Here is a 72,089-nt window from a genome sequence, read left to right as displayed (position 1 = left end):
CTGAGCACTGTCCCTGGCTTCTTTTTGCTCAAGGCTAGCACTCTGCCACTTGAGCCACAGTGCCACTTCTGGCCATTTTCTACATATGTGGTGCTGGGGAATCGAACCCAGGGCTTCATGTATATGAGGCAAGCACTCTGCCCCAGAATTGATTTTCATAATGTTCACTGGTAAACAAAATAAAAATACATAATATCAGAAGATTTTTTTATCCAAGATCACACAACTGGGAAGTAGTGGACATTAAACTAAGTCTAGCTTTCCTCCTGTGACACTGTGTGTTCTCAGGGAAAAGAAACCACAGATTATCATTGCAATTCTCAAGACCAATCAAAGTTCTCACTTTCCTTGGATCTGACAGGCAAAGAAATCTGGAACATTATCTTCATCTTGATCTTTCATGTAAAATTAATAGGCCTTCATATTTCTTTAAATTTCATGATTTCTCAAATTTAAAAAAAAGCAAGCAACAGTTAGCACCAGGAACAGGATGAATCAGCATTTTAGAGGCATAAATGAGGCAATCATCAATATCCTACCAATTCCTACTCTGCAAGAAAGGACGGTCCCACCTAAGGTAACATGCTATCTCTGTGGGCTACTTTATAAACATACATATAAAATACTTACAACTTTTTAAATTTTTATCATATTTATTCCCAAAGGTATAAAACTCTAGTTCTATTTAGTTCAATCCTTCCCATTTTTGTATATTTTCAAAATTATACCGTTACACATTTTATGCCAGTAAGCTTATATTTAAAGCTAATATATATACATATAGGTTGTATATATTTATGTACATAAATATATATTTACATTTTATATTACCCTAACATTATCTATATTACATGACATATTATATATTGGAATATATTATATTTATTTAAATATATTTATATAAGTATGTATTTATATTTTATATATTTTGTCTTATTTACATATATATTTGTATATATCATATGTAATTTTGTATATATTAAATATATTTTTATATATTATATCTATATATATTCTCATATTATATCTATGTCATATATCAAATGTTTATTATGTATTGTATATTATAGACTATATATTTTACATTATATATTTTGTATATTTATGTCACATAATCCATTATATATAAATGCAAAACAGTTTTACATGTTATATGCTATATAGTATGCTTATGTAATATATTTTGGCCAGCCATGGGACTTGAACCCAGGGCCTGGGAACTATCCCTGAGCATTTTTGGTCAAGGCTAGTGTTCTACCACTTTGAGCCATATCATCACTTCTAGTTGCGGGGGGGGCGGGGCGGGTGATTGTTCTTTCTTTCTTTCGTTTTTTTTTTATTGAAAAGGTGATGAGCAAGGACATTACAGTTACATAAGTAAGGTAATCAGGATATTTGTTTTTAATTTTTTTATCCCATCCCTCATTTTCTCCTGCTTATCTCTCTCTTTTATTCTCCCCCCTCCCCAAGCTGTAAGGTTCATTTCCAACATAGTATCAAGTTTGTATCCATGTTGCATTGGTTCATCCTTTAAAAAAAAATGTTTTTATTGTCAAGGTGAGGTTCAGAGGGGTTACAGTTACATACATAAGATAGTGAGTACATTTTTTTTTTGTCAAACCTGTTACCTCTTCCTTAATTTTTCACCTTCCCTCCTCCTGCAGCCTGGGGAAGAAAGACAAAAAAAGAAAATGGCATAATTTCACATGGTATATAAAAATGATAACCACAATGATAAACCACTTGTTTCCACAACTTGAGAGTTCATTTTGTTTAGCATAATTTTATGTGTTCATATGTACATAGGTGTTGAGCTATTGTGATGTTCGGCTAGGACTGTCCTAGACATGTACTAATTGTTAGTAGTGAGGGAAACCATAGAGTCTATGTTTCTTTGGATCAGGCTCACTTCACTTAGCATGATCTTTTTCAAGTCTTTCCATTTACTTACAAATGGGGCAATGTCATTATTTAAGATGGAAGTATAGAACTCTATTGTGTATATATAACACAATTTCTTGATCCATTCATCTGCTGAAGGGCATTTGGGTTGGTTCTATATTTTAGCTATGGTAAATACTGCTGCAATGAACATGGTTGTGCTTTAGCTTTAGTATATTGTTTGTGTTCCTTTGAGTAAATGTCCAAAAGTGGGGTTGTTGGATCATAGGGGAACTCTATGTTTTGCTTCTTGAGTAACTTCCATACTGCTTTCCAAAGTAATTGAAAAAGGCTACACTACTGCCAACAGTGGAGTAGGGTTCCCTTTGGCCACATCTCCACCAGCATTTGTTATTCGTTTTCTTGATAATGGCCATTCTTACTAGGGTGAGGTGGAACCTCAATTTGTCTTGATTTACATTTCTTTTATGGCCAATTTGTTAAGCACTTCTTCATGTGTCTCTTGGCCATTCTGAGTTCCTTTTCAGAGAAGTCTCTCCTTGTCTTTACCCCATTTGTTGATGGAGTTGTTTCTTTGAGGATTTGTTTTGAGAGAACTTAATTTTTTGAGTTCTAAGTATATGAGGCCCTTGTGTGTTATATGGATAGTGAAGAACTTCTCCCAGTCTGTAGGCTTTCTGTATACCTTGCTAGGTATGCTCTTTGCCATGCAGATTCTACAGATTCATGCAATCCCATTTATCCAAACTCTTTGATTTGTTGTGTGTCTGGCTCTTTATTAAGAAAGTTCTGACCTGTGCCAAGCACCCCTAGTGTTTCTCCTATTCCTTCCTGCAGTGTTTTCAGGGTATCTGTTTTACATTATCTTTGATCCATTTGGAACTGATTCTGGTGCAGAGTGATATATAAAGACCTAACTCATTTTTTTTTACAGGTGTTTAACCAATTTTGCCAGCACCATTTGTTGAGAAGGCTGTCATTTTTCCATTCTATTATTTTGGCTCCCTTGTCAAAGATTTGGTGACCATAGGTCTTAGGGTTCATTTCTGAGCCTTCAATTCTGTTCCATTGGCTCACAGGCCTGTTCTGGTGCCAGTACCAACTCATTTTTCTTAGTATGGCTTTGTAATAAAGTTTGAAGATTGGTATTGATATTCCTCCAGTACTGTTCATCCTGCAACACATTGTTTTTGATATTTGGGGTCTTTTATGGTTCCATGTGAATTTTTGCATGGCTGCTTTTATTTCATTGAAGAAAGAAGTTGGGATATTGGTGGGTATTGCATTGATTTGAAGATAGTCTTGGGCCTATTGCCATTTTCAAGAGATTAATCCTCCGAATACTGGAGCATGGAAGGTTTTTCCACTTCCTTAGATCTACTTTCATTTCCTTTTTTATATTTTTTTTCTTTATTTTAATTTATTTTTTATTAATTGAACATAAATTTTTTTACAAGGTGTTGTGCAAAGAGGGTGCAGTTACATAGTAGGGCAGTGTGTACATTTCTTGTGATATCTTACAACCTGTTTTTCCATCCCTTGTCTAGGTCAGGTAGACATATATGCAATATACAATGTATCAAGCACATATACAGTGTTCACAACTTGGTCTCTACTGTCTCTCCATCTCCCTTTGTTAACAGTCATATATCAGGGAAATCATGCCCCTTTGTTTTCTGTGTTCTAGGCTTGTCTCACTCAACATTATTTGTTCGAGTTCTGACCATTTCCCTGCGAATAACAATATTTCACCATTCCTAATCGCTATGTAGTATTCCATTGTGTATAAGTACCATATTTTTTGGATCCATTCGTCTGTGGAGGGGCATCTGGGTTGTTTCCATATTTTGGCTGTTGTGAATTGTGCCGCGATAAACATGGAAGTACAAATGTCTTTTTGATATCTTGAGTTTTGCTGTTTAGGATAGATGCCTAGGTGTGGTATGGCTGGGTCATAGGGTAGGTCTATATTGAGCTTTTTGAGAAACCTCCATACTGTTCTCCAAAGTGGTTGTACTAATTTGCACTCCCACCAACAATGGAGAAGGGTTCCTCTTTCCCCACAGCCCCTCCAGCATTTGTTGTTTCCTGAGTTCAGAGTATAGGCCATTCTAACTGGGGTGAGGTGGTATCTCAGGGTTGTTTTTATTTGCATTTCCTTTACTAGCAGGGATGTTGAGCATTTCCTCATGTGTTTTGTTGCCATTTTTATATCTTCTCTTGTGAAGTCTCTCTTTAGCTCTTTTGCCCATTTCCTAATAGGTTTATTGGGCTTGGAGGGGCTTAGTTTTTTGAGTTCTCTGTAGATGACCGATATCAGGCCTTTGTCTGTTGCTGTGCTGATAAATATCCTTTCCCATATCGTTGGCTGTCTTTCTATTTTGGTGGCTATGACCTTAGCTGTGCAGAAACTTTTTAATTTGTAGTAGTCCCATTTGTTGAGTCTTTCCCCTATTTGTTGTGCCCCTGGGACTCTATTCAGGAAATTCCTTCCTGTGCCTATAAGTTCTAGTGTCTTTCCTACTCTGTCCTTCAGTAGTATCAAGGATTCAGGTTTGATGTTGAGGTCCTTGATCCATTTTGAGTTGATCTTGGTGCATGGTGATAGGCTTGGGTCTACTTTGAGTTTTCTGCATATGGCTGCCCAGTTCTCCCAGCACCAGTAGTTGAAGAGGCTATGTTTATTCCATTGTATGTCTTTAGCTCCTTTGTCGAATATCAGTTGGCTGTAAGAGTGCGGTTTTATTTCTGGGTCTTCAAATCTAATCCACTGGTCTTCCGATCTGTTTTTATACCAATACCATGCTGTTTTTGTTATGATAGCCTTGTAGTAGAGCTTGAAATCTGGTATTGTGATATCTCCTGCACGATTTTTTTTTTGCCTAGAATTGCTTTGGCTATTCTAGGTTTTTTGCTGTTCCATATGAATTTATGGATTGGTTTCTCTATTTCAGTGAAGAATGTGGCTGGGATTTTGATAGGGATTGCATTGAATTTGTATAACAATTTGGGCAATATGGCCATTTTCACTATATTGATTCTGCCTACCCATGAGCATGGGAGGTCTTTCCATCTCCTTGTGTCTTCTTTGATTTCCCTTATTAGATTCTTGTAGTTTTCATTGAATAGGCCCGTCACGTCCTTGGTTAAGTTGATCCCTAGGTGCTTTATTCTTTTTTTGGCTACTGTAAATGGAATTGTTTCCATAATTTCCTTTTCTGTTTGTCTATTGCTGGTGTACAGAAAAGCTGCTGACTTTTGTGGATTGATTTTGTATCCTGCTACTTTGCCAAATTGGTTTATTAGGTGTAGGAGTTTGGGTACTGAGTTTTTTGGGTCCTTCAGATATAAGATCATGTCGTCTGAGAATAGGGATACTTGATTTCTTCCTTGCCGATGTGGATCCCTTTGATGTCCTCCTCTTGCCTTATTGCTATTTTCTGGTTGTTGTCAGCTGCTTCATCGTCCAGGCGAGAGATTCTGGATTCTATATGGTCCACTCTTTGTGTTATGGTTTCAATTGCGGAGTTTATGGATGTCAGAGAGCTATTTATGGTTGTCATATCAGCTCTGATCATGGAAATTTCTTCCTTTAAAGAGTTGTATTTTAAATCTATTTTTTCATGCATTTCAATTCTCAGGATGTGGAGATTTTCTTTAAAGGCGGCTTGCATTGTATCCATTTTTGCTTTCATTTCTTTAAACCAGGCTTGCATTGTATCCAGTTTTTCTTCCATTTCTTTCTTGGCTTCCTGGGTGTCCTTCCAGATTTCCGCTCTAAACTCCTGGAATTGTTTTCTGATTTCATTTCTGACGCTTTCGATCATTCCTGTTAACATGGCCTCATTTGCTTTTTTAGTCTCCATCTCCTCTTCAGTCGTGCTGATTTTTGGAGCTGGCGAGTTGGCTTGTCCTTTGATGATCTGAGTTATGTTTCTTTGTGATTTGCGCATCTGGAGATCTGTGGATAGCTTCTCAGGTTTGGTTTGTAGCTCTTTCCTCCCTCCTGTGTAGGTGTATCTACAGCAGCAGGTGCTGCTGCTGTGGCCCCGCCCACCAGTGCAGGGTACGCCTACCAGAGCGCGCACTGTCGCCGGGGGGCCCGCCCTTCTGTGCGCTGTTGTCCACTACAACATGCACTTTAGCGGGATATGCCTCCCAGAGTGAGTCCTGCGTTGTTGGGTTGTGCTTGCGCCTTCCTGCGAGTCCATTGGGGGAGGTGGTATGTGTGGGGCCCAGTGGGATCGACTGACCAGGTGTGGCTTGGCACCCTCAGACCTCACCTCCGCTGTGAGGAGGGGGACGTGATCAGGCTCAGGTGGCCCTGCTGGGCTGGTATTGCCCACCAGCGCCTGTGGTTTTAGTTGTAAGAGTCTTTGAGGTCCAGGCGCCTCGGGTGGGGCTTGCACTGCCAGCCGTCCCCCGGCCCCTGTTGGGAAGGGGGCGGGGCCGGTTCTGCCACTTCAGGAACCTGTGGGGGCTTGGGGCTGTTCCGCCCTTCCCCTGCTAAACTGGCTTCCCAGCGCCTGATGGGAGCTTCCCGCCTGATTTGGGGATTCTTTGTTCCCTCGGGGGTGGGGAGGGGGAGGGAGGGAGATCTAACTTCTTTGTCGGGCTTGGGTCTCTGATAGCTGGTCTCCCGTTGGGGGAAGGGATAATGGGGCACTCACTTTTGCTGCTTTGTGTGTGTGTCCCGCGCAGCTGTTGGCCCTTCAGGGGTTGGCGAAGTGTCATGGTGGCTTCCCCCGTTCCCTCTTTCTGCCGCGCTGGGTTCCCTTGTCCGAACCCGGTGTGGACCCGAACTTCTCGTCGCTGCCGGTGTGTGTCTTGGTCCGCACCCTGCCTTGTGACCGTGGGGTCTCCCGCTATCTGAGTTCTGCGCTCCTGGCAGCCTGTCTGCCGATCACCGGGTTCCCCTTTCCCAGCCTGGCCCTGTTTGGGCCAGGGTCGGCTGGTGGGGGGAGGGTGCCCCGGTGAATCTCCGGCTCCATGTAGGTTTTCGGTTCTTCTTTTTTGCTCCTTTTTGTTTTCCTGCGTTTCTCCACTGCTTCTGGCTGCTGGTTTTGCTGGGTTCTTGATGGGGTGTTGGGTGTTGGAGTTCCCAGCTCGCTATTCAGTTGGTGCGTGTCGGGGTGCCTCCCTATTCTTTCGGCGCCATCTTTCTCCCTCCATTTTATATTTTTGAAGTTTTCATTATACAGGTCCTTCACTTCTTTGGTTAAGTTGATTCCTATGTATTTAATTTTTTGAGGCTATTGCAAACAGAGTTGCTTTTATACTTTTAGCCTCTCCCTTCTCATTGTTGGCATAGTTACTGATTCTTGTGGATTAATTTTATACCCTGTTAATTTGCCAAAGATTCAGATCAGCTCAAGTAAGTTGGGAGTAGATTCTATGTTCTATGAGATTTTCTAAATACAGTATAATGTCATCTGCAAGAGGGAGAATTTTCTTTTTCTTTCCCTATTTGGATCTCCTTTATTGTTGCCCTTTCCTTAGGAGGAATTCTAATACTATAGTGAAGAGGTCCACTTCCAGTTTTTGAGTGGTTAATTGGAGATAAGAGTCTCACAATGGCTGTTCTACTGGAGTAGCCTTGAACTGTGATCCTCAGATCTCAGCCTCCTGAGTAGCTAGGATTACAGGTGTGAGCCAACAGCATCCAGCTAAAAACGTTCATGTTTTGCACTTGTCTTTCCAGAATATTTGTAAGTGAAATGCCCATAATCCAGAAATACTACGTTTCAGAATTTCTTAAGTATGTACCTTTACACATGCTTTTGTTTCTTCAAATGGCTTTAGCTTTGATAAAATGCTTATATTTTCCATTACTACTTAATGGACTCAAATTACAGTTCCAGCTGATGGACTCACATTAATGTTTCCTGGTGGGTAGGTCAATTAATAACATAGTCCCTTAGTGATTGATTATTCATGAAGCTCTTAAATTCTCTTTTCTTTATGAAAGATTGCCTTTCCAGATATTATTGATGATGTTTCATTGCTGTAAATATTATTCCACTACCTTCAAGCCTGCATGGTTTCTGTTAGCTGAGAAATTGGCTCTCATTGAGATTTCTCTGCACAAGTCATGTCTCTCTGGCCTCTTCCACAATCATCTCATAATACTTATCTTTTGAAAGTATGATCAAAATGTATGTCAGGTGGCTCTTGATGTATACAAAGTGTCCTGCCGATCTTTCCTATAACTTTTCTGCCTTAGGGGATCTCTGAGAAGAATTATACTTCTTGATCTCTGGGCCTATAACGGGAAAGGTGACCACAAAGATTTCTGAGATGTCTTCCACGCAAACTTTCTAATGCCCTGATGCAACCTCAACTTCTTTTACTACCATAGTAATCCCTCTACCACTATACTTTCCTGTCACAATCTCCACCCATCTCTTCCCTAGCTAGGCAGTGGATTTTCCAAATATTTCTCCTTTGCTTTCTTTTGATCCCAAATATCACTGTAAAGGTGACTAAAAGCTGGTAATCATATCCATGAGAGGAGCTTGAAAGTCGTTTTTGTTATGTAATGTCCAGTGGATAAACAATGGCCATTAGTTTTTTAAGTTTAGCCTTCTACACATCCTCAGGGTACAGGCATGATGCAGACAGGTTCTTTGTCATGGTATAACAATGGTGACTTTGTGTAGAATTTACACTAGAATTTCCACTTCCACTTTAGGTTCATTCATTAGCTTCCTTGATTATAAGTCTTTCCAAAAATTGACAGGGGTTTTCCACCTACAGCTTTCTTTAGCTTGCTCCTTAAACTCAATTTATGCTTACAAATTAACCCTGTAGTTTCTGCATATCTTTAAGTAGATTTTCAGTTATAACCCCACTACTCAATATCATTTTTCTATATTTTTGCTTTCTGCTTTACATTGCCCTGATACAATGCTTCAGCTACATTCATAAAGAAAAGAGGTTTGTTTAGTTCACAGTATTTTGTAGGTAAAAGTCTAAACTATATATCATAGGCACTGTGAATGAAGAAAATGGGAAGCTTGCAAGATTAAGCAATCTCTTCCCCATCCAAGAGAATAGGAAGGGTCAAGCTTGATCTTTTCATAACAAGTTCAAAAGAACTAATCGGGATCCCCTCAGACAATATTTTAATCTGTTTTGAGGGTATACTTCTAAAAATATAAGAATATCCTGCTACACAACACCATTTAAAGATCCCAAACCACTTCTTAATATCACCACCCTCATATCAAACTTTCAATCACAGAGACCCATAGAGAGACCCAAACATACTCAAAATGCTACAAGAGCCCCTGGAAAGGTCTGGCTCTGGACCTGAATGATCACCCACAGTAAGGGAAAATCACTGTGTGTGTGTGTGTGTGTGTGTGTGTGTGTGAGTGTGTATGTGTGTGTGTGTGTGAATTTATTTGTCCTAAAATAGGGAAAGAAAAATTCTGCACCTGTCTTTATTGTTCCCATAAAAATGGTTTTTTATGGAAAATATGAGCCAAAGCCAGAAAATATAAACATGTTGGATTAGCTGTGGGGCTCACTTGTAAGAAGTGGGAGGGGACTGGGAATGTGGCCTAGTGGCAAGAGTGCTTGCCATATATATATATATATATGAAACCCTGGGTTTTATTCCTCAGTACCACATATATAGAAAAAGGCCAGAAGTCGTGCTGTGGCTCAAGCAACAGAGTGCTAGCCTTCAGAAAAAAAAAAAAATTCCAGGGACAGTGCTCAGGCCCTGAGTTCAAGCAGGAGGAGGAGGGGGGAGGGGGGAGGGGAGGAGGAGAGGAGGGGAAGAGGGGGAGGAGGGGGAGGGGGAGGAGGGGAGAGGGAGGGAGAGGAAGAGAGAAAGAGAAAGAAAGAAAGAAAGAAAGAAAGAAAGAAAGAAAGAAAGAAAGAAAGAAAGAAAGAAAGAAAGAAAGAAAGAAAGAAAGGAAGGAAGGAAGGAAGGAAGGAAGGAAGGAAGAAAGAAAGAAAGAAAGAAAGAAAGAAAGAAAGAAAGAAAGAAAGAAAGAAAGACAAAGTGGTGGGAGATAATTTTTTTCTTCTAATCCAAAGGGTTGAGGATGGCCCATGTTCTTTCATGGCAGTTTAAATAACAGATTCCAATTCCTAGGGCCTCACTGCAAATACTAATCTTTCATGTTTATTCCTCGGTCTTAAGAGACTTAAGACACTGTGACAGCTTCTTATCTGACTATTACTGGATTAGTATGTGGATTCCAAACAAGAGCACTTGAAGCACACATGTTTTTGTTTGTTTTGTGTGCATATTTGATTTTGTTTATGTTTTTTCAAAGTTACACAGAGATGGGGTGGGGGGGGGAATTTAAGGAAAGGGAAGGAAGGGGTAAAATTTTCCAAAAAGAATTGTACTCATTACCGACTTATAAAATGGATAATAACAATAAAATTATATATATATTATATATATATATAATATGTAGTCCAATTAAAAACATTCACTTCACAACTAGATTGTAGATTTGATGAGATTGACTGGATTATTTTTTCAGTGGTGAGCTTAAACCCTGATCCCATCTAAAGGCAAATGTTAAAAGAACATTGATGTTGATGGCAATGCGGTCCTCCATTGTACTTGGGCTTTTTGTATTGCACTCTTGATATTAAAGTAAATGTGCTTTCAAAGTAAAAACAAGTAAATAAATAATATTATATTTTTAAAAGCCACATACCACTGCCTGAAATACCATAGGAGAATACAAATAGGAGCCAAAAAGAAAGAGCTTAGAGCTCTACCTAGTATAAGGATAGATAACAAATTTGCATAAGATTATACATGTATGTGTTTATCCATATGTGTATATGTATATATTCAGATATGTATGTAAACACATATATATCTATAGAGGTGTGTATATATGATCTATGCATGTTTGTTATTCTTATATACAGATATACAGAAATGTGTATATACATACGTATATGTGTGTGTGTGTACATATATAATCTTTAAATAATTGTAAAAAGGAATTGCCATTCAACAAAGCAGTTTGTGAATGCAATGCACCCCTTTGTGATCAATGTCACCTCTTTCAATATTCCTTGTGGTCGAGTGGTTGCTGTTTTTGACACTTTGATACTGACCATTTTTCCCCCTTGACCCTAAAGGAATTTGTTCTATGAAGCCACTTCTGATTAACTATTCACTATGTAGTTCTCTTGAGGGAAGAATTGGGGAGGGGTTATATATTTTTCCTTATGATTTATGGATTATGTTTACAACCTACCATAAATATGTCTTACCATCTCTCAGGGATGGTAACTATCCTCTTAGGAAGTATATAGTCACCAGAACTGACTTCAGAAAAACCTTTTTTTTTTTTTTTTTTTTTACCAGTCCTGGTGCTTGGACTCAGGGCCTGAGCACTGTCCCTGGCTTCTTTTTGCTGAAGGCTAGCACTCTACCACTTGAGCCACAGCGCCACTCTGCCCTTTTCTATATATGTGGTGCTGAGGAATCGAACCTAGGGCTTCATGTATACGAGGCAAGCACTCTTGACACTAGGCCATATTCCCCATATTCCCAGCCCCCAGAAAAACTTTTGTGACTGGATGAATTATGCACCTTTTGTCAGGAACTGTCACAGGAAGCTCACAGCTGTAATCCTCAGGACTCAGGAGGCTGTGATCCGAGGATCATGGTTTGAAAACATCCCTGGCAGGAAAGTCCTGGAGACTCTTATCTCCAATTAACAGCCAGAAAACAGGAGTGGCACTATAGCTCAAGAGGTAGAGTGCTAGCCGTAAACAAAAGAAACTCAGAAACAGCCCCCAGGCCCATCGCTAAAATATGGAACCAACCCACATGCCCCCCCCAGTAGATGAATGGATCAAGAAAATATGGTACATATACACAATGGAATCCTATGCATCTATTAGAAGGAATGACTTAGCCCCATTCCTGAGGAAATGTAAAGACTTTGAAAATTTGTACTAAGTGAACTAAGCCAGACCCAAAGAAACATAAACTTTATGTTTTCACTCATTGGAAACAATTGGTACTTGTTTAGGATAGTCCTAGCAAAGGAGCACAAAAGCTCGGTAGCAACGTACATATGATCAAATAAGATGATCCTAAGTGAAATGAACTACATGACTTGGAAATAAGTGGTTTATCTTTGATATTGTTAGCTCCAATGTACCATACGAAATTATGCCTTTTTCTTTTGTTTTTCTTCACCATGGTTTTAACCCTGATGTCACTGTAACTGACTTTGTTACACTGGGTATTGCATGTATGTTTACTGGAAGTAGGGGAGGGGAACACCAAAATGGAGAGACAAAGGGTAAAACGCAAACCAAAGCAAAAGCAATACTTACAAGACAATATATTATAAACCAGCTGTACAAGTCATAGGAGAGGGTGATGGAACCTGGGAAGGGAGAAAGGGGGAAAAAAACGAAGGAGGAGCTAAAAAGTTTCATAAGAAATATACTCACTGCCTATGTAACTGTAACCCCCTCTGTACATTACTTTGTCAATGATAAGAAAAGTGTGACCCTTGGGCTACATTTGGCTGGCATCTACTGTTAAAATAGAAACTAGCGGGCTGTGGATATAGCCTAGTGGCAAGAGTGCCTGCCTCAGATACACGAGGCCCTAGGTTCGATTCCCCAGCACCACATATACAGAAAACGGGCAGAAGCGGCGCTGTGGCTCAATTGGCAGAGTGCTAGCCTTGAGCGGGAAGAAGCCAGGGACAGTGCTCAGGCCCTGAGTCCAAGGCCCAGGACTGGCCAAAAAAAAAAAAAAGAAAAGAAAAAAAATAGAAACTAGCATACTAGAACCGAAGTTGTAGTCATGCCGACTTTTTACAGGCCACAGTTACAAAGTTATGAATGCTTTAGTTGTAAAACAAACAGTTCTGTCCGAAGATTACATAAATCATTAAGAATAAAGCATGCATTCTACATTTATCAAATTGCAAAAACAAGTACAAAAGTATGTCAGTGATGCCAGGGACCAGTGGTTCAGTATGAGTCTAATAATCTTAGCTACTCTGGAGGCTGAGATTTGAAGATGGTGGTTTGAACCCAGCTTGAGCAGGAAAAATCCATGAGGCTCTAATCCCCAATGAGTCACTAAAAAGCTACAAGTAGAGGTGCAGATCAAGTGGTAGAGTGACATTGTTGGGCAAAAGAAGAAAGGGACAGCACCCAGACCCTGAGTTCAAGTACCAGGGAACAGAAGAAAGTATGTTGAGGAAATCATTCATAAAGTCCCAGATTAATTCTTATAATTTAATTTTTCTGAGATTTTCATCAGGTAGAATATAAAGATAGCATTTTAATAATTCAAATGAAACTGTTTTATTTATATTTATACATACTTATAATTGTAAAAACTGAATACACACTAGAAGAAATATTTATTTCCCAATTAAAAACATGCATATTAATACTATCACATCTTAAATTACCACACTTATTCACATATCCATCAATAGTGATTAAGATTATTTTTTCTATTTGGCTTCACCATAATTGTTTTGTTTTCAAAGTGGTAGTTATTCTGAAAAAGGTTAAATCGAATCTCACTGTAGATTATTTTTCTAAAAGTTTGTCTGTATATGTTCCAGTCCTGGGGCTTGAACTCAGGGCCTGGGTACCATCCTTAACCTTTTTTCCACAAGGCTAGTGCCTTACCACTTGATCCACAGTTCACTGTCAGCTTTTTTGGAGCTTCACAGACATTCCTGCCCAAGATGGCTTTGAACTGTAATCCTCAGATCTCAATCTGCTGATTAGCTAGGATTACAGGCAGGAGCCACCAGCTCCCAGCCCAGCCAGATATATCCTTCTTAATATGTCATCCCACACAGAAAACAAAAGGGCAAATGTGCTATGGTCCACTGGAATAGTCTCTGTTGTAGTTTTTTCCTGATAATGAACCAAATTCATGAGCCAGAAAGACTCATTATTCAAATTTAAAGCTGAGATATTTTCTTTTTCTTTGTGTCTACTTCTATAGAGGTAGGTTTCAAATGCAATATTCTACAATGGCCCAGACAGTACTGTGGGGCTTAATCTCCATGTCTCCCCTGGGGAGACAACAAGCCTCCAATTGTGAGGGACAGTCGGCTCTGCTTCTCCTGCCAGCTGGAGGGGCAGAGTGTGTCCCTGTCGGGCTAAGCTAAGCTGAGGAAAGGCTGCCAAAACCCCCGGTCCCAATCCCTCTTACATTTAAGAGCAGACGCCAGACACGAAGATCTCGGAGAGCTGGTCCGATGGACTACCAACCTCAAAGGATTTTATTCAAGGGAGGGGTTTATATAACAGTAATGCAAGCAGGAAGAGGAGGGACTAACTGGGTATTAACGATTGGCTAGTGAACTGTCCATCACGGTGATGTCACGGAACTTCCTCTATGTCCGGAGACCACAGCCCCCCAAGGACCGGGTCTCTGGGGTCTCCGGCTGCCATGGTGGCACACGTGGCCTAGATGGAAATTGGGGCTGGTTTGCTTCTCTTCCCGTTGAAGCCAGAAAGGAGGCGGGACTGGCTAACTGGGCCATCCCCTCTTAAAGGCATAGCCATTCCCCACACAGTACTCTTCTGCTCTCCTTCTGCTTTTCTTTAAGATGATGTTCCCATTATTTAGAAATTGGCCCTGAGTTTAGTGATAGAATTTTCGGTAGCACAAAAAGATAGAAGACAGTTGAATTCACTTTTTATAATGGAATTAATTCCATCTATTCAGTAAAGGACTGATCAGGGAGCAAGATAGGGCTACTGAGAAGAATTTAAGGAAAAACAAAACTAACAAAATCTATGAGTTTTACTTATAAATGATAAAATATTGAGGAATGGTAGTGCAATCACCAAACTGGGTGTTGTGTTACAAGGTAAACAACTCAAGTTATAGATATAAAACTTACTAACCCACATCCTGATATAGCAAAGAAACGAATATTCCTGGACAAATTGCCCCAGTTAAAAATAACATAACGTGAGAAAGCCACACTGCCTACATTGCTGATATTAGTTTGTATCATTTTTATATGATACAAGAACACACACTGGATAGACATCTGCCTTTCCTTGACCTTGCCAGCTCTCAGCACAGCCATTACACGACATTGCCATCCCCATGGTGTAATCATCTCCCCCAAGGTCCTACCTCTTAATATCTTTAAGTGACAATGATCTCAACACGAATGCTGGAAGGTACAAATATTCAAACCAGATCAAATAAACCATAACAGAGACGAAGATTACAGTGTCTATACAATGAAGAAATGTTAAGCCATAATTTAAGAATCAACTGAGTAAGAACTTAGAGGTCAAGATGAAAAATATGGTGTACTAAATACATATTGAGGGAAAGATGATTAAATGTACTACCCATTTGATAAGTACAGTAGTGTCACTGAATGGAGCAGGAATTTTAAAACAAAGATAAACTGGATAATATGAGACATTGAAATGTGTGAAATCTCATCTCTTCTTCCACGCAGGTATATGCCCTGAAGACAACCAAAAGAGAGGTGGTAGTGAAGAAATACCAATATCTTCATCAGGTATTCTGTCTTTATGGTCTAGAAAATGAAGTGGGAGACACATAGGGAGAAGGAAAACACCAAGATTTAATGGAAAACAAAGATAAGCAGAGCTCTTGCTAAACAGGAGCAGTTTCAAGGGTGGATCCAGCCCGGAGTGAGTTATGTGAGAATAAGTTATCTGGAGGAAAGAGCTAGCTACCTGACTCTCAGGATCTTGCACAGCTTCTGAGACATATTAGTTCCTACACAGAGGCAGAGTGCACAGGCTCTCCCTATATCCAGAATGCTTATTTTGATAGAAACCTCTAGGGTCTAATAAGCCCACAGTCCATGTGCAACTCTTCCAGAACAATGGGCTTCTTGAAGAGTAACAAGTGCCAAGCCTAAGCCTGGGCAGAGGTGTGTTTAAAATGATAGATGGACAGAAACACAGAAAATTAGTAAATGACTTAAGATAAAGAACAAAGATGTGAATGAGAAAACAGAAAGCTAAGTTTAAATACATGAAGCCCTGGGTCTGGTTCATCAGTAACACGTAAACAGAAAAGGCCAAAAGTGGCCCGGTGGCTAAATGGTAGAGTGCTTGCCTTAAGCAAACAAAGATCATGGGAAGTGGACAAAATGGACAATAATAATTCAAGAGCAGAATATTTTTGTCCATTGTAATAATTCAAATGAAACTGTTTTATTTATATTTATACATACTTATAATTGTAAAAACTGAATACACACTAGAAGAAATATTTATTTCCCAATTAAAAACATGCATATTAATACTATCACATCTTAAATTACCACACTTACTCACATATCCATCAATAGTGATTAAGATTATTTTTTCTATTAGGCTTCACCATAATTGTTTTGTTTTCAAGGTGGTAGTTATCTGAAAAAGATTAAATCGAATCTCACTGTAGATTATTTTTCTAAAGGTTTGTCTGTATATGTTCCAGTCCTGGGGCTTGAACTCAGGCCCTGGACAAAATGGACAAAAAATAAAAACAGAGAAAGAAAGAGAGAAAGAAATGTAAGCTTAATATTAGCTAACTAAGGAAAGACAGTGAAACAACTTGCTTTTGAAATTACACAGAAAGTTGTAAAACTTGCATATTTTAAAATTATCCTTAAGCTTAGTGTTTATCATGTACTCCAATATGCAACTGTGGGAACCATAAAACGAATTACAAGTGCCAAACTCGAGATATTATGTTGCAACTGACAATATCTACTTTAGAAAATCAGTATGTTCAGCAAGTAGAAGATGGTGTCTGATCTACATGGAAGAGTTTTGAACAACACCCAAAAAAGTACATTGGAAAAATTAATGGAGATAATAGGTCACAAACAGTAGTATAAATGGTAACTTCATATATTTGACTATGTTGAGACACTATCGAGGTCAGCACACAATCAGAATAACTGAATGTGTCTGTTTTTCACACAGCTATGGCCACAAAAGACCCCAAAGCAGATGACTCTCTGCTCAAAGAAAAAAGGGGTCCAGACCTCCAAGAGATGCTGACAGAAGTAGGACTGTCTGTTGAATACTGGTTGCCGAAGCTCCAGGAACACCTCGGTGTGACCCATGCCCAGGCCTTACAACACATAGACAGAAAGGAACTCCAGAAGCTGAAATTGCAGGTGCACCATTCATGGGAGAAAAGGGCCCTGGAGAAGCTGATTGACTTGGCACAATCAAACAGTACATCCGTCTTGGAAAATTCACCAGTGCAGATGATAAAGAAAAGGCAAATGCAGGCAAAACAGGGGCTGCAGGAGCTGAAGGATTCACAGCAAGCACATAAACAAAGACAAGAAGAGTCCATGAGGAGTAAAGAAACAGAACTCAGGAAAGAAATGGAGATCCCTAAAGAGTACTGGCCACCGACTGAACAGCCACTAAGCCAGGTTATGGAAAGCATACAAAAACAACTCAATCTCACCACGCAGACACTGTCCCACAGGCAAAACCTCCCAGACAGAGATCTGGTAAGAAGGGCATCTGGAGGGCTGGCCCTGCAGGGAATATACAAAACCAGTCACCAGACAGACCTAATGCAGAAGAGAGAAGAACTACTCAGTGTCCCTGAGGAATTCATTCTTTATGGCCCAGAACAAGGCACACGGATGGAATCTAGAGAATTTACATCTTCTCAAACAGAATCCATGTTCACCAAGATTGTAGAGACCTTGGGTTTCAGTGTAGCTGCCTCAGGCATAGGTGAAGGTTGGGGATTTCGTTTAGAAGCTGGTGTGAATCAAAGCACACATTCAGAATCCAAGGACACTCAACAGTCATGGTCTAAGAGAACTTATTTCTGCTCAGTGAAGTTAAGCTACATCCCCTTGGCTTCCTGCCACTTTCCAATGGATCAACTCCAGCTCTCCAAAGCTGCTTTCCAAGAACTGAAAACCATTGAAAAACTCCTGAATGAGACTTCAGATTCAGACAGACTGCCATTACTGAGGCAGAAAACTGAAAACTTCTTCCTCAGATTTGGTTCCCATGCTAACCAAGGCCCCCTGCACCTGGGAGGAATCTACTGGTGGAAGGCCACTGCAGAGGGTTTCCAGAGTCACCAGCTGGATGAGGTGAAGATGCAGGCAGCAGAGGCTCTGGATGCTTACATAAGGGGCAGCTATAATGGCTTTGGAGTGAACATTGCTGGAGAAATAGAGGCATCACAATCACAGTCAAAAGCTAAGATTCAGATGGAAACTCTGCAAAACCTCCAAACCACAGTCCAGTTATCAGTGTCCCAGAGTGGGGGCCCAGCAGAAGCAGATGGACTTCAGCAGTGGAAAGCTGGCCTTGTTGCCAGCAACCAGACCTGGCATGTCATTGACCGAGGGCTTCAGTTGGTGCCCATTTGGGACATCATCCTCTCCAACCACACAAGTGATTTTAAGGATCCCCTTCAATTGGCTTCCTGCTTGAAAGACAATTACATAGCTCTATTTGTCCTCACTGCCCAAATCCAGGGTGGAGAGGAAATACTGAGTGCTGAGAAGGAAATTAGGGAATTCCTAGAGAAGGTGAAATCCTGGGAAGTATCTGATCCTGAGAAACAGCTTAAACAACTGATGGATTTCATGCTAATGTTGAGTCATAAAATGAAAGGATATGATACTTGGATTAAGTTATGCCTCACTGACCCAGATTTGCAGAATTTTCTGGTAAATACATTCGACTTTTGCAAAAAGTCACCCACATATAATACTAAATTTATTAAATCTCAGTTCCAGAGTCTTCTGGATCCTCATATCTACAAAATAAACTTTCCTCACACTCATTCCATCATGCAGTGGATCTACCAGACAGAGGCAGAACCAGAGCTTAGGAACATCTCACCATACTCTCAAAGCATGAAAACCAGAAATGTACGTATACAAAGGCTCCTGGACGTGGGTGTCAACTATGACTCCATGGAAATAGTGGACAGAGCTCAAAGAAGGGTCATGTATGAGAGGTCAGAGGCTTGTGATATAGAATCCATTCATGCGACTTCTAATATTTTTGCAATATTTCTGGGTACCGTTAAGGTTGAGAGGCTAATGCGTGATGGCAATTACATCCAAAGAATTCTGAGACTAACAAAAGATATGTTGAAAGCATATGCAATTACAAACGAGGATATCATTTTCTTTTCTTTGTATTTATTCCATAGAGCAGCAGAGATTTTTAAGGAAAGGCACAGGGCAATCAAGGCAGCAAATATTCTTATGAAGTACCTGGTAAGCAAGAAAGATGTGTACTTCCTGAGTTTTGACATCTCCTGCCAAGAAGCCACCTCCATCACAACATTTGTTGATTTTCTGTGGCAGAAGCTCACTCCTACTATATGCAACACCATATGGGAGGAAATGCCCCGCAAAATAGCTGAGTACCTGCGATCTACCTGCCCTGCATTCAGTGGAAACAGGGCAAACCTGGAGAAGCACATTCTTGTCTCTCTGGCAGAAGAAGAAAACTTTGATAAGTATTGGCAATATATTCATGATCCAAAATCGTTTTTTAGCACCTATATTGGAAATCATGTAAAACAATACTGTTTAAATGAAGGAGTTGCAAAAATAAAAACATATTTTCAATTAAGTTTAGGTAACATGAAGGTTTCCATCCTCTCTGCCATTCTTGAGTCCACAGCAGTAGCTAAAGATAAAGGCAGCACTGCATCTGAGTGGTTGGATTTGTTCTGTGATCACTTGGGGAGCAATTTGATCTTTCCACGAAGAGATTTGGTAAATATTGAACACCAGGAGATAAAAGATATTGAGTTTCTTAAAGAAGCCATGAGTGTACATTTGGATTCCACAATGAAGGAAGAAGAAAAGAAATTTTCCAGTCTCCCCATAGATGAGATGGTTCCTGAAATTGAGAAAATCCTCTCTATACATCTCTGTGGCTGCTGGAAACAATGTCCCAGATGTAAAGCAATTTGTACAAACACAATTCCTAATCATGACGGTGACCACAGTACTCCCTTCCACCGTCCTCAGGCTGTCAGTGGACTCAAATGGCATAAAACAGACCACTTTATTATAGATTCCTGTTCTACTTTAGTAGCCAGTAATCATAATCTAATTTGGGGTGATGGCCAGAAATTCCCGTATAAGAACGATCAACAGGCAGGAGGAAATTTTGCCACCTGGAACATCACCCCAGATTCATCCATACAACCATATTGGAAATGGTTTGTATCACACTTTAGATCAAAGCTGGAAGAAAAGTACAAGAATAAATTTCAAGGCAAAAGTGAAATCCCGAATACATGGATGCAAATCACAAAGCACGATGTGCTTAAGGACTTGAAAAAATAGCACTATTATCTGACCACAAAGAAGCTCATTATATTTTAAAAAAAGAAGTTATAGTGTCTACATTATCCTAAATAAAACAAGAACCTTCAATATTTTCACTATTAAAACTAAACATGAAAATTTGAATATTTCCTATACAAGAATTTTATTTCTCTCTACTTGGATTCCTTCTCTTTGATGCATATTTCGTGTATGGAACTTAGGTCTAAATAATAAACATATATCAAAACATGTTCAGGGTTATATGTGCAAATACAGACTAAAGGATTGTATACTCAGGAAGAATTCCAGTGGTGGAATTCCTCTGAACAGCTCTTTTTCTTAGAGGCAGATAATAGGAATACAAGAAAGTTGAGAGGATAGACATGTCTAAAAATTGACCGCTTTATGTTTCCCAGGCTTTTCCTTTGGACTGTTGAGAATTTATATGAATCATATGATTTGTATTTTACCTTTCTATCAAAATTGTGATTCTTCTCATTCTCATCCTTCACTAGAGTATCAACAAAAAACTAAGATATTATCACTGACCTTTACATGATTAACACTATAGCTACAATCTCTGTAGTAAGAATTTCTGTGAGATCTTGGTCATATAATTTAGTTTCTTTACAGCAAGGTACTGTAAGAGTGAAATAATGGATTTCTTACATTATTTTTAAGAAGAATAAAGTAACTGTTATACCTAAAACATTGAAGACAGTGCCACAGCAAGAATGTGTGTGTCTATATAAAATGCATATATATTTCCTCTCCCAAGAGTGTCAATAATATGCCATTAGAACCACAGTGGAAAGTTACAATAATCTTATCTGATAGTTGCTGACAGGAATTTTCAGCAAAATTCACATAGGAAGATTACATTTGCGAATAAAGTAATTATCTCAATAGGTATTTTATAACTTTAAAGCTCTTTCAAATGCACATTGGATATTTAAGTCCTTTGGAAATATTTTTACCTTCCAGCTCTTACAAACATTAATCTATTAGTATAAGACTTATCAGAGGCACTGCCACAATCTTTGCTGGTGTGGAAGGTTGTTATGTGTTAAGTTCCTCATAGCCTGAGATACAGATTTGCATTCAAGTGATTTTTACAGAAGTCGTTCCAATGAACTTAAAGGATGGAGGGGATAAGAAGAGAAAGGGATTTGTGATGTGAAGTGAATTAGTAAGGATAAGTCAAGTTCAGAGATAAGGAATGCCACCTTAAAGTTATAGTAAAACTCAGAAGTGAGACTGCTTAGCTGTGCATAGGGCCGGTACCATGTCATGGATGATTGAACTAGCATAAAATGAAGCTCCCTTTTCTTCATCTATAATATGGTGCAATTTCAACAGAGATGTAAAGACTGGAAACAATATGTCTGGCAAGCAACAAGTCAGGATAGTAGCAATAATTTTAGTAATTATTAACATCTTTAATAATAACCATTATGTATACTCCATTCCATGGTCACCTTCAAGTTCATAAATATTTGTTAACGTTCTTTATTTTGACCCAGGTAGTGATCTATCTATCTATCAATCATCTATCTGTCTGTCTATCTGTTTCCCTTCTTGTCTTCTCTATCTGTATTTTACTTCTGGTAATTATGTTTAGACATTTAGCAAATGACATAGAATATGTAAATACAGACATAAAACATACAGATGTTGCATAATGTTAATGGTTGTCGATTTCTTTTTTTTTTTTTAATTCTTTTTTTTTTTTTTTTTTTTTTGGCCAGTCCTAGGCTGTGAACTCAGGGTCTGAGCACTGTCCCTGGCTTCTTTTTTACTCAAGGCTAGCACTCTACCACTTGAGCCACAGCGCCACTTCTGGCCATTTTCTGTATATGTGGTGCTGAGGAATCGAACCCAGGGCCTCATGTATACGAGGCAAGCACTCTTGCCACTAGGCCATATTCCCAGCCCATGGTTGTCGATTTCTAACTTGGCCTTCATTTCTAAATTTGACAACTTTGAAACCAAAACTGTCACATCTAAGAAAGCATTTTCAGTTCAAACAAACAAACCCAGACCTTGTACATGCTTGTTAGGTGCTCTAACACTGAGACACATTCCTCAACAAAAAATGGTTTTAGTTCTACGAGTATCTGTAGAGGTAGTAAAATAGTGAGGTAGAATGTTAAAATGTACGATGATGTATCTAAATTCAAAATACTTTAAAATTCAATGCATATCCTACAAAATTGAGGGAAAGGAGGAGTTAGGATGGATATTGGGAGAATAATGAAAGAGTTAATATTGATCAAGATGCATTGTATTCATGAACTGCTTTGATGGATGGCAACTCCTAAGTAAAACTACTTAAAGATAATAAATATGTTTTAAATACCTTTAATTCAATACTAAAGAATGAAGCCCACAAGCAAATTTGAAAAATAGGGAGAAAAATTATGGAAAAGCCTGAGAAATAGTAATGAAATAAAAATGAGTAAATTATGGGAGATGATGTATCCTCTGTGGCGTGTTTGAATTTCAAAATATACAACATAACTTTCATAACTAGACTGTAATGGTTTCTGAGGTACAAATTGAAGATAATATTTCTCAATATAGTATGAGATGTAGAAGTCAATATCAGAATTTCTGTTTAAAACAAATAGCACATGATTCCTAACAAATAAAAATATTGTAATGCTTATTTGGGCAATAGGATAAGTTTTAACATAGATGAAGTGTATTAAAAATCATCTCAACTCTATCTTTCTTAGATTGAAAACAAATACAATAAAATTTTCTCTTAACATTATGTCTAAGAAGAATATTTCTCTAACTGATGGAAACACTACTTGCTCAGATAGATAGATACATAGATAGATAGATAGATAGATAGATAGATAGATAGATAGATAGATAGATAGATACAGAGAGAGATCAGCAAACATGCTCTGTTAATGCCAAATATTAAACAGATCAACTCGGTAGTTAGAACAATAAAGAAAAATAAAGAAACAACTGTCTCAATAACACTTTAATTACAAAAGCATAGTGATGATCTCACCTCAGTGTCATACTTTGCTGACTTTTGTCCCCAACTCCTGACATTCAAACCAATAAGGCATTAATCTCTGTGACTTAATAGGTCAAAGTGATTTTTCCAACGTGAGGGATGGAATGTCAAATATGTAGACACAGAGTGATATAGACTTATTCTTTGATATACCAACAGGTGACAGACACTTGTTCTACAAGAATTTACCATTCCCCCAAAATGTCTGTCTGCAGTAAAAGTGGAAGGACATTAATCTAGATGTGAGTAGAAATTATCTCATTGGTAAAGGATTCCACATTAAGTTTTGCTTATATCTAGCCATGTGATTTTATTCATTTCTAAAAAGAACATTTTATTTATCTTAACAGATACTTCAGAGCATATACTTATATAATAGCATGTTCCTACACACATATAATATAAACTAGTTAGACTAGATTAAATACATTCACCACCCAATATTCATCACGTCCCATCCTTCATATCTATCAATCTATCTATCTATCTATATTTCTCCCTCCCTCCCCTCCCCCTCTCTTTTGTGCTGGTACTGGGGCTCAAACTCAGTCCTCCCATTCTGAATTGGATTTTTGCTCATCTAGAGCTCCACCACTTGAGCCCCCACCTCCAATTCCTGTCTACCATGTGTTTATGAGGACAAGCCCTGGCTCCTGCTGCCCTAGGGACAGTACAGATATGCAATGGTGGGTCTCCTTTGAGCCACTCTGCCCTTTCTTCTTTCCCCAAGTCCTTACCCGGCTCATCTCTTGCCATGGACTCCAACTGGGAAAGTAGGTGGAAGTCTGAGTGCACTGACCAAGACTCATCCAGAAACAATGCATTATTGTGAATGATTTTCTCACAAAGAGATTGGATCCTGAGGACTCACCTCCAGGATTCCCAGCATTGTGCCTGGATTTTCAGGTGCTTGTTAGCATCCATCCCTTTTGTTAGAGGACTGGCCATGGTGGTCAGCCGTCGACCTGGGATCCTAGGGATTACAATGCACATTTACATCCCAACACCCTCTCAGAAGAAGCACCTCCTCTTTCCTCAGCACCCTGAACCTCATCATGAACCAAATGAATCCCAGGACACCGAGTGTGGCCTGGATTGTTATGACTATTCTCTTTGGAGGTAAGGATTCCATCTCTATTTCTTCATAGCATCTAGATATCAAGAGTGTTGAGACCAGGACCAGGAATTGACTTCTTGGATTGTCCAGTTTCTCAGGCTTCATAGCTCCCTCCCTCCCTTGTACATTCTAGCCACTTTGTACAAGTACTCACCTTGGATTTGAGAGGAATCCTTCAATTTATAAATATCATTCTTTTTAAAATTCATGAAAACTTGAAAAATGACTTGTAATACCAAATAGATTTTAAACAAAAAAAAAAAAACCTACATTTCGGCTTTTTCTCCATGATATTTTCTTTTTTATACACCTGGGATTTATATAAAGGAAATCATTAATGCTTACTAATTCTTACCAGGTGTATTACCCACGGAGCTGACAGATTAAAATAACTCAAAAATGCTCAGAAATTCAGAAAGGAGAGGGAGAAATACAGAGAAGAGAAGTAAATTATATTTCTGAGGATTCTTGGATTCCTCTTGGCAATGCCAAGTGTTCTGTGACCATCTACCAAAGAACTAAACTCCCTTAGAAAGGCTTCCACTAAAAGCTTTCTATTTTTAAGTAATTAAGTACTCACAAAGAATGGAGCTCTGGTCCACCACACTGGGAAGCAGCTTTATTTTGGAGGGTATTCTGAATGACAGCAGGTTTCCTGAACTGCTCTGGGCCACAATCACAGTCCTGTACATGGTGGCCCTGACCAGCAATGGGCTTTTGCTCCTGCTCATCACAATGGATGTGAGGCTCCACGTGCCCATGTGCCTCCTGCTTAGGCAGCTCTCTCTCATTGACTTTCTTTTCACAACAGTTGTCATGCTCAGGGCCATCATAGATTTTCTACTTGGGGATAACTCCAACTCACTTGGCTGTGCCCTTCAGATATTCCTGGAACTGACACTTGGTGGAGGAGAAGACCTGCTTCTAGCCTTTATGGCCGATGACAGGTATGTGGCCATTTGCCATCTTCGCCAGTACATGATCTTCATGAGACCAAAGATCTGCTGGTTCATGGTGACCACATCTTGGATCCTGGCACTTCCAACTGCTCTAGAACATACCATTTATACCATGCATTTTCCTTTCTGCATGTCCTTGGAAATCAGACACCTGCTCTGTGAGATCTCCCCTCGGCTGAAGTTGGCCTGTGCAGACACCTCCACTTATGAACTCTTGTTGTCATTTTAATTCCATTAAGACTCATTCCCTATACTTATAGAGTTATGCTAGTATTATACAATATCTCTTTCTGGTTTCAGAAGTACATTAATAATTTGTATGAACATCAAGTTAGCACATGACAACTATGCCTGCCTCACACTGGCCAGTTTAAACAGTCCTGAGATTTTACTCATGTTAGCCTGATCTCCATCTCAGTTGAAACATCCTCTCCAGCCTTGTTGTAATAAAGCATGGCCTTTTCCTTAAAATAGCAGACACCGGGCCATTTGGAACAGGCAGCTGCAACCTCCAAAGCAGCTTCCCTAAAGATAATGTCCCCCTCTGGCCAGCTCTACCCATACAAGGCAACAACTGGCTCTTAAAAGTAACTTCCTGCCTCTATGGAGACAATCATAAATCTTAGCTCACCACAGTGGACTACTGCTCATGTCACACATACTCTCTGCCCCCAGGAAATTTCCCTCCTCCTCACCCTGGCCCTTACACAAAGACAGGCTGCTGCTCTCTATCCCCCTGCTGACAATTAAAATCATTTTGCTGTATATGATTGTGTGTCCCTGTGATTTTCTAGGGTGGTGCTTCCTACTCATAGTTCAAATCTCTCTCCTGTTCTCTGTTCCTAGTATCACCAACCTACTTCCATTATATCCCGACAGCCAAATAAGAGAGAGCCAGACCAGGAGATGGAAAAGAAAAGTTTATTCCACTACAACAGGGGGCTGAGTCTTAGAGTCTGGATCTAGACTACAGCCCCGAGTCTCAGGGTATTTAAGCACAAAAACCACACATATTATTTGCAGGTGGTCAAGGCAAGGTAAAAACTGGTTAAGCAAGCCATTTAAGGAAGTGGAATTTTATGGCTAGGCTAACAGAAATTAGCTCAACTTTCGTCATACTTACTATGCTCCCCCATATCTGTATAATTACTCTCTGGAAATTTCACTGTTTTCCTTTTAGTCACAATGGTCATTATGTCAAAGCTGCTATTCCCCATTCAAGCAAGCACATAGTTACAGAAGCAGACTTAGTGAGTTAGTAGAAAAACCACTTTCCACACTCTCCCATTGTTGGGTTTTCGGTAAGGGCTTGGGTGACATTTACCAAAGCATGTGCCTGCTGTCCAGCCTAGGTTTGCCCTTCCCCAGGCCCACTACTCTGCCTAAGCCTGCGGTTTTTAGGGACTCAAAAAGAGGGCTTCTCCCACAGACTGGGAGAAGATCTTTACCGGCCATTCAACAGACAAAGGCCTCATCTCTAAAATATATGCAGAACTAAAAAAATTACCTTCTTCCAAAACAAAACCGCAAAGAACCATTAGCCCCCTCATCAAGTGGGCTAAAGACTTACAAAGAGACTCCTCTGATGAGGAAATGAGAATGGCCAAGAGACATATGAAAAAGCGCTCTACATCACTGGCCATAAAAGAAATGCAAATCAAAACATCATTGAGATTCCATCTCACCCCAGTAAGAATGTCATATATCAAGAAAACCAACAATAACAATTGTTGCAGGGGATGTGGCTAAAAGGGAACCCTACTTCATTGTTGGTGGGAATGTAAACTGGTTCAGCCACTCTGGCAAGCAGTATGGAGATTCCTCAGAAGGCTAAATATAGAACTCCCCTATGACCCAGCAGCCCGACTTTTGGGTATCTATCCAAAAGACCACAAACAAAATCACAGTAATGCCACCAGCACAACAATGTTCATCGCAGCACAATTTGTCATAGCGAGAATCTGGAACCAACCCAGATGCCCCTCCGTAGACGAATGGATCAGGAAAATGTGGTACATATACACAATGGAATTTTATGCCTCTATCAGAAAGAATGACATTGCCCCTTTTGTAAGGAAATGGAAGGACTTGGAAAAAATTATACTAAGTGAAGTGAGCCAGACCCAAAGAAACATGGACTCTATGGTCTTCCTTATTGGGAATAATTAGTACAGGTTTAGGCAAGTCATAGCAGAGCATCACAAGAGCCCAATAGCTATACCCTTATGAACACATAAGATGATGCTAAGTGAAATGAACTCCATGTTATGGAAACGATTGTTATATCACAGTCGTAACTACTTTCAACGTCCCATCTGTATCTGTAGCTTCTATTATTGAGGAGGTTCTTGTATCACCTTCCAGTGGTTGTACCTACACTATCTCTGTAATCTTATCTGAATATATTGGAAACCATGTATACTGGTATTAGAAGTAGGAAAGCGGATACCAAAATTGAGAGACACGTGGTAAAAAAAAGACAAACAACTACAAAAGCAATACTTGCAAAACTGTTTGGTGAAAATGAACTGAACACCTCAGGGGGGGAAAGGGAAAGGGGGAGGAGGGAGAGGGGTATGAGGGACAAGGTAACAAACAGTACAAGAAATGTATCCAATGCCTAACGTATGAAACTGTAACCTCTCTGTACATCAGTTTGATAATAAAAATTTGGAAAAAAAAAAAAAAACACAAAAACCAAAGGGCGCTTCTTTACACTTTTCACCTGGTTCTCACACTTCTAGCCCAAAAACTTTTTTTAAATCTCTATCATCTTACTGTCCCCTCTATGGCTTCATCTAACTTGTTCACATACAAAGAAATAATCTTTTTTTTTAATTCTTATTATCAAGCTGATGTACAGAGAGGTTACAGTTTCATACATTAGGAATTGGATACATTTCTTGTACTGTTTGTTACTTCGTCCCTCACTCCCCCTCCCCCATTCGCTTCCCCCCCCCCCCATGAATTGTTCAGTTCATTTACACCAAACAGTTTTGCAAGTATTGCTTTTGTAGTTGTTTGTCTTTTTTCACCCTGTGACTCTCAATTTTGGTATTCCCTTTCAATTTCCTAGTTCTAATACCAGTATACATGGTTTCCAATATACTCAGATAAGATACAGAGATAGTGTAGGTACAACCACAGGAAGGTGATACAAGAAGACCATCAATAATAGAAGCTACAGTTACACATAGCACATTGAAAGTAGTTACAACAGTGATATAACAATCATTTCCATAACATGGAGTTCATTTCACTTAGCATCATCTTGTGTTCATAAGGGGATAGCTATTGGGCTCTTGTGATCCTCTTCTGTGACTTGCCTAAACCTGTGCTAATTATTCCCTATAAGGGAGACCATGTTTCGCAAAGAAATAATCTTTTCAAAATACTAATCTTTGTGTTGTATTCCGTTTTGTGCTGGTACTGAGCTTTCAACTTAGTCGCATCCTTTCTCTAAGTGTTTGCACTCACTTCTGGCCCACCTACCACTTGAGCCATACTTCTACTTTTGGTTTTTTCCTGATCAATTGGAGTTTCACAGGTTTGTCTGCCTGGGCAAGCTCTGAAACATGGCTCTGTCTCCTGAGAATGCAGGATAACAGGTACGAGCCACTGGTACCCAATAGATCTCTGAAGTTTTCAAGGTGCCATTCTCACTCTTGTTTCCCTGCACTCTTCTATATTTACTCTCCTTAAAGTCCATCTATGTATCTGCTACTTTGGTTCTTCTGGGTGAAGGAGGAGGTGAGGATTTGGCCTCTCCACTCAGTCATCTTGCCCTCTTCCCTAATGGTCTTGTATAGGATTTCACCATACAGTTAGTGCTGCCCTAAGTGGCAAAGAGAGAAGCCCACATGAGTTAGGATCTGGAACTTACATTAGGAAGCTGTCAGAAAATAATATAAACAGGGGTGCCTTAAAAAAACAACAGCTTACAAAGTGCCACCCACATTCTCACTGAACAAGAGGAGCATTTGGGGGAAATGGGAGTGATGCTAGGAAAGGAAACTGAAAGTCTGTGTTCTATTTTAGGCATGGCGTGAGTTACAAGAGCCTGCTTCATGGTGGAAGAGGAACTTTATTCACTTAGTTAATATATACATCTACTGAGATCTCACCATGCACAGGCAATGCCTCTCACTGTAACAAAATTTCATATGTGTCACTACAGATTGTTTTGCCTGTGTATTCACAGTGTAGAAACAGGGCACCCACAAGCACTAATACAAAGCTAAGCAACATGATTGCAAAAAAACAAAGACATCAGATCTGTTATTGTTCACAGGCACCAACTGACAGAGATTAAATATGGTAACAGGCATTGGGATGTATTTGCATGGGGGTTCGCAGTGGGAATAAGAAAACTACAGGTAGCAGGGGGGTAGCAGGGCACCTCAAGTTCTTATTTGGAAACTCAGAAAGTAATACCAAGTGTGTTACAAAGACAAAACACCTATCTCTGCATAACTTTGAAACCAGAAACCTGCCTTTACCATATAAATAACCCAACAACCAAGGAACTGTGTGTGTATGTGTGTGTGTGTGTGTGTGTGTATCTCCCTGTAAGAGCACCCACACTGTTAGAGGGTGCCCCTGCCGTTCTGTGTGTTTATCTCTTTTTTTCCCGTTTATCAGTTTGCCTGCTCATTTACTTTGTCATTAATGCTCTGCCACTCTTTCTTACCAAGCTAGCTGGTCCAGAAATTCTTTTTCTGCAATGGAAGTCAAGTACCCTGGGTGTACCCTCCCCTGTGTCCAGTGAGTTTTAAAGTGTGCAGAGTGTTAAATGTCTATTCTACAGGGGATGGGGAAGGTGGGGCATGCCACAGTTTTGAGGACTTTTTATTAGGGGCACAAATGGTATCAGGAAGAGTCTCTTTGGAATTTGAATGAGCCCACAGGATATCTGAGTTCATTTTTCAGAGAATATGATTTTAGAGTGTGGATAGAAAGTATTTCTCTTCTCTTTTGCAGCCTGGTTAAGAGTAAAGGAAATTCCAAGAAGAACTTCCCTCTTTACAACAAATAGCTCAACAACAACAACAAAAAGCTTACACAGAGGAAAACTGAACATCACAATTTAAAGCCAACCCAGGCAGAAAAGCCTTTGAGACTTGTCTCTAATTAAACAGCAAAATGTCTTAAGTGTAGCAATAGCTCAAATGGTAGCAAATGGTACTAGCAAAAAGCTCAATCACAGACCCTGAGTTCAAGCCCCAAGATCCGCAAAAATAAACTTAAAAAAAATCAGTCACATTTGAGAGATACCATTCTCTGAGCCCCAACAAACATAAGACAGTGCCAGTCATCGAAAAAAAATCAGAAATTCAATATTACAGCAGGAGAGATTCTCCTTTGCCGCTTTTCAATACACACTTATCATCAGTCAATTTTGTGCTAAGGTGCAAAAAGCCTACTTCCACATCTACATCATGCCAATCACTCCATGAGATTAACCTATATCAGCTCACTTTATTGCCATAACTGTCATTAGTGTAAGTAACACTACTAACACATGTAATTTGTCCACCTCAGCTGCTGCTTATGGCTTCTGTTGCCTTTCTCCCATCCCAGATTTAAATGCATATAAGGCAGGGAAGTTTTTAATTTACTTATCTCCTTCAAGGATTTGATCATTTTAGTCTATGAAATGAACGGACAAGTTACATACTAGAAGGAAAGAAAACAAGCTTCTGAAACTACACAAGCATAAAAGCAATAAATGAACTTTGGAACTTAAAGAGGGGCAATATGGATAAACTATACAGAGAGCTAAACAAATGGTACGGCCTTGAACTGCCAGAGGAAATGAGGGAGCCACAGGCTCTGGAAGGCTGAAGGAGGAGATGAATGTTATGCCAAGTCGCAAGAAGACCACCAAGAAGGCCACCGAGACTCAGACGTTCCGAAATGCAAAAGCAAGGCAAGACTTTATTCAGGGGAGCTGCAACTCGGGCCTCGTCCTACCCACCGACACAGTGGAGGTTAGGAGGAAGCCCGGAGCTGCGATTGCACAGGGCTTATAAAGGCAAAAAGCAAAGTTACAGCCATCAGGTGTTCAAGTAAGACCAAAAACAAAGTTACAGCAATCAGGTGTTCAAGCAAGCAAGATTAGGACACGGGTACAAATCTGATTGGCTCAGGGCTCGAGGCACAGGGCTCGAGGCATTCTGGGAGCAGTTAAGAGTTAAGCATTCCCAACGGTTAGAGTTCTTGACCGGCTGGGCCCTAATATAAGCTTGTCCTGGGTTTGCTCACAGGGCCTGCTTATCTCAGGTTCCTCTGGTAAAGTGGGGCCTAACTTCAAAGTCTGGCTCTTCAATGAACAGTAAAGAATGGCTTCCTTGTTATGCAAAGGAAGTTTTCCAGGTAACAGCCACCTATGATCATCTCATTCCCAGCCAAGTGTCAGACTTCCAATCTCTTGTTCCGAAGAAACAATCCTTTCAGGTTAGAAAGAGGTATCCAAAGGAGAGAGCCTCTACCTTTATGTATTGGTTATAATGTGTTTGTATGTACACACATATATGTATATACACATGTATACACATAAAGTGTATATATGTGCATACATACATTTGTATGTACACATAAGATAGATAATAGATAGATATATAGACAAACAAACCAATAGATAGACAGACAGACAGGCAAACAAATTGTAGATGAATCTGTCTGTGTGTGTGTGTATGTGTGTGTGTGTGTGTGTGTTAGAACAGATACTTTTATAGAGCCTGAAAAAATCTGATATTCTGCAGTTTCTCTCAATAATGAAGTCAAAGTATGGCAAGGAAATGTTATGCCCAGATTTCGGGGTCCCCAAAGACAACCACGGAGCCGAAAGCCAATGTAATCACATGAGAGTCCTTATTGCAAGCTCGAGCCTGGGCTCACAATCGTCACCAATGCAGCGGGTCTGAATCGAGAGCCCCCACCCTCCATTCAGCAGGGTTATTATAGGGCTTTGGGGAACATTCCATGTGTCACATCATCACACAGCAAATCATGTCACACCGCGGGAAAATCATAGCAACTCGCAGCAAATCATTTTGTATTGCGGGATAGTTATAAAATAATTCTTAAGAATGACTGGCCTAATCAATGGCGGGAAAAGGCTTGGTGAAGGTGATTGGCTAGCTAGCTTATGGGGTTCAAAATGATTGGTTTAGACAAATGATCTGGGTCGCAAGGGTGTTGCCCCCATCATCCTTAGCTTGAGGGGACATTTGGAACTTCAGGTGTTTCCTATTATCTCTTGATTACTTGGTTATGAGAGTTTCACTGCCCAAAGGAGTTATTGACCCTTCTCCTGGAATCTCTACACTTCTGTACTTTGTCACAGGGGCAGGTTAATGGCCTTAAGTCACATACCTGCTGGGAGTGGGCATTATTTCTCAGAAGTCACTACTCTCATTTATGAGGGACACATTAACCATGTTTCAGGAATACACTGGCCACACCTCAATACATTTCCTTTGTGTCACAGTGGCTAAAGCATTCTAACTTTAACTGACCTCTGGTCAAATGAAGTCTCTCTGGCTACCTTCATTATTTTAGACTGCATTTTGTTCAGGCTCTTCACATTGACATGTTCTGCAGTTATTCCAGGAAGCTTCAGGGCCCGGTCAGGCCCAAGCTACAATATGGAGGTGCAATGGCTGCTCAAGTTCTTCAGAAAAACATCTGGAACCAAAATTTTTTTATCAGCCTCACCTGGAAGTTGTATCCAGGCCTCTAACTTATCTCTGGCTTACTTAAAAATCCTGCTCATGCTGGGTTTCAGTGGCTCACACCTATAATCCTAGCTACTCAGGTGGCTGAGATCTGAGGATTGCAGTTCAAAGCCAGCCTGGGCAGAAAACTCCTGGCAAGACTCTTATCTCCAATTAATCACTCAAAAACTGGAAGTGGCACAATGACTCAAGTGGTAGAGCACTAGTCTTGAGCACAAAGAGGTCCAAAAAAATTTGTGCTCATTAAAAAATATCTATGCTACTCCTGCAAGAGAGGAGGCAGGAAAATATGGGAGTAGTGATGTCTACCTACTGTTGAGAAGCAGTATGAGAAATGAGAATATCATCTGAAAACAGTGATTTGCAGAAAGGTCCCTACTTTGACATGCAAAGCATTGCCTGCAGAGTCTGTTGTCTCTGCCTTCTATCTCTCATTCTTCCAAATTGCTCAGTCTAATTCTTTAGAAAAGCAAAGTTCAATAAAATAAACACCAAGAAATGGGTACTTGAAAATGGGTCAAGTGGAAAGAGGTAGACAAATAAAGAGAAGGTGTGGGCCCAATGCAGTGAGGAATTTCCAAAAAGCCACACCAACACTCAATCAATCAGGCTAGGAGTTTGATGGCCAAAAGCGGACTGCACCCCAATTCAGGACAGCTTAGGAATGCAGCCCCAAAGTCAAATTCAGTTGGGTTTTTTTTTTTTTTTTTTTTTTTTTGGCCAGTCCTGGGCCTTGGACTCAGGGCCTGAGCACTGTCCCTGGCTTCTTCCCGCTCAAGGCTAGCACTCTGCCACTTGAGCCACAGCACCGCTTCTGGCCGTTTTTTGTATATGTGGTGCTGGGGAATCGAACCTAGGGCCTCGTGTATCCAAGGCAGGCACTCTTGCCACTAGGCTATATCCCCAGCCCCACTCAGTTGGGTTTTTAAAGGCATAAACCACATGCAGGTGGTAGTGTATGTGATAGCAAGCAGACCTACAGAAGCAGGACTGGTGGTTAGTGATTACAAACAGAAATTACAATTCCAGTAAAGCCCAGTAAATAAAGCCCCAAATCATCTAGACAAGAAAAGCAGGGTGCACTTTCTAGACTACTCTCCCTGTGTTCAATTCTTAGTTCTGGGTGTAACTGATATTTACCCCATACCCATTTAACACATTAACCTCAAATCTCTCTATCTCTGGAATTTCCCCTTTCTTTTGCAAAGGTCAAGACCCTCTTGTTCTTGCCACTTTCAGTTCCTGTTATTCTCAGTTCTTGTTATTTGCAATGACTCAGCCTCAGGCCTTACCATGTGTTGTAATTCCTCCTTAGAGGGAATGTCCCCCACTGCTAAATTAATTCATCCCACTGTTTCCCTGATTCCCCTAACCTTCCCAAATCAGATAAACTTACATACAAGAAAAAAGGGGGGTACTAGGGACGAGGTAACAAACAGTACAAGTAATGTATCCAATGCCTAACGTATGAAACTGTAACCTCTCTGTACATCAGATTGATAATAAAAATTTGGAGAAAAAAAAGAAAATCAAATCATAAAAAAAAGAAAAAAAGGGTACAGAAATGAAGAACAGTGACAACAAGGAATAAACCAAAAGTGAAAAGAAAGAAAGAAAAATTGTAAAGGGAGAGGGGAGAAAACACCATTTATTTCCATTTCTTGAAGTTCATTTTGATAAGCATCATTTTATATGGTCATATGAATAGCATATAGCCAATGAGCCTTTGTGATCATCTCCTAAAAATATTCTCCTTTGTTTTCAGTGTGGGAATGCTTAGAGTGCTGTTTAATTAATCCTATCCTAATATAATTGTTTGTCTTTCACTAGTCATTAGATTAACTTGTAGACTTATAGATATATTCTAGTTATTACAAATGAGGGAAACTATGCAGCTTATCTGTCTTTGGGTCTGGCTTACTTCACCTAATATGATTTTTTTTCCCCAAGCCTTTCTGTTTCCTTATGAATGGTCCAATGTCATTCTTTCTGATGGAGGCACAGAATACCATTGTGTATAAACACATTTTGTTGATTCATTCATCCACTGAGGGGCATCTGGGTTGATTCCATATATTAGCTATGGTAAATAATGCTATAATAAACATGTGTTTGGTGATGGCATTAGTGTGGGCTGGTTTGTGGTCACTTGGGTAAAACTGAAATAAGATTCTTATATACCATCCTGCACCGGAATCAATTACTAATGGATCAATGACCTCAATGTAAGACCAGATACCAAAAAAAATTACAGGAAATCCTATGACCAGAAAAGCCCATCATTAGGAGATTAATACAATCTCCATTAATCAGATCTCCTTTTAGGCCAAGATCAGTTTGTAAGATATTTTTCTCCAGAGCTGTGTGCAAATCACGATTTCAAGGTTCAGAATGTGGCCAAATGCAACAGCCTAATGAGAGATGAGAGGCTTCCTTCAAGTTACCTATTAATGCAGTGCTTATTATTAGTTCCTTGCTCTTGATTCCTACCCCTTAAATTTTCTCTTATCATCTTAGTGATTGGTACATTGCATAACAAACAAAATGAGTCTGGTTTAGTACAATAAAATTAACATTATTAACATGAGAATCACAGATTGAAATGACTCCAGATCAGAGTTCGTGAAATGCCCAAAATTCGAGACCCCCCCAAAGACCACCGAGAAGCCAATTCCAATGCAAAAACAAAGAGTCATTTACTAGCAAACTACAATGGGTTTTTATATTATTGAATAAACAAGTCTAGGGGATTCCAAGTTAAAAGACAGGTAATTGGTTAACCTTGAGTGTGTTATGTATTCCTGATTAGCTGGGGCTTTGTCACTCAACAGCAAGACAATCAAAATTTTCAAAATACATCTGGCATCAACCTTCTCCTGTTATTGACCTTGAGACTGTTAGTGGGGGTGCTGCGAGGGACTTTTGGTGTCAGTTCCCTCCTGCTATGTATACATTAGTTACTTAGTGGGGCAATAACTTGTTCAGAGTCCCGTTATTGATTATCTTAATTGCCTGGTGGATCACCTGGCACTTCAAATATTTATCTACTGATCTTTTGCTTGGAAAGTTTACTGCAAGAAGAGGGTGTTTACAACTTTCCTGGAATTCAGGTCCTTGACTTATTTCCTGGAATCTGCCTTTTGTCACTGAGGTGAGGGGAAGCTATAGTCACATAGCTGCCAAGAATTGGCCCTTACCTAGTAACAAAACTTTGTTAGTAGTTAATCACATCTATGAGAAACATATTCCAGTACACAGCACAATTATCAAACAAGGCAGTGAAGCGTCTTACAAACAATGGCTAAAGCGTTCTAACTTTAACTGACCTCTGGTCAAATGAAGTCTCTCTGGCTACCTTGATTATTTTAGACTGCATTTTGTTCAGGCTTCACATTGACATGTTCTGCAGTTATTCCAGGAAGCTTCAGGGCCCAGTCAGGCCCCAGCTACAATATGGAGGTGCAACAGCTGCTCAGGTTCCTCAGTAGCTATATGCAACTTATGAATCTCAGGAGAGGCAAGATGGTTAAACTTTCTATAGAGGTAAAGAAAGCAATGATGTCCCGGAGTTCTGAGGGCAAGAAAGGTGGCACAGGCTTTGGAAAGCAGGTGGTTGGCCCTCAGTGAGCAAGGGTTATGTTGCTATGCAGAAAGAATGTCCCAGGTAGCAGCCACCCATGCTACTCTCTGGGCAGGTCGTCATTTTGCCAACATCTTGTTCCTATAAAAATACCTTTCCTGTGTCCAGAGGGGAACATCCAATAAGAAAGTCTCCATCTATGTCCTTAAGTACTTTTCTAACAGAGAAATAAATTACTCAGTGTTCCATTCATATCTACAAGGCCTGCAGTTTCTTCCAACAACCAAATCAAAATATACTGAAGAATTAAGTTTGGATGAGGTATTTTGATCTCATTACAGTAAACTTTTGGACCTTGGACTCCAACCTACTCTGACTGGCTGGCACTGAAACCTTGCTTGCTCACTAGAACATAAACACAGCCCCTCTTGCTGTTAGTAGATAAGCCTTTTTAGTAAGAAGCCCTATCAGAGCCCTTATGCCCTCTGTTGCTCATAATACTTTGCTGAAAACGTTATTTAATAACACAACAGAAACTTGAGTAAGAAAGCTCAGATATGGGTATACTAATTTTATATTCAATCATTACACATTTCTTAAATATCCATATAGTTAATGAGTTATGTTTGGAACTGAAGATACAAACAGGAATATTACAGAACCTCCCCCAAAGGGGAGGAGAATTAGAAGGCTGTCCTTTGGGAGGTGCTCTGCTCTGAGGATAAAATCCAGATCCTTCTCCACATAAGGAGCCAAATCTGAGCTTCAGCTGACAGAAGCCAGAAGTTGCCCGCTCTCCATGCACTTCTTTCTGGAGCAGACAGCCTGAAGATGAGTGCTTGGACTCCAGGAGACAAGTAGGTGAAACAGAAGGTGGGAAATGGGGTAGGCAGATAAATACAGCCACGACTGCAAAACAAAATAGAAACAGAAACCAACCGGTTCAGTCACAGGGAATAGTTGAGACTCACAGAGATTATATTAAAAATCACAAACATGAATTAAGCAATTCCAAAAACTAGTTATAACTGTTGGAGAAAGGGAGAATATAATCTAAACAGAAAATTAAAAAATTATATAATTATATAATTTATATTATTAAATAAAAACAAACAGAGATATTGAGAAACTTTATATAAAAGATTGTGGCAGAAATTATTAGTGTTGGATCCAAGCATCAAATCAAGTGCCTTAAATGAAACAGAAGGAAATCTCTTTGAATTTTATGAGGGGAAGACAAGGCTAGGAAGTCATCAATATGTGGGAGTTTAATGTTTGGTACAGTTGTTGAATACTTCGTAATAGAGTAGAACGGAAGAACCACTCAGTTAATAACACTTCATGAGGCAAAAAATGGGAAATATTAAGGGTCTCCATATAGTTTGCCAGATAAGTTAAAACATAAAGACATAGGTTTCACCTAAGACTTATGTAAAAGATTGCTTCTTTGTTCTGTGTTCCATACTGGGGAGTGTATGTATGTAAGTGCATGTATGTAAGTACATGATGTGTGTGTGCATGTTTATATGTGAGTGCATGTATGAGTGAGAAAGAGAGAGATAAAGAAAAAGAGAGACTCCTGGGTCTTAAACTCGGGGCCTAGGTACTGTCCCAGGACTTTTTGGCCGAAATCTAGAGCTCTACAACTTGAGCCACAGCTCCATTTTTAGCTTTCAGGTGGTTAATTGAGGATAATGGTCTCATGGACTTTCTTGCCTGGGCAGGCTTCAAACTGGGATCCTCACATTTTAGCTTCCTGAGTAGATAGGATTACAGGCATGGGCCACTGGCATCCGGTTGTATTTTATACTTTAAAATATCTTATGAAATCGTGTTTAACTATCAATGGTAATTCTTTACACTATGTCCTTCTCAAAACACTAAAGGGTAAATGGAATTTTTTAATTATACCTATTTTCCATAAGCAAAGGACTCAAGTAAAGGTTATTATTGTTTATATGACTCAGTGACTAGAATGTGGTACTGAAAGAGAAAGAGAAAGTATTTAGGCACAGAAATAGAGACAAGAGACAAGGAAAGTACTTTGACTGGCTAAGAAGCAGAGATTCCCAGACAGAGAATTTTCAAAAGCATTTATGTAATATAATATCTAAATGTGGAGGATGAACTAGATGCTTAGGAAAAGGTAAAAATGTAGTTACAAAAATAATTGTTTTACACTTGGGCATGATTCATTAAACAGCACTCTAAACATTATACAGTAAGAACAAAGGATATTCTTCAGAGAGGATCGCACCACTTAAAAATATTTTCAAATGATTGTTTTAAGAAGTCTTGAGGGCTGGGGATATAGCCTAGTGGCAAGAGTGCCTGCCTCGGATACACGAGGCCCTAGGTTCGATTCCCCAGCACCACATATACAGAAAACGGCCAGAAGCGGCGCTGTGGCTCAAGTGGCAGAGTGCTAGCCTTGAGCGGGAAGAAGCCAGGGACAGTGCTCAGGCCCTGAGTCCAAGGCCCAGGACTGGCCAAAAAAAAAAAAAAAAGAAGTCTTCGATGCCAGTATCGAAATGAATTAGAATAACCCATTATAGAAATTAAATAGGAAATAAAGTTATTTAAATTGTGTATTCAGGAAGTAATGTGAGAAATGAGCATTAAAAGGGACAGAGAATGGATTTGAGAGCTGCTGTTGCAATTCATATCTATTAATATGAAGTATTTGTCAGAAAAAGAAAAGAGGAACAAGTTGGTAAGATAAAATAGAGTAGCTATCCCACAGGAAGCAGGTCTACTGAAAGAATGTGGGAAATTGATTCTTAGAAGTCATTTTACCATTTCTCCAAATTAAAAATTGGATGGAATCTCCTATCAAAACTTTTCTTAGAATGGCATTTGAACAAATACCTAGGGTTTGAAATTTAGAATGACTTCCTAACTAAGCTATGTAACAGTCAATCCAACATATGGATAGAACAGCTCAAAACCCCAAAAAGTAATAATATAGGAAAGGAAATGGGGGATAAGAAACAAGCTAACATTCTTATAAAAACTAGAAAAGGCAAGAAAGCACCTCATGTATAGCAATAGTTACAATTCCTTAAAGATATATTCGCTACAAATACAACCTAAAGCCAATGCAAGCTATTATCATCTTTAAATCCCTGCGTATACTTTTCTAATCATTTATGAAATTTTCTAATGGTTTTGTTTATTTGTGTGTTTACAATTTCATTTTCTTCTTAATCTATTGGAATATACATTCACTAAGGGCTATAAACTAGTATGTAGTATGCCTTTCTTTGTTGTTTTTTGTTTCTTTTTTTGGCCAGACCTGGGGCTTGGACTCAGGGTCTGAGCACTGTCCCTGGCTTCTTTTTTGCTCAAGGCTAGCACTCTGCCACTTGAGCCACAGAGCCACTTCTGGCCGTTTTCTGTATATGTGGTGCTGGGGAATCGAACCCAGGGCCTCATGTATACGAGGCAAGCACTCTTGCCACTAGGCCATATCCCCAGCTCCTGTAGTATGCCTTTCTTACCAATCATCCCAAAGCACTTAGACATTCTGAATTCCACAAAAGCATATACATATATATATACATATATATGCATGTATATATGTACTATGTACATATGTGCATATTTGTATGTATGTGTTTAATAAGTTCTGGAATTTCTAGAATATGTTTCCTAAGTCTATAATACATATTATTTGTGTGGATTAGGGTTTGATAAAAGCACAATTGTAGTGATGGGTACTAGAAAGCAGAGATGAGCTGCCTACAGTTACTAACATCTGTGATTCTAGCTACTCAGGAGACTGAGATCAGAGGATGAAAGTTTAAAGTTACTCTAGCAAACAAATTCGAGAGACTGTTATCTCCAATTAACTTACAGAAACACATGAACACACACACACACACACACACACACTATCCTTACTCCCATTTCTTTTTCCTGAGGAAAATAATCATTCTTAGGTGGAAAGGTGACTAGAAAGTTCAACAGCCTCTACTGAATTCCCAGTTTGCTTTATTAACATGGGTAGAGATAATTATTTTAATCAAAGGATAGCTTTTCAGAGCCCATTCTGGATCTGATAATTCTACAGCTTATCTGCCTCAAAGACAGAGAGGGAAGCAGTAAGAGAGGAGAAAGAACCATGAGCCACTGAATATTATACTCAGATATTGAAACCCAGTCTCACAGAAGTCTAACATTTTCCAATTGCACTTCAGTACTCTCTATGACAAAAGCTTGTATTGTCCTTTTCTCATTTTTTTAATCAGAATCCCTACGTCTATAGGCTGGATTTTGTGGAGAGAGGTAACTTCTATCCTTAGCTTCATAACAGTAGATAGACACTAGCTGGGCCCCATAAGGCATAGTTAATAGATTACACTCTAAAACGTCATCCATATGTGGTCCTATTTTTTTTTTTTTTTTTTTTTTTTTGCCAATCCTAGGGATTGAACTCCTGGCCTGGGCTCTGTCCTTGAACCTCTCTGTGCTCAAGGCTAGCACTCTAGCATTTGAGCCACAGTGCCACTTCCAGCTGTTTCTGTTTATGTGGTACTGAGGAATCCAACCCAGGGCTTCATGCATGATATGATAGGCAAACACTCTACCACTAAGCCACATTCCCAGCCCCGCGGTCCTAATTTTGATTTTAAAAAATTCTGGAATTTAAACTGATAGATACTGAGATGACATTCTTGGATCAGATGATTTTTATATCTCACTAGAATCTTGGGGCCCAGAGAGAATTCTGGAGACAGAACTTAAAGTGCCCTCCAAAGATGCTCTCAGTCAGTCTCCACGACTGTATAAACACCTTCCTTGAGGGTGCATGGGAACTCTGTTTTGCTTCTAGATAAGGAAAAAGGCCAGGCAAAAGATTTCATGCCGGGTGACTTACATCTCTGTTTTAGATGGTAAAAAGAAATGCTGCCATGTATGTTTTCAAGAGAAGTATATTTCTATAACGAGGGAGAGGGACTGAGAAGAAAACACTGTTTCAGGGAGCCATGAAAACAGCAGCTGAGACTGCTTGCTAGAAAAGAACTCGCAAGAAAATAGGGCCATAGTCATCAGGATATGAATTCTGTATCCACATTGAGGAGCTTTGGAAACATGCTTCTCCAGTAGTCTTAAACCAATTGTGCTATTGTTACAGAGCACCTTGGAATGGGTACTTTATAGGCAGCATCCATGTATTTCCTCACAGCTGTACACTGAATAGCCCAAGAACAAGGGACTGGATTTGATGAGCACCTTCTTGCTTTATCCTCTACAGGGGTAGAAGGCCATGACCTCATATGGCCAGAGGCAGCAAAGCAAAGAGTAGTAGAGAGCCAACCTTACCCTTTACAACAGCATTAATCCCTTTTGGCTCTACCAACCCCCAAATGACCTGTCTCCTAATACCACAACAATGGCACCCAAATTTCACCACTTGTTTTGGAGACTACAATTGAACCATCATACCAGTAAACTCTCTTAATAAGACCACAGCATCAGACAATATCCAGATTTCGGTCTAGTGAGACTAATGTAGACAGCACTGTGAATTTGGGTCTAGATTTCTGGCATAAGGAGAAGATGACAAAATAATTGTCTATTGTTTTAAACTAGAAAATTTGTGGTGATTTATCACATGCCAATGTGAAAAGAAAACATGTCTTTGGTTTTGTCATCTAGAATTGATTTTTTGGGGGGGGGGGTGGGGGCAGTCCTGGGCCTTAAAACTCAGGGCCTGAGCACTGTCCCTGGCTTCTTTTTGCTCAAGGCTAGCACTCTGCCACTTGAGCCACAGTGCCACTTCTGGCCATTTTCTACATATGTGGTGCTGGGGAATCGAACCCAGGGCTTCATGTATATGAGGCAAGCACTCTGCCCCAGAATTGATTTTCATAATGTTCACTGGTAAACAAAATAAAAATACATAATATCAGAAGATTTTTTTATCCAAGATCACACAACTGGGAAGTAGTGGACATTAAACTAAGTCTAGCTTTCCTCCTGTGACACTGTGTGTTCTCAGGGAAAAGAAACCACAGATTATCATTGCAATTCTCAAGACCAATCAAAGTTCTCACTTTCCTTGGATCTGACAGGCAAAGAAATCTGGAACATTATCTTCATCTTGATCTTTCATGTAAAATTAATAGGCCTTCATATTTCTTTAAATTTCATGATTTCTCAAATTTAAAAAAAAGCAAGCAACAGTTAGCACCAGGAACAGGATGAATCAGCATTTTAGAGGCATAAATGAGGCAATCATCAATATCCTACCAATTCCTACTCTGCAAGAAAGGACGGTCCCACCTAAGGTAACATGCTATCTCTGTGGGCTACTTTATAAACATACATATAAAATACTTACAACTTTTTAAATTTTTATCATATTTATTCCCAAAGGTATAAAACTCTAGTTCTATTTAGTTCAATCCTTCCCATTTTTGTATATTTTCAAAATTATACCGTTACACATTTTATGCCAGTAAGCTTATATTTAAAGCTAATATATATACATATAGGTTGTATATATTTATGTACATAAATATATATTTACATTTTATATTACCCTAACATTATCTATATTACATGACATATTATATATTGGAATATATTATATTTATGTATTTATTTAAATATATTTATATAAGTATGTATTTATATTTTATATATTTTGTCTTATTTACATATATATTTGTATATATCATATGTAATTTTGTATATATTAAATATATTTTTATATATTATATCTATATATATTCTCATATTATATCTATGTCATATATCAAATGTTTATTATGTATTGTATATTATAGACTATATATTTTACATTATATATTTTGTATATTTATGTCACATAATCCATTATATATAAATGCAAAACAGTTTTACATGTTATATGCTATATAGTATGCTTATGTAATATATTTTGGCCAGCCATGGGACTTGAACTCAGGGCCTGGGAACTATCCCTGAGCATTTTTGGTCAAGGCTAGTGTTCTACCACTTTAAGCCATATCATCACTTCTAGTTGCGGGGGGGGGGGGGGCGGTTGTTGTTTCTTTCTTTCTTTCTTTCATTCTTTTGTTTTTTTTTATTGAAAAGGTGATGAGCAAGGACATTACAGTTACATAAGTATGGTAATCAGGATATTTGTTTTTAATTTTTTTTATCCCATCCCTCATTTTCTCCTGCTTATCTCTCTCTTTTATTCTCCCCCCTCCCCAAGCTGTAAGGTTCATTTCCAACATAGTATCAAGTTTGTATCCATGTTGCATTGGTTCATCCTTTAAAAAAAAATGTTTTTATTGTCAAGGTGAGGTTCAGAGGGGTTACAGTTACATACATAAGATAGTGAGTACATTTTTTTGTCAAACTTGTTACCTCTTCCTTAATTTTTCTCCCTCCCTCCCCCTGAAGCCTGGGGAAGAAAGACAAAAGAAAATGGCATAATTTCACATGGTATATTGAAAATGATAACCACAATGATAAACCACTTGTTTCCATAACTTGGGAGTTCATTTTGTTTAGCATAATTTTATGTGTTCATATGTACATAGGTGTTGAGCTATTGTGATGTTCGGCTAGGACTGTCCTAGACATGTACTAATTGTTAGTAGTGAGGGAAACCATAGAGTCTATGTTTCTTTGGATCAGGCTCACTTCACTTAGCATGGTCTTTTTCAAGTCTTTCCATTTACTTACAAATGGGGCAATGTCATTATTTAAGATGGAAGTGTAGAACTCTATTGTGTATATATAACACAATTTCTTGATCCATTCATCTGCTGAAGGGCATTTGGGTTGGTTCTATATTTTAGCTATGGTAAATACTGCTGCAATGAACATGGCTGTGCTTTAGCTTTAGTATATTGTTTGTGTTCCTTTGAGTAAATGTCCAAAAGTGGGGTTGTTGGATCATAGGGGAACTCTATGTTTTGCTTCTTGAGTAACTTCCATACTGCTTTCCAAAGTAATTGAAAAAGGCTACACTACTGCCAACAGTGGAGTAGGGTTCCCTTTGGCCACATCTCCACCAGCATTTGTTATTCGTTTTTTTTATAATGGCCATTCTTACTAGGGTGAGGTGGAACCTCAATTTGTCTTGATTTACATTTCTTTTATGGCCAAGTTGTTAAGCATTTCTTCATGTGTCTCTTGGCCATTCTGAGTTCCTTTTCAGAGAAGTCTCTCCTTGTCTTTACCCCATTTGTTGATGGAGTTGTTTCTTTGAGGATTTGTTTTGAGAGAACTTAATTTTTTGAGTTCTAAGTATATGAGGCCCTTGTGTGTTATATGGATAGTGAAGAACTTCTCCCAGTCTGTAGGCTTTCTGTATACCTTTCTGTATAGCCATGCAGATTCTACAGATTCATGCAATCCCATTTATCCAAACTCTTTGATTTGTTGTGTGTCTGGCTCTTTATTAAGAAAGTTCTGACCTGTGCCAAGCACCCCTAGTGTTTCTCCTATTCCTTCCTGCAATGTTTTAAGGGTATCTGTTTTTACATTGTCTTTGATCCATTTGGAACTGATTCTGGTGCAGAGTGATATATAAAGACCTAACTCATTTTTTTTACAGGTGTTTAACCAATTGCCAGCACCATTTGTTGAGAAGGCTGTCATTTTTCCATTCTATTATTTTGGCTCCCTTGTCAAAGATTTGGTGACCATAGGTCTTAGGGTTCATTTCTGAGCCTTCAATTCTGTTCCATTGGCTCACAGGCCTGTTCTGGTGCCAGTACCAAGTCATTTTTCTTAGTATGGCTTTGTAATAAAGTTTGAAGTTTGGTATTGATATTCCTCCAGTACTGTTCATCCTGCTACAGATTGTTTTTGATATTTGGGGTCTTTTATGGTTCCATGTGAATTTTTGCATGACTGCTTTTATTTCATTGAAGAAAGAAGTTGGGATATTGATGGGTATTGCATTGATTTGAAGATAGTCTTGGGCATATTGCCATTTTCAAGAGATTAATCCTCCGAATCCTGGAGCATGGAAGGTTTTTCCACTTCCTTAGATCTACTTTCATTTCCTTTTTTATATTTTTGAAGTTTTCATTATACAGGTCCTTCACTTCTTTGGTTAAGTTGATTCCTATGTATTTAATTTTTTGAGGCTATTGCAGAGTTGCTTTTATACTTTTAGCCTCTCCCTTCTCACTGTTGGCATAGTTACTGATTCTTGTGGATTAATTTTATACCCTGTTAATTTGCCAAAGTTTCAGATAAGCTCAAGGAAGTTGGGAGTAGATTCTATGTTCTATGAGATTTTCTAAATACAGTATAATGTCATCTGCAAGAGGGAGAATTTTCTTTTTCTTTCCCTATTTGGATCACCCCTTTATTGTTGCCCTTTCCTTAGGAGGAATTCTAATACTATAGTGAAGAGGTCCACTTCCAGTTTTTGAGTGGTTAATTGGAGATAAGAGTCTCACAATGGCTTTTCTACTGGAGTAGCCTTGAACTGTGATCCTCAGATCTCAGCCTCCTGAGTAGCTAGGATTACAGGTGTGAGCCAACAGCATCCAGCTAAAAACGTTCATGTTTTGCACTTGTCTTTCCAGAATATTTGTAAGTGAAATGCCCATAATCCAGAAATACTACGTTTCAGAATTTGTTAAGTATGTACCTTTACACATGCTTTTGTTTCTTCAAATGGCTTTAGCTTTGATAAAATGCTTATATTTTCCATTACTACTTAATGGACTCAAATTACAGTTCCAGCTGATGGACTCACATTGATGTTTCCTGGTGGGTAGGTCAATTAATAACATAGTCCCTTAGTGATTGATTATTCATGAAGCTCTTAAATTCTCTTTTCTTTATGAAAGATTGCCTTTCCAGATATTATTGATGATGTTTCATTGCTGTAAATATTATTCCACTACCTTCAAGCCTGCATGGTTTCTGTTAGCTGAGAAATTGGCTCTCATTGAGATTTCTCTGCACAAGTCATGTCTCTCTGGCCTCTTCCACAATCATCTCATAATACTTATCTTTTGAAAGTATGATCAAAATGTATGTCAGGTGGCTCTTGATGTATACAAAGTGTCCTGCCGATCTTTCCTATAACTTTTCTGCCTTGGGGGAATCTCTGAGAAGAATTATACTTCTTGATCTCTGGGCCTATAACGGGAAAGGTGACCACAAAGATTTCTGAGATGTCTACCACGCAAACTTTCTAATGCCCTGATGCAACCTCAACTTCTTTTACTACCATAGTAATCCCTCTACCACTATACTTTCCTGTCACAATCTCCACCCATCTCTTCCCTAGCTAGGCAGTGGATTTTCCAAATATTTCTCCTTTGCTTTCTTTTGATCCCAAATATCACTGAAAAGGTGACTAAAAGCTGGTAATCATATCCATGAGAGGAGCTTGAAAGTCGTTTTTGTTATGTAATGTCCAGTGGATAAACAATGGCCATTAGTTTTTTAAGTTTAGCCTTCTACACATCCTCAGGGTACAGGCATGATGCAGACAGGTTCTTTGTCATGGTATAACAATGGTGACTTTGTGTAGAATTTACACTAGAATTTCCACTTCCACTTTAGGTTCATTCATTAGCTTCCTTGATTATAAGTCTTTCCAAAAATTGACAGGGGTTTTCCACCTACAGCTTTCTTTAGCTTGCTCCTTAAACTCAATTTATGCTTACAAATTAACCCTGTAGTTTCTGCATATCTTTAAGTAGATTTTCAGTTATAGCCCCACTCCTCAATATCATTTTTCTGTATTTTTGCTTTCTGCTTTACATTGCCCTGATATAATGCTTCAGCTACATTCATAAAGAAAAGAGGTTTGTTTAGTTCACAGTATTTTGTAGGTAAAAGTCTAAACCATATATCATAGGCACTGTGAATGAAGAAAATGGGAAGCTTGCAAGATTAAGAAGTCTCTTCCCCATCCAAGAGAATAGGAAGGGTCAATCTTGATCTTTTCATAACAAGTTCAAAAGAACTAATCGGGATCCCCTCAGACAATATTTTAATCTGTTTTGAGGGTATACTTCTAAAAATATAAGAATATCCTGCTACACAACACCATTTAAAGACCCCAAACCACTTCTTAATATCACCACCCTCATATCAAACTTTCAATCACATAGACCCTTAGAGAGACCCAAACATACTCAAAATGCTACAAGAGCCCCTGGAAAGGTCTGGCTCTGGACCTGAATGATCACCCACAGTAAGGGAAAATCACTGTGTGTGTGTGTGTGTGTGTGTATGTGTGTGTGTGTGTGAACTTATTTGCCCTAAAATAGGGAAAGAGAAATTCTGCATCTGTCTTTATTGTTCCCATAAAAATGTTTTTTTATGGAAAATATGAGCCAAAGCCACAAAATATGCACATGTTGGATTAGCTGTGGGGCTCACTTGTAAGAAGTGGGAGGGGGCTGGGAATGTGGCCTAGTGGCAAGAGTGCTTGCCATATATATATATGAAACCCTGGGTTTGATTCCTCAGCACCACATATATAGAAAAAGGCCAGAAGTCGTGCTGTGGCTCAAGCGACAGAGTGTTAGCCTTCAGCCAAAAATAATTTCTAAAAAGCCAGGGACAGTGCTCAGGCCCTGAGTTCAAGCCCCAAGACGGAGGAGGAGGAGGAGGGAGGAGGGAGGAGGGAGGAGGGAGGAAGGAGGAGAGAGAGAGAGAGAGAGAGAGAGAGAGAGAGAGAGAGAGAGAGAGAGAGAAAGAAAGGAAGGAAGGAAGGAAGGAAGGAAGGAAGGAAGGAAGGAAGGAAGGAAGGAAGGAAGGAAGGAAGGAAGGAAGGAAGGAAGGAAGGAAGGAAGGAAGGGAAAGAAAGACAAAGTAGTGGGAGATAATTTTTTTCTTCTAATCCAAAGGTTTGAGGATGGCCCATGTTCTTTCATGGCAGTTTAAATAACAGATTCCAATTCCTAGGGCCTCACTGCAAATACTAATCTTTCATGTTTATTCCTTGGTCTTAAGGGATTTAAGACACTGTGTCAGCTTCTTATCCATTACTGGATTAGTATGTGGATTCCAAACAAGAGCACTTGAAGCACACATGTTTTTGCTTGTTTGTTTTGTGTGCATATTTGGTTTTGTTTATGTTTTTTCAAAGTTACACAGACATGGGGGGGGGGAATTTAAGGAAAGGGAAGGAAGGGGTAAAATTTTCCAAAAAGAATTGTACTCATTACCGACTTATAAAATGGATGATAACAATAAAATTATATATATATATATATACATATGTAGTCCAATTAAAAACATTCACTTCACAACTAGATTGTAGATTTGATGAGATTGACTGGATTATTTTTTCAGTGGTGAGCTTAAACCCTCATCCCATCTAAAGGCAAATGTTAAAAGAACATTGATGTTGATGGCAATGCGGTCCTCCATTGTACTTGGGCTTTTTGTATTGCACTCTTGATATTAAAGAAAATGTGCTTTCAAAGTAAAAACAAGTAAATAAATAATATTATATTTTTAAAAGCCACATACCTCTGCCTGAAATACCATAGGAGAATACAAATAGGAGCCAAAAAGAAATAGCTTAGAGCTCTACCTAGTATAAGGATAGATAACAAATTTGCATAAGATTATACATGTATGTGTTTATCCATATGTGTATATGTATATATATTCAGATATGTGTGTATATATGATCTATGCCTGTTTGTTATTCTTATATACAGATATATAGAAATGTGTATATACATACATATATGTGTATGTATATATATATATAATCTTTAAATAATTGTAAAAAGGAATTGCCATTCAACAAAGCAGTTTGTGAATACAATGCACCCCTTTGTGATCAATGTCACCTCTTTCAATATTCCTTGTGGTCGAGTGGTTGCTGTTTTTGACACTTTGATACTGACCATTTTTCCCCCTTGACCCTAAAGGAATTTGTTCTATGAAGCCACTTCTGATTAACTATTCAGTATGTAGTTCTCTTGAGGGAAGAATTGGGGGGGGGGTTATATATTTTTCCTTATGATTTATGGATTATGTTTACAACCTACCATAAATATGTCCTACCATCGCTCAGGGATGGTAACTATCCTCTTAGGAAGTATATAGTCCCCAGAATTGACTTCAGAAAAACTTTTTTTTTTTTTTACCAGTCCTGGTGCTTGGACTCAGGGCCTGAGCACTGTCCCTGGCTTCTTTTTGCTGAAGGCTAGCGCTCTACCACTTGAGCCACAGCGCCACTCTGCCCTTTTCTATATATGTGGTGCTGAGGAATTGAACCTAGGGCTTCATGTATACGAGGCAAGCACTCTTGACACTAAGCCATATTCCCCATATTCCCAGCCCCCAGAAAAACTTTTGTGACTGGATGAATTATGCACCTTTTGTCAGGAACTGTCACAGGAAGCTCACAGCTGTAATCCTCAGGACTCAGGAGGCTGTAATCCGAGGATCATGGTTTGAAAACATCCCTGGCAGGAAAGTCCTGGAGACTCTTATCTCCAATTAACAGCCAGAAAACAGGAGTGGCACTATACCTCAAGAGATAGAGTGCTAGCCGTAAACAAAAGAAACTCAGAAACAGCCCCCAGGCCCTGAGTTCAAGCCCCACGACTAGCAAAAAAAAAACAAAAAATCAAGAAGAATTATCACAAGGAAAAATCTTAGTTTCCTTAATGAATGAGTGTACTGCAGGTGTGAAGAGAAAAGAATTGCTTGCAATATATTTAGCTCAGTGGCTAAGACTAAGAAACCTGAAGTCAGACTGGGAACTTAATGTCACTTAAAAATTGGTGCAACAATTTTGTCAACTACAAAACTGTAATAATAATACAACTCACTACATAGGCATGTTCAGACAATCAAATGAGTTAATGTATGTGAACTACTTAGGACAGTGTGATCTAGTATAATAAGCAGAAGTTGCTTCCTTGGGAGAAGGTGTCCCAAATGTGCAGTGTTTTGCAAATGAGAAGAGTACTAGTGACAAAACTATACACACCTTCCCCAAGAAAAAACACTGATCCAAGGGTCCTAAGAGAAATAAGACATGAGTTTTCCCAGCCAATAGGCTCTTAGCTGGAAGTGCCTTAATCAGTCTGCTCCCAAGCTTTAACCAAGCTTTAGCAACAATAGAGGTTTATAGCTGGATGCTGGTGGCTCACACCTATAATCCTAGCTACTCAGGAACGGTTCAAAGCCGTCCTGGACAAAAAAAATCTATGAGAATCTTATCTTTAATTAACCACCAAAAAGCAGTGGAACTGTAGCTCAAGTGTAAGAGCATCAAATGTGAGTGAAAAAAACTCTTAAGTGTACACGGCCATGAGTTCAAGCTCCAGTCTTAATGCAAAAAGAAAGAAAAAAGAGAGGTTTATAAAGAGTGACCCTTGGTGAAACTTTCTTAATAAAGGCCCAGAAACACAACAAATCTAACAAAGGTAGGATAAGTGGGATCACATTCAAACAGCCGAGCTTTTGCACAGCAAATGATATAGCTAACAAGATAAATAGAAATTCCTCAGACTTGGAGAAAATCTTTACTGGCCATACAACAGACAAGGACCTCATATCTAAAATATATTTAGAACTCAAAACAATAAGTTCCCCAAAACAAAGTCTGAAAGAAACACCTGCCCCCTCAATAAATGGGCTAAGGACCTAAAAAGAGACTTCTCTGAAGAGGAAATGAGAATGGCCAAAAGGCACATGAAGAAGTGCTCAGCATCACTGGCCATAAAAGAAATGCAAATCAAAACAACATTGAGATTCCACTTCACCCCAGTAAGAATGGCCATTATCAACATTATCAAGAAAACTAACAACAGATGCTGGCAGGGATATGGCCAAAAGGAAACCTTAGTGCACTGTTAGTGGGAGTGTAAACTTGTTCAACCACTCTGCAAAGCTGAGTGGAGGTTCCTCAAAAGGCTAAACATACAGCTCCCCTATGATCCAGCAACCCCTCTTTTGGTCATTTACCCAAAGGATTACAGGCAAGATCACACTACAACTACCAGTATAACTATGTTTATTGCAGCACAATTTACCATCGCTAAAATATGGAACCAACCCACATGCCCCCCCACCCAGTAGATGAATGGATCAAGAAAATATGGTACATATACACAATGGAATCCTATGCATCTATTAGAAGGAATGACTTAGCCCCATTCCTGAGGAAATGTAAAGACTTTGAAAATTTGTACTAAGTGAACTGAGCCAGACCTAAAGAAACATAAACTTTATGTTTTCACTCATTGGAAACAATTGGTACTTGTTTAGGATAGTCCTAGCAAAGGAGCACAACAGCTCGGTAGCAACGTATATATGATCAAATAAGATGATCCTAAGCAAAATGAACTACACGACTTGGAAATAAGTGGTTTATCTTTTATATTGTTAGTTCCAATGTACCATACGAAATTATGCCTTTTTCTTTTGTTTTTCTTCACCATGGTTTTAATCCTGATGTCACTGTAACTGACTTTTGTTACACTGGGTATTGCATGTATGTTTACTGGAAGTAGGGGAGGGGAACACCAAAATGGAGAGACAAAGGGTAAAAAGCAAACCAAAGCAACAGCAATACTTACAAGACAGTATGTTATAAACCAGCTGTACAAGTCGTAGGAGGGGGTGATGGAACCTGGGAAGGGAGAAAGGGGGAAAAAAACGAAGGAGGAGCTAAAAAGTTTCATAAGAAATATACTCACTGCCTATGTAACTGTAAGCCCCTCTGTACATTACTTTGTCAATGATAAGAAAAGTGTGACCCTTGGGCTACATTTGGCTGGCATCTACTGTTAAAATAGAAACTAGCATACTAGAACCGAAGTTGTAGTCATGCAGACTTTTTACAGGCCACAGTTACAAAGTTATAAATGCTTTAGTTGTAAAACAAACAGTTCTGTCAGAAGATTACATAAATCATTAAGAATAAAGCATGCATTCTACATTTATCAAATTGCAAAAACAAGTACAAAAGTATGTCAGTGATGCCAGGGACCAGTGGTTCAGTATGAGTCTAATAATCTTAGCTACTCTGGAAGCTGAGATTTGAAGATGGTGGTTTGAACCCAGCTTGAGCAGGAAAAATCCATGAGGCTCTAATCCCCAATGAGTCACTAAAAAGCTACAAGTAGAGGTGCAGATCAAGTGGTAGAGTGACATTGTTGGGCAAAAGAAGAAAGGGACAGCACCCAGACCCTGAGTTCAAGTACCAGGGAACAGAAGAAAGTATGTTGAGGAAATCATCCATAAAGTCCCAGATTAATTCTTATAATTTAATTTTTCTGAGATTTTCATCAGGTAGAATATAAAGATAGCATTTTAATAATTCAAATGAAACTGTTTTATTTATATTTATACATACTTATAATTGTAAAAACTGAATACACACTAGAAGAAATATTTATTTCCCAATTAAAAACATGCATATTAATACTATCACATCTTAAATTACCACACTTATTCACATATCCATCAATAGTGATTAAGATTATTTTTTCTATTTGGCTTCACCATAATTGTTTTGTTTTCAAAGTGGTAGTTATTCTGAAAAAGGTTAAATCGAATCTCACTGTAGATTATTTTTCTAAAAGTTTGTCTGTATATGTTCCAGTCCTGGGGCTTGAACTCAGGGCCTGGGTACCATCCTTAACCTTTTGTCCACAAGGCTAGTGCCTTACCACTTGATCCACAGTTCACTGTCAGCTTTTTTGGAGCTTCACAGACATTCCTGCCCAAGATGGCTTTGAACTGTAATCCTCAGATCTCAATCTGCTGATTAGCTAGGATTACAGGCAGGAGCCACCAGCTCCCAGCCCAGCCAGATATATCCTTCTTAATATGTCATCCCACACAGAAAACAAAAGGGCAAATGTGCTATGGTCCACTGGAATAGTCTCTGTTGTAGTTTTTTCCTGATAATGAACCAAATTCATGAGCCAGAAAGACTCATTATTCAAATTTAAAGCTGAGATATTTTCTTTTTCTTTGTGTCTACTTCTATAGAGGTAGGTTTCAAATGCAACATTCTACAATGGCCCAGACAGTACTGTGGGGCTCAATCTCCATGTCTCCCCTGGGGAGACAACAAGCCTCCAATTGTGAGGGACAGTCGGCTCTGCTTCTCCTGCCAGCTGGAGGGGCAGAGTGTGTCCCTGTCGGGCTAAGCTAAGCTGAGGAAAGGCTGCCAAAACCCCCGGTCCCAATCCCTCTTACATTTAAGAGCATACGCCAGACACGAAGATCTCGGAGAGCTGGTCCAATGGACTACCAACCTCAAAGGATTTTATTCAAGGGAGGGGTTTATATAACAGTAATGCAAGCAGGAAGAGGAGGGACTAACTGGGTATTAACAATTGGCTAGTGAACTGTCCATCACAGTGATGTCACGGAACTTCCTCTATGTCCGGAGACCACAGCCCCCCCAGGACCGGGTCTCTGGGGTCTCTGGCTGCCATGGTGGCACACGTGGCCTAGATGGAAATTGGGGCTGGTTTGCTTCTCTTCCGGTTGAAGCCAGAAAGGAGGCGGGACTGGCTAACTGGGCCATCCCCTCTTAAAGGCATAGCCATTCCCCACACAGTACTCTTCTGCTCTCCTTCTGCTTTTCTTTAAGATGATGTTCCCATTATTTAGAAATTGGCCCTGAGTTTAGTGATAGAATTTTCGGTAGCACAAAAAGATAGAAGACAGTTGAATTCACTTTTTATAATGGAATTAATTCCATCTATTCAGAAAAGGACTGATCAGGGAGCAAGATAGGGCTACTGAGAAAAATTTAAGGAAAAACAAAACTAACAAAATCTATGAGTTTTACTTATAAATGATAAAATATTGAGGAATGGTAGTGCAATCACCAAACTGGGTGTTGTGTTACAAGGTAAACAACTCAAGTTATAGATATAAAACTTACTAACCCACATCCTGATATAGCAAAGAAATGAATATTCCTGGACAAATTGCCCCAGTTAAAAATAACATAACGTGAGAAAGCCACACTGCCTACATTGCTGATATTAGTTTGTATCATTTTTATATGATACAAGAACACACACTGGATAGACATCTGCCTTTCCTTGACCTTGCCAGCTCTCAGCACAGCCATTACACAACATTGCCATCCCCATGGTGTAATCATCTCCCCAAGGTCCTACCTCTTAATATCTTTAAGTGACAATGATCTCAACACGAATGCTGGAAGGTACAAATATTCAAACCAGATCAAATAAACCATAACAGAGACGAAGATTACAGTGTCTATACAATGAAGAAATGTTAATCCATAATTTAAGAATCAACTGAGTAAGAACTTAGAGGTCAAGATGAAAAATATGGTGTACTAAATACATATTGAGGGAAAGATGATTAAATGTACTACCCATTTGATAAGTACAGTAGTGTCACTGAATGGAGCAGGAATTTTTTTTTGTTGTTATTTTTATTTTTTTATTTTTTTATTTTATTTTATTTTTTTTCTCAAATTTTTATTATCAAACTGACGTACAGAGAGGTTACAGTATCATACGTTGGGCATTGGATACATTTCTTGTACTGTTTGTTGCCTTGTCCCTCATGCCCCCCTCCCTTCCCCCCTTTCCCTCCCCCCCCCAGGTGTTCAGTTCACTTACACCAAACAGTTTTGCAAGTATTGCTTTTGTAGTTATTTCTCTTTTTTTACCCTGTGTCTCTCGAATTTGGTATTCCCTTTGAATTTCCTACTTCCAATACCAGTAAACATGGTTTCCAATATACTCAGATAAGATTACAGAGATAGTGTAGGTACAAACATAGGAAGGTGATACAAAACATTATCAATAATAGAAACTACACATACACATAGGACGTTGAAAGTAGTTACAACTGTGATATATCACTTGTTTCCATAACATGGAGTTCATTTCAATTAGCATCATCTTATGTGTTTCTAAGGGTATAGCTATTGGGCCTTGTGATGCTCTGCTATGGCTTGCCTAAACCTGTACTAATTATTCCCAATAAGGGAGGCCATAGAGTCCATGTTTCTTTGGGTCTGGCTCACTTCACTTAGTATAACTTTTTCCAAGTCCTTCCATTTCCTTACAAATGGAACAATGTCATTCTTTCTGATAGAGGCATAAAATTCCATTGTGTAAATGTACCACATTTTCCTGATCCATTCATCTATGGAGGGGCATCTGGGTTGGTTCCAGCTTCTCGCTATGACAAATTGTGCTGCGATGAACATTGTTGTGCTGGTGGCATTACTGTGATTTTGTTTGTGGGCTTTTGGATAGATACCCAAAAGTGGGGCTGCTGGGTCATAGGGGAGTTCTATATTGAGCCTTCTGAGGAATCTCCATACTGCTTGCCAGAGTGGCTGAACCAGTTTACATTCCCACCAACAATGAAGTAGGGTTCCCTTTTGGCCACATCCCCTCCAACAATTGTTATTATTAGTTTTCTTGATATATGACATTCTTGCTGGGGTGAGATGGAATCTCAATGTTGTTTTGATTTGCATTTCCTTTATGGCCAGTGATGTAGAGCATTTTTTCATATGTCTATTGGCCATTCTCATTTCCTCATCAGAGAAGTTTCTTTGTAAGTCTTTAGCCCACTTGATGAGGGGGCTATTGGTTCTTTGCAGTTTTGTTTTGGAAGAAGGTAATTTTTTTAGTTCTGCATATATTTTAGAGATGAGGCCTTTGTCTGTTGAATGTCCGGTAAAGATCTTCTCCCAGTCTGTGGGCTTTCTGTGTATCTTGAGAGCTATGTCCTTTGTCGTGCAGAAGCTCTGGAGTTTGATGCAGTCCCATTTGTCCAACCTTTCTTTGATTTGTAGCCTTTCAGGGTCTTTGTTAAGGAAGTTCTGTCCTGTGCCAAGGAGCCCAAGTGTTTCTCCTACTCCTTCCTTTAGTGTGTTCAGGGTGCCTGTTTTGATTTCAAGGTCTTTAATCCATTTGGAATTGATTTTGGTGCAGGGTGATATATATGGATCTAGTTTTAGTTTGTTGCATGTGTTGAGCCAGTTTTTCCAGCACAATTTGTTAAAGAGGCTATCTTTCTTCCAAACTAATGTCTTAGCCCCTTTATCAAAGATTAAGTAGGCGTAGTTCTGTGGGTTCATTCCCGGGTCTTCACTTCTGTTCCATTGGTCTTCAGGCCTGTTCTGGTGCCAATACCAAGCTGTTTTTATTACTATAGCTTTATAATACAGCTTGAAGTTGGGTATTGTAATTCCTCCAGCACTGTTCTTTCTGCTTAGGATTGTTTTTGCTATTCTAGGTTTTTTATTATTCCATATGAATTTCTGGATTGCTTCCTCTATTTCATCAATTTTAAAACAAAGATAAACTGGATAATATGAGACATTGAAATGTGTGAAATCTCATCTCTTCTTCCACCCAGGTATATGCCCTGAAGACAACCAAAAGAGAGGTGGTAGTGAAGAAATACCAATATCTTCATCAGGTATTCTGTCTTTATGGTCTAGAAAATGAAGTGGGAGACACATAGGGAGAAGGAAAACACCAAGATTTAATGGAAAACAAAGATAAGCAGAGCTCTTGCTAAACAGGAGCAGTTTCAAGGGTGGATCCAGCCCGGAGTGAGTTTTGTGAGAATAAGTTATCTGGAGGAAAGAGCTAGCTACCTGACTCTCAGGATCTTGCACAGCTTCTGAGACATATTAGTTCATACACAGAGGCAGAGTGCACAGGCTCTCCCTATATCCAGAATGCCTATTTTGATAGAAACCTCTAGGGTCTAATAAGCCCACAGTCCATGTGCAACTCTTCCAGAACAATGGGCTTCTTGAAGAGTAACAAGTGCCAAGCCTAAGCCTGGGCAGAGGTGTGTTTAAAATGATAGATGGACAGAAACACAGAAAATTAGTAAATGACTTAAGATAAAGAACAAAGATGTGAATGAGAAAACAGAAAGCTAAGTTTAAATACATGAAGCCCTGGGTCTGGTTCATCAGTAACACGTAAACAGAAAAGGCCAAAAGTGGCCCGGTGGCTAAATGGTAGAGTGCTTGCCTTAAGCAAACAAAGATCATGGGAAGTGGACAAAATGGACAAAAATAATTCAAGAGCAGAATATTTTTGTCCATTGTAATAATTCAAATGAAACTGTTTTATTTATATTTATACATACTTATAATTGTAAAAACTGAATACAGACTAGAAGAAATATTTATTTCCCAATTAAAAACATGCATATTAATACTATCACATCTTAAATTACCACACTTACTCACATATCCATCAATCGTGATTAAGATTATTTTTTCTATTAGGCTTCACCATAATTGTTTTGTTTTCAAGGTGGTAGTTATCTGAAAAAGGTTAAATCGAATCTCACTGTAGATTATTTTTCTAAAGGTTTGTCTGTATATGTTCCAGTCCTGGGGCTTGAACTCAGGGCCTGGACAAAATGGACAAAAAATAAAAACAGAGAAAGGAAGAGAGAAAGAAAGAAATGTAAGCTTAATATTAGGTAACTAAGGAAAGACAGTGAAACAACTTGCTTTTGACATTACACAGAAAGTTGTCAAACATGCATATTTTAAAAATTATCCTTAAGCTTAATGTTTATCATGTACTCCAATATGCAACTGTGGGAACCATAATACGAATTACAAGTGCCAAACTCGAGATATTATGTTGCAACTGACAATATCTACTTTAGAAAATCAGTATGTTCAGCAAGTAGAAGATGGTGTCTGATCTACATGGAAGAGTTTTGAACAACACCCAAAAAAGTACATTGGAAAAATTAATGGAGATAATAGGTCACAAACAGTAGTATAAATGGTAACTTCATATATTTGACTATGTTGAGACACTATCAAGGTCAGCACACAATCAGAATAACTGAATGTGTCTGTTTTTCACACAGCTATGGCCACAAAAGACCCCAAAGCAGATGACTTTCTGCTCAAAGAAAAAAGGGGTCCAGACCTCCAAGAGATGCTGACAGAAGTAGGACTGTCTGTTGAATACTGGTTGCCGAAGCTCCAGGAACACCTCGGTGTGACCCATGCCCAGGCCTTACAACACATAGACAGAAAGGAACTCCAGAAGCTGAAATTGCAGGTGCAGCATCCATGGGAGAAAAGGGCCCTGGAGAAGGTGATTGACTGGGCACGATCAAACAGTACATCCGTCTTGGAAAATTCACCAGTGCAGATGATAAAGAAAAGGCAGATGCAGGCAGAACAGAAGCTGCAGGAGCTGAGGGATTTGCTGTCAGCAGGAAAACACAGACAAGAAGAGTCAATGAGGAGAAAAGAAGCAGAACTCAGGAAAGAAATGGAGATCCCTGAAGAGTATTGGCCACCACCTGAACAGCCACTAAGCCAAGTTATGGAAAGCATACAAAAACAACTCAATCTCACCACGCAGACACTGTCCCACAGGCAAAACCTCCCAGACAGAGATCTGGTAAGAAGGGCATCTGGAGGGCTGGCCCTGCAGGGAATATACAAAACCAGTCACCAGACAGACCTAATGCAGAAGAGAGAAGAACTACTCAGTGTCCCTGAGGAATTCATTCTTCATGGCCCAGAACAAGGCACACAGATGGAATCTAGAGAATTTACATCTTCTCAAACAGAATCCATGTTCACTAAGATTGTAGAGACCTTGGGTTTCAGTGTAGCTGCCTCAAGCAAGGGTGAAGGTTGGGGATTTAGTTTAGAAGCTGGTGTGAATCAAAGCACACATTCAGAATCCAAGGACACTCAACAGTCATGGTCTAAGAGAAATTACTTCTGCTCAATGAAGTTCAGCTACATTCCCTTGGCCTCCTGCCACTTTCCAATGGATCAACTCCAGCTTTCTAAGGCTGCTTTCCAGGAGCTGAAAACCATTGAAAAACTCCTGAATGAGACTTCAGATTCAGACAGACTGCCATTACTGAGGCAGAGAACTGAAAACTTCTTCCTCAGATTTGGCTCCCATGCTAACCAAGGCCCCCTGCACCTGGGAGGAATCTACTGGTGGAAGGCCACTGCAGAGGGTTTCCAGAGTCACCAGCTGAATGAGGTGAAGACCCAGGCAGCAGAGGCCCTGGATGCTTACATAAGGGGCAGCTATAATGGCTTTGGAGTGCAAGTTACTGCAGGAATAGAGACTTCACACTCACATTCAAAAGCAATCACTCAGAGGAAAAGTCTGCAAAACCTCCAAACCACAGTCCAGTTATCAGTGTCCCAGAGTGGGGGCCCAGCAGAAGCAGATGGACTTCAGCAGTGGAAAGCTGGCCTTGTTGCCAGCAACCAGACCTGGCATGTCATTGACCGAGGGCTTCAGTTGGTGCCCATTTGGGACATCATCCTCTCCAACCACACAAGTGATTTTAAGGATCCTCTTCAATTGGCTTCCTGCTTGAAAGACAGTTACATAGCTCTGACTGGCCTCGCTGCCCAAATCCAGGGTGGAGAGGAAATACTGAGTGCTGGAAAGGAAGTCAGGGAATTCCTAGAGGAGGTGAAATCCTGGGAGGTATCTGATCCTGAGAAACAGCTTAAACAACTGATGGATTTCATGCAAATGTTGAGTCATAAAATGAAAGGATATGATACTTGGATTAAGTTATGCCTCACTGACCCAGATTTGCAGAATTTTCTGGTAAATACATTCGACTTTTGCAAAAAGTCACCCACATATAATACTAAATTTATTAAATCTCAGTTCCAGAGTCTTCTGGATCCTCACATCTACAAAATAAACTTTCCTCACACTCATTCCATCATGCAGTGGATCTACCAGGCAGAGGCAGAGACAGAGCCAGAGCGTGTGAGCATCTCCCAATTCTCTCAACTCATCAAAATCTTAAAGGAAATTAAAAAACACCTCATGGAAGTGAATGTCAAATCTGATTCCATGGAAACAGTGGAAGAAGCTCAAAGAAAGGCCACGTATGAGGTCAGCCTGGCTCTCAGCGACTTTTTAAATTTCCTCCAAAGAACAAAGCAAACAGACAAATACGTCTTGCTTTTGTCTATTGCAGTTGGGGGAGGTTACCAATTCAAAAATGGCATTTTTCATCATCTGCTCACATGTGATGAGTTAAACTTCCTATTGGAGGAAATGCCCATAGCCCTAAGTAAATACCAGGAGCTCCAAAATGGTAGCAACCACAAGGCTCAGGCATTCTTGTTGCTCACAGGTCTGAACACCACCACGGGATGCACAGCTGTTTCCCCAGAAGAAAAGATGCAAAGATTAGCCTTAATGAGACAACAACTGGGACAAACATTGACTAATGAAGTTGCACATATCCTTAGTAGACATGGCGAAGTGCACACTTGGGTAACCCTTGAACAAAATTTGAGATCTCTGATTGATGGAAATTATGAAAACATGAAGCCTTCATGGCAAATAGATGAGGCCAAGCCATTTTCTGAAACACTGGTTTATAAAGACAAACATGCTGATATACTACATACAAAAGAAAATAAGAATGAGGATATAATGAAAAATGAAGCTTTTCTAGATTTGCTAAAGCGTCTAGGCCTAGAGAATTACTACCCAAAAATGATGAGCAGAGCTAACTTCCATCTCATCTACAAGAACTCTGTATATAACACCCAGCCCAAATCAGAACAGGAACTTCCCTTCTATTTCCTGCAGAAGCTACTGGTACTAGACTGTGGTCTCAGATACCTGGATTTCAAAAATGAAACAATCTTAGAATATTCAGTCAATACAAGTACTTCCACTCAGGAAAATGAGGATTTGGATCCCTATGAAGGTTTCTTTGAAGATAATGATAGTGTTCCTAAACCAATGACCACTAGAAATAAGCCAAACATTCACCCAATGGATATCCAAATGGCTATTTATCACTGTGCAGATAATCTAGCCAGACAATATATTTTAGCCAAACTGTCCATTTGTCAGTTTGCTCTCCCCCTTGTTGTGCCTAATCCTTGCACTTCTGAAATTGAGTTCTCTCTCTGGTCTCTCAGAAAAATTAGGAAAAGCTGGCAAACAACAAGGAAATCACAAGGGAAAAAGAATAGCTACAAGAACCAGCAGATGTGTCAGGTCTCTACCTCCATCGTGTCCTTCATTAGAGTTGGAAATAGCCTCTCTGCCTCCAAATCTCAGATCATGAACTGTCTTCTCAGTAAACGCAAACATGATGTGTTTTTTCACAGACACTGCAGAGCCAGCAGCAAAGACTGTCTCCTGATGGGGGGTGTGGTGGAAATCTGCTGGTTCTGTCCTGGGGGGGAGGAAGAGGACACATTTGACAACTGTGTGGCCTTCACTAATCTTCATGGAGATGCAAAGGAACATAAGAGGCAGCTTGCCTTCCTTCAGGAGATCTCTTCTCTCATTGTGGTCCTCATGTCAGTGTCTGATGACAATAAAGAAAATCAACAAATGGTGCGTGATCTGTGGCAGTCAACAAAACCTTTAATTTTTTTATTGGATGACAAAGAGAAAACCATGGCAAACAAATCTGAGAGAAGAGCGAAAATTGGCATTAGGAATAGAAATGAGGCAGAATTAACAGAGGAGCTCAAAATGACCATCAGACATTTTCTAGAGATCTCTGACACCGCTCTTACTTTAGAAGACTGTTCTTTGATTGCTCACAAAGAAGGATTTCTTCTGGATGAAAAACAGAAAGACTGCAAAGAAGCCAAGGAAAAGGCACAGGTTATCATGGCGCTCCTGGGAGAAACAAACTTATCTCAGATAAAAGAAAACTTTCTTCCTCTTCAGGGACAGCTGTGGCAGCTTTGGTGTAAGAAGGACAAAGAACTCTATCAACTGAGAGAAAAGGGAAATAAGAGCATTGAGCACCACAAAATTGAGATTGAGACTGAAAAACAAAGTATTCGCAAGAAGCAGTTGGAGAAAGCAACTAATCTTAATGATGTAATGCGGTCTGTCCTCCAAATTCTCCAACATTCAGAAATTCACACAAAACTCTGCTTCTTACAGTGGCTGGGTTTGTTTTTAGAAAACCTCACTGCAGCACATTTGGAAAAATTGCACGAGCACCAAAGATATTTGTGGTCACAGATAAAAACAGAAAACCAAAAGGCAAAAAAGAACAACTCCCTGAAACTGTGTGAAAATCAGATAGAAGCCATCTCCAAAGAAATTCAAGACTGTACCTTGGGAATTGAGCAAATTCTCAGAGAAATCGGCCAGCTCTATGAAGCCCTGGAAGAAACTTCTTACACAAGAGGGAATCTTTTAATCTACCTTCCCCAAATTGCTGCAGACCTGATGCTATCTGGAGTTCCCATTGAGCTGATGGATGGGGATGCCTCCTATGTGCCTCTCAAGTGGGTGTCAGCTGTGTTTGACAAGGTCTCTGAGAAACTTGGAGACAAACGGATCTTCATTCTCTCTGTCCTTGGTCTGCAGAGCTCAGGGAAGTCCACCTTGCTCAATGCCCTTTTTGGCCTGCAGTTCACTGTCAGTGCCGGCAGGTGCACCAGGGGCGTCTACATGCAGCTCCTCAAGGTGAAGGAGACATTCACAAAAGAACTTGGCTTTGACTTTCTGCTGGTTGTAGACACAGAAGGACTTCGGGCCCCAGAACTCAATAACAAATCTCAGAAATGGGACAATGAGCTGGCCACCTTTGTCATTGGGCTTGGAAACTTGACTATCATCAATATTTTTGGAGAAAACCCATCAGAGATGCAGGATATACTACAGATAGCTGTCCAAGCCTTTCTGAGGATGAAGCAAGTCAAAATCTCCCCAAGTTGTCTCTTTGTCCACCAGAATGTGGGAGAAGTGGCAGCTGAAGACCAAACTATGGAAGGAAGGCGGCGCCTAGAGCAGAAGCTAGATGAAATGACAGCACTAGCCGCTGAACAAGAAGAGTGCTCACATATCACCCGCTTCAGTGATGTCATCAAGTTTGATGCTCAGACTCACATTTACTACTTTGCTCACCTCTGGGATGGCAATCCCCCAATGGCCCCTCCCAATCCTCGCTACAGCCACAATGTCCAAGAACTGAAACAGAAAATTCTTTCCACTGCAAAACAGGAAGTCAAGGGAAGCATCCTGAAGATATCACATGTGAAATCCCAAGTTCAAGATCTGTGGAGAGCCCTGGTGAGTGAAAACTTCATTTTCAACTTCAAGAACACCCGGGAGATCATGGCCATGGGCAAACTGGAAACCATGTACAACCAGTGGAGCTGGCTTCTACGGAGCAATCAGCTGGAACTGCAGAACAGGCTGACCAATGAGGTTAAAAATGGAAAACTGCTGACGCTCCACACAAGCATAATTGCGGGTCCCATTACAAAGGAATATGAAAGTATCAAGCAAGCATTTCAAAAATATTTTGCCGAAGATCCAGATAGCGAAATAATAATTCAATGGAAAGCAAATTTTGAAAATAAGTTAGTAATCCTCAAAGACACACTTGTTTCAGACACTAGAAGAGAAATCAATGAGCTTATTGCCCTTAAGAAAAGTCAAGAAAGACTAGATCAGAAAAAAATAGGTTATGAAACTGAATTATTAAAGAGGAGTCAAGAGTTAGCTTTAACTCTAAAGTGTAAAGAATTGAGTGAGGAAGATTTGCATGATATATTCAACCAAGTTTGGAAAAACTGGGTCTGTGATGTATTATCTAATCTCCCTGAAGTCACAGAGCCTAACATTGAAGTGGACTGTGAAAACATCCTTTTGGACCATTTCAAAAGCGATAAACATATTAGGGAAAACCTAAACAGATATACTGGAACAATATTTGAGATAAATTTTGACAAACATGTCCAAGTGAAGAAAAAAATGTATGTTTGGTCAAAGAGTTTAGAGGCTTGTGACAAAGAATCCGTTCATGTGACTACAAAACGAATTTTTTCAAGATTTCAGGAAGTTGTGAATAACATTGAGAGGCAAAAGCGTGATTACAATCGCAATGATTATCATGAAATCCTGAGATTAATAGAAGAAGAAGTGAAATCTGACCCCAATGAGAAAACATATACATTTACAAGCAAGTACATCACTGACTTATCTTTGCATTTATTCCATAGAGCAGCAGAGATTTTTAAGGAAAGGCACAGGGCATTCAAGGCAGCAAATGATCCTGTGAACTACCTAGAAAGCAAGAAAGAAGAATTCTTCCTGAGTTTCAAGATCTCCTGCCAAGGAGCCACCTCCATCACAACATTTGTTGATTTTCTGTGGCAGAAGCTCACTCCTGCTATATCCAACACCATATGGGGGAAAATGCCCCCCAAAATAGCCGAGTACCTGCGATCTACCTGCCCTGCATTCAATGGAAATAGGGCAAACCTGGAGAAGCACATTCTCATCTCTCTGGCAGAAGAAGAAAACTTTGATAAGTATTGGCAATATATTCATGATCCAAAATCGTTTTTTAGCAGCTACATTGGAAACCATATTAAACAATACTGTTTAAATGAAGGAGTGTCAAAAATAAAAACATTTTTTTCAAATAAGTTTAGGTGACATGAAGACTGCCATCCTCACTGCCATTCATGAGTCCACAGCAATAGCTAAAGATAAAGGCAGCACTGCATCTGAGTGGTTGGATTTGTTCTGTAATCACCTGGGGAGCAATCTGATCTTTCCACGAAGAGATTTGGTAAATATTGAACACCAGGAGATAAAAGATACTGAGTTTCTCAAAGAAGCCATGAGTAAAGATTTGGATCCAACAATGAAGAAAATAGAAGAGCAATTCTCAGGTCTGCCTATAGATAAGCTGGTTCCTGAAGTTGAGAAAATCCTCTCTGGACATCTCTGTGGCTGCTGGAAACAATGTCCCGTATGTAAAGCAATTTGTACTAACACAATCCCTAATCATGACGGCGACCACAGGGTTCCCTTCCACCGTCCTCAGGGTGTCATTGGTATAAAGTGGTATCAAACAGACCACTTTGTCATAGATTGCTGTTCCAGTTTAGTAGCCAGTGATTGTCAGCTTGTTTTGAGAGATGACTGGAAAATCCCCTACAAAAACTATCGGCAAGCAGGAGGAGATTTTGCCACCTGGAGCATCACCCCAGATTCTTCTACCCAGCCATACTGGAAATGGTTTGTATCACACTTCAGGTCAAAGCTAGGAGAAAAATATAGACTCAGATTTATAAAGAGAGGTGAAATTCCCAAGGAATGGATGCAAATCACAAAACAGTATGTGCTTAATAACTTGAAAATATAGCACTATTATATGACAACGAAAGGATCCCCATATCTCAGAAATAAAAAGTTGGAGTACCTAAATTATCCTACATTACTTCTTCTTTACAAGAACCTTCAATATTTTCTTAATTAAAATTCAGCATGAAAAAATGAATTTTCCTTAGAAGGACTTAATTTCTCTCTGCTTTGATTCCTTCTTATTGGTGCACCTTTCTTTCACACATGGAAGTGAGATCTAAATAATAAAGATATATGAAATTGTATACAGTTATTAAAAACATTTATAGGGTCATATGTATATATACACAAATAGACTAAATGATTTTATACTCAGGGGAGGATTCTAATGGTGTAAATCCTCTGAACAACACTCTAACCCTTCAAAAAATGAACATCAGAAACATGAAATATATTTTCTTGAAGGAGAAGGGACAAAGGAAGAGAAGCAGACCAATGGAAAGGAAATGTGGATAAATACACCTATTATATTCAATGTATTTTTGTAAAAATGGATACTTGTAACTTGAGGATGAACATGGAATTGACAAAGATGGGAGAGACAATGGATGCTGTGACACTGATCAAGATGCATTATACTCATAATCTGACTTAATGAATTTTATATATTTCCTTTGCTAGACTACTTAAAGTACTAAAAGAAAAGAAATTATAGAAACATCAATGTATGACTAAACAAATATATTATTAAAATAAAATCCATTTATAAAACACTTCCTACTTCCAACAATTGGTGAATATTTTGAAATAATGTCTCAGGGAAGGTTTTGTTTTCTTTTATATTTGTACTAGAACTTGAACTCAGGGCCTTCTACTCTGGCTCAGCTTTTTCATTCATGGCTAGAGCTGTACAATTGAGCCATACTTCCAGTCCAGGATTTTTTTCTGGATAATTGGAAATGGAGTCTAAGCTGGCTTTACTGTCCAGGCTGACTTCAAGCTATAATCCTTAGCTCTCACCTCCTGAGCAACTAGGATTACAGACCTAAGCCACCAGTGAGTGGCAGAGAAGTTGGTTTGTTTTGTTTTGTTTTTGGTCTTTTTGTTTGTTGGGTTTTTTGGTCCTGGACTTGAACTTAGGGCCTGGGAATGGTCCCTGAGCCTCCATTTTCTTCAGGCTATCAATCTACCACTGGAGAAACAGTGTCACTTCTGGCACCTTCTGAGTAGTTTATTGGAGATAAGAGCATGTACTTTTCTGCCAAGGCTGGGTTTGAACCACAATCCTCAAATCTCAGCCTGCTTACTAGCTAGGATTACAGGCATGAGTCTTCAACACAAATATTTTCTGAATGATTTTCATGGTTATTTGAAGAATCCATAAATGCTTTCAGCTGAGTAGTATCATGTGCCATAGAGTACTATGAAATTTCAAGCAAAAATTATTTTATATAACTTTTGTAAGTCTTTGATAAATTCCTCTGATGTTAAGCAGTGTGTTTACCAAATGCAATTTGGGGGTTGCCTTTGAGAGATCACACACACACACACACACACACACACACACACACACCACATAGGAAGAGGTAAATCAGAAGAGACAGAGAATGATTGTGTAGAAATGGGGGTTTCTGTAATTGTTGTGGAAACAGTAATGCTGCAAACAAGGTGGGATCAGAATTGAGAGGATGATACCCATCATCTACAGTAATGACAACAGTGGGTTGGCATCAGGAAAAATAAGCTATGGGAAATAGAGTCAAATAAGGTGAGATCATCAAGATGGAGATACATGATTGAGATGGGGTCATAAACTTAGAGGTGGCCAGAACTATAAGGTCAATATGGATAGGGACCTCATGATCAGTGGAATGGACCTTTATAACAGCCAAGTGAATGTGCAGAATAGAAAAGCAGAAATTCAAGATCATTACATACAGATTTATGGAAGTTCTGCACAGTTAAGGAAGATATCCAAAGTACAATGAGAAAGGAGGGATAGACATACATAAGTGGGGCTTGGGCAGTGACTCTAAGATTAGGAAATTATATGAACTAAAAATCCATAAATTTCAAAACTTAAAACTCATAGAAGGCAGTATAATAGAAGTTATGAAAGCCGAGTGGATGGCTAGAGAAAGGGGGATCTTGGCCATGTCATTTAGTTTCTATACACTGAAGCACAGTAAGGGTGAAGTAATAGATTTCTTATATTCTTTTAAGAAGAATAAATTAATTGCTATACATAATACATTGAAGACAGTGCCACAGCAAGTGTGTGTGTGCATGTGCATGTGTGCGTGCATGTGCATCTATATATAAAGTGCATATACTTTGTCTCTCCCAAGAACTTTACTAATTTTATATTAGAACCACAATGGAAAGTTACAATAGCCTTTTATTAATTTAATTTTATTGTCAAGGTGATGTACAAAGGGTTTACAGTTACATATGTAAAGTAGTGAGTACATGTCTTACCCAAAATTGTTACCCTTTCCCTCATTTTTCTCCTGCTTTCCATCATGAAACTCATTAACAAGAATTTTCAGCCTGGAGTCCTTGGAAAATCACATTTGAAAATAAAATTAGCATCTTAATAAATATGACTGTAACCTAAAAGGTTTTTAAAATGCATTACAGAATATTTCAGTCTTTTTGCAATTTGTTTTCACCTTCCAGCTATTTGAAATATTCATCAGTTAATGCAAGATTTATCAGAGTCATTGCCACAAACTTTACTAGTGTGGAGGATATTATGTGTTAAGTAAATCAGAGCCTAACACATAGATTTGCATGCATGCAAGTGATTCATTACAGAAGTCATTCCAGTAAAGTGAAATGATGGAGAGCGGGAGGTAAGAAGAGAAAGGAATTGGTGACAAGAAGTGAATTGGTAAGGATAAGTCAAGTTCAGAGATAGGGAATGTTATCTTAAAGTTATAGTAAAACTCAGAAGTTAGACTGCTTAGGCTTGTATAGGGCCAGCACCAATTCCTGGATAATTGAACTAGGATGAAGTAGCCTGTTTATAATTCATTTTCTTAATCTATAATATGGTGCCACTTCCACAGAGGTATAAACACAGGAAATAATATAAACGTCTGGAACAATAATATATTTCATTGTTGGGAAGTAGAAGAAACAGGCAGCAAATCACGATAACAGTAGTAATTTTAATAGTTATGAACGTCATTAATTATGGCCATTATATACTCCATTCCATGCTCAATTTCAAGTTCATAAACAAGCTTAAAGTCCCTTAATTTTGACCTAAGTAGTGATTATAAATCTGTATCCATTATTGTTTTCTCTCTGTGTATTTTATCTCTTTTAATTACAATTTTAAAATTAAAACAGAATTATACCTGTAAGCCTCATAAAGAGGGTAGAGGGGTAGAGGGAAGCACAGCAGATTACAAGCACTGTTGGATTCCTTTGGCAGCAACTATTTAATAGTCCCTTATATCACTATTGCTTTTAGTAGATACCAAGGAATTTGCGTTTATCCTAAGTTAGAAAGTTATGCACCAGGGTATGTTCTCTTGAAACATCCTCTAATTGTCTTTGGTGCTTTCCCTTTGATGAATGAAAACAATTATGTCTGCCATGTTGTTTGTACTGTAATTCCCATCAACTCCTCAATGATAGAATAAAAAGATGTCGGGCTGGGGATATAGCCTAGTGGCAAAAGTGCCTGCCTCGGATACACGAGGCCCTAGGTTCGATTCCCCAGCACCACATATACAGAAAACGGCCAGAAGCGGCGCTGTGGCTCAAGTGGCAGAGTGCTAGCCTTGAGCGGGTAAAAGCCAGGGACAGTGCTCAGGCCCTGAGTCCAAGGCCCAGGACTGGCCAAAAAAAAAAAAAAAAAAAAAAAAAGATGTCACCCAGATCATCCATTTAGAATGGACTTGTTGCCAGGTTGAGAGGACCCACAGTAAGCAACCACTCTGTAGTTGTCAGAGCTTTCACATCTTCCTCAGTTGTAGCCTGTTCACCAGAAGCCATGCTTTTCCTGGGGTAGCCTGTGAACAGTGATTAAGGGATACACAAACCCCATCCATATCAGCCTGACACAGGATGCTCTGATGGTCCATACACACCCCAAACTCCCTACTGGTTTGAAGGCTCACATCACATTTCTGTTTCTTCCTCCACCGAACTCAGCTTTTCTTTCCCCTAAAACTTATGGCATACTGTGTCAGCATCTGCTTGTGGAGAAGACAGTCTGTGACATCCTGCAATTGCCAATTATGGCTAAATCCACATGAATTTGAATAGTGGAGCTGCAAATAACAGTGAGGGGAAAGCACAGAATTGAGGAAATCGCCGTAATGTTCTCTTCCCATAAAGGAAGACAACACATGTTCAAGGGGTATGAGAAATCAGACCTTCCAGAAGTAACCAGAAGGAAGGTATGTGAGCAAATAGCCCTGTTAGTCAGTTTTCATTACTGTGTCAAAAAAATATCTGAGAAAGCAACTTAGAAGAAGAAAGATTTATTTTGGCTCATGGTACTAGAGGTTTTAGAGCTCAGGGTTGCTTGTCTTTACTGATATAGGCATGTAGTAAGAAGGAAACTTATACTGGGGAGAGTGTGACCAGAGCAAGCTGGCTCACTCTGTGTCTATCAGGAAGTGAGAGAATGAAGGTTCTAGGGACAAAATAAACAAACCTTTCAATGACCAATTACCAGTGATATATACTTCTTACAACTAGGCCCACCTCTTAACCTCCCATTCATCTATGATCCAATCACCTCTCATTACAGTCATCAGCTGAGATTTTGGGGATATTTTAAATCCAAACCATAACAAACTCATAGACTCATAAAGAGCAATGGGAGGAGAACAAAACACAACTGCTAGTTGGGCAACGCATTAGTAAGTGATAATTAGAAAACATTACATAGATGATTTTTTTTACAAAGAAAGGCAATGTGGGAGAGCATTAAAAATGCAAAATATCTGATTCTGTGAACATTTAATGGTCATCCTCCCAGGAATATAAATATAAGGTTAAATACACATAACAATTCATATGCACTCATATACTCTCCCTTTTCAGTATAAATCATCTATGAATGCCTTTCCAGGTCAACAGATACTGATCTAGTTTATTAGTTAACTTTACTTTGTCTGCCCTTAAATTTGGCTTTGACTAGAGGCTCTAGTTTTCTGGTGGCTCTTCATGTGAGAACTTCTCCACCTGCTGGTCATGTTGCATAGTTCTATTTGCACCATATTGAATAAATATTCTGGAGGACACAACTGAAGAATTAGTTAACGTGGGGTTTAAACTAGTGGCAGAAACAATGCCCCTAAGGTACTGAATTGGATACAAAACCTTGACTTTAAAATAATATAAACAAATACTTAAATGAAGTCTGATTTAATTAAGACTTGCCTGAATAGTTAGATGTTTTATAAAGCTAGCAGGAAACAAGTTTTATATTGAGAAACAAAATCTTTCCTTTAAGCCAGCTTCTTGTAAATGTATCTAAGGGTAAATATTTTGAGACATTGAATTAGGTGTTGTAATATCAGGATAAATTCTAAGGTCACTTTAAATTAAAACCAACTTAATCACATACACAAGCCTTTTAGAAGCTCCATCATTAATATACTTGAGAACTACCATATATTTTCCTATTTTTTAACCTTCTGAGTTTGTTTATTTTGTGTGTGTGCCAGTCCTGGTGTTTTATATCAGGGCTTGGAAACTACCTCGGAGCTCTTGTGCTCAAGACTAGCACTCTACCACTTGAGAAACTGGTTTATTTCTAACTTTTTGGTGCTTAATTGGATATAAAAGCCTCACAGACATCCCTGCCCAAGCTGGTTTTTGTACTGTGATTCTCAGATCTCAGAAATAGGTAGTATTACAGGTGTGAGCCACCAGCACCTACTTTTGGAGTTTTTCTTAATTCTTTATTTGCCATTTGGAACAATCCATTTGGAGAAATATTACTCACCAATGTCCTTCATGCAGAGCATTTCTTCTATAACTTAAAAATAAAGATCCTCAAGCTGAATAACTGTGGCTTCTGCCAGTAATCCTAGCTACTCCAGAGGCTAAGATCTAGAAGACACTCATTTGAAGACAACCTGGACATGAAAGTCCACAAAATTCTATCTCCAATTAACTAACAAAGTGCCAGGCTGCAGGAGTAGCTCAAGTGGTAGAGTGCCAGCTCATCAGATAAAAGATTAATATATCTACCTATCTATGTACACATATATACTATATATATGAATACATATATACTATATATAACATATATAGTTCTATATAATTACGTAACTACATATAAAAATACATGTATATATAAATGCTTATATATACTACATATATAGTTGCAAAAATTAAACACCAAAG

The 72,089-nt window shown here is 39.1% G+C and overlaps 2 protein-coding genes across 2 annotated transcripts; both read left to right on the top strand.

Moving 5' to 3' along the window:
• Positions 1-24,961: 24,961 nt before the first annotated feature.
• On the top strand, positions 24,962-25,564 carry LOC125362405 (olfactory receptor 2AG2-like). Its single transcript, XM_048361254.1, has one exon. The coding sequence runs from the start codon at positions 24,962-24,964 to the stop codon at positions 25,562-25,564; it is 603 nt and encodes a 200-aa protein (XP_048217211.1).
• An 11,885-nt stretch (positions 25,565-37,449) lies between these two features.
• On the top strand, positions 37,450-66,007 carry LOC125361543 (interferon-induced very large GTPase 1-like). Its single transcript, XM_048360073.1, is given in 3 exon segments — positions 37,450-37,527; positions 58,483-65,042; positions 65,044-66,007. Coding segments are annotated over 2 exon segments (7,287 nt in total). The 5' UTR covers positions 37,450-37,527; positions 58,483-58,484; the 3' UTR covers positions 65,773-66,007.
• Positions 66,008-72,089: the final 6,082 nt, after the last annotated feature.

This window comes from Perognathus longimembris, chromosome 13 (genome assembly GCF_023159225.1).
Source record: "Perognathus longimembris pacificus isolate PPM17 chromosome 13, ASM2315922v1, whole genome shotgun sequence".
Lineage (NCBI taxonomy): Eukaryota > Metazoa > Chordata > Mammalia > Rodentia > Heteromyidae > Perognathus > Perognathus longimembris.
The sequence above is the reverse complement of the archived record's forward strand: the minus strand, read 5'-3'. Positions and strand labels throughout refer to the sequence as shown.

Bases quoted from the DNA above. Each gene is read 5' to 3' on its own strand.
- LOC125362405 (XM_048361254.1), top strand. From the start codon at position 24,962: ATGGAGCTCTGGTCCACCACACTGGGAAGCAGCTTTATTTTGGAGGGT.